The sequence below is a fragment of the Augochlora pura genome, chromosome 5 (genome assembly GCF_028453695.1).
Source record: "Augochlora pura isolate Apur16 chromosome 5, APUR_v2.2.1, whole genome shotgun sequence".
Classification (NCBI taxonomy): domain Eukaryota; kingdom Metazoa; phylum Arthropoda; class Insecta; order Hymenoptera; family Halictidae; genus Augochlora; species Augochlora pura.
Window position 1 is genome coordinate 18,901,269 of NC_135776.1, and position 72,089 is coordinate 18,973,357.

General features: G+C 42.4%; 1 long non-coding RNA gene across 3 annotated transcripts; it reads right to left on the reverse strand.

The window, feature by feature from the left end:
• Nucleotides 1-6,147: 6,147 nt before the first annotated feature.
• On the reverse strand, nucleotides 6,148-49,571 carry LOC144470011 (uncharacterized). 3 transcript variants are annotated; one of them, XR_013494068.1, is made up of 5 exons: nucleotides 48,730-49,571; nucleotides 48,586-48,650; nucleotides 48,288-48,481; nucleotides 47,953-48,181; nucleotides 6,148-7,004 (listed from the first exon to the last, which is right to left on the reverse strand). It is a non-coding gene; the product is annotated as an uncharacterized LOC144470011 (long non-coding RNA). The 3 variants fall into 3 exon arrangements; XR_013494069.1 differs by having other exon boundaries at nucleotides 47,953-48,124; nucleotides 48,586-49,571; XR_013494067.1 differs by having other exon boundaries at nucleotides 48,586-49,571.
• Nucleotides 49,572-72,089: the final 22,518 nt, after the last annotated feature.

Here is a 72,089-nt window from a genome sequence, read left to right on the forward strand (position 1 = left end):
TTCTCCAAATACGTGATCGATTATCTATTAATTAACGAAAAAGAAGAAACCATCGTTTAACAAAAAAATCATCGTTCCGAGGCATTGTTACAGCAACTAAGCTATATTACCAGCAAAGTTTCATCAGCTCGTTGCACAGTTGCCACTTCAAAGTTTCGTTTTATCGAAGCTTCGCGGTACAGTAGCAGCTGTAAATCATTTTATTGTGGAAGCGTTATGTAAAGTGTGCTTCGTTACATAAAGTCTGCTTCTCGGACGGACCGAAGAAAATGGAAAGATTCCGTGTGCAGGTAAAAAGGGAGGAGCGGTAGACATTCGCAGGGAGAAGGGGCGCGTAATACCGAGCCGGTGAAAGGTGTAACCGCGGCGAAAAGAAAGAAAGCGCGGCGGGATTTCGTCGCATTTCTAAATCGATTAGACGATTCTTCCTCGTCCCTCTAAATATTTCAAACTATCGGTCTCCATTTAGCTAGCACAAAAATAAAGCGCCGCGCGAGCGCTAGAGAATATCAATACTAGATCCCTCCGTAGTGTCCAACGAAGTGAAAACGAGAGAGACGGAGAGACCTTTTTTTACAACGTTTTAACTAATAAACCTGATAACCTAGACCGCGGATTTTATGCGGTTGCGTAAAAGTTATATGTATACGCGAAACATAAAATAGTAAATCCGTGAAAAGAGAACTAAAAATGTGGGCACGGTGTCGTTGAATGTTTCGAATTATTAACAGAAGAAATTGAATTTATTTTGTAAATTTCTTAAATATAGTTAAATATACTTCGTAGGATATTTTGACGATTTCATATAATATTATTTGGTAGTTGGTAAAGTTATAATAAAATAAAGTTGTAATGTGAGAAAGGGTGGGTTATACGGATGGTAAATAAAATATAAAATGTGCAATAATGAGTATAAAGGGTTCTGGTGTTATTATTGCTATTACTACTTAAATAATTTCTTCCTAATATTTCCGGACATCATCTTAGATAATTTATAAAGAAACTACGCTGTGTTTTATAAAAAATGTTCCCTCTGGTCAACGAAAATGAACGAAAATGCCCGAGAATCTTAGCCGACCGAAATGGCAGGGCCATAAAATGGACCCCCGAAGCTCGGCGCCCCGTAAACAGCGATTTTCCATAGGCGCGAGATCCGTGGAAAGAAAACGGAGAACTCGCGTCGCCGGCGCGAACATTCACGGTTCATTACGAGGTTCGCCCTCGCGTTCGGCTGGTCGCTTGTTTCGTTCCGCGGCTCGTCGACCGCAAGCGGAAACCGACTTCTCAAACACCCTGTGTAGCCCTTCCGCGCGAGGGGTGAAAAGGGAGACGAAACGATCGGGGGGAGGGGGGCACGGGTTTCGAGATTGCCCGCGAACTGGCTAGCGCGCGCAACGTTGCCAATAATTCGCCGCTGCTCTAGACACACCGTGTGCCGCCGCGCGTTTTTTATTGTCGGCGGTGACCGCGGCGCATCGTCCAATTGATTCGCGCGGAACCATCTTGCTCGCGGCGTGTACTAATGACCGCGACGATGATCTCGCGCCCCGGGGGTTACCGGCTAATTTGTCTCGCGCCCGACGTTCGCTGTACATGTTAATGGCGATCCTGCGTTCGTGCCCGTTCCGTTTCGTTCACCCCGGTTCACGTGTCGCAACCGATCATTTTCCATCGAGATCGCTCCAAGACGGACGCCATATTGGTTTCGACTTTTCAACCACTTAGCTGCGTCGATGTATTAGGGTGTCCCGTAAGATTCTTCCCTTTTCTTTTTAAGCGAAATAAATACACGATATTTGTTGTTTAAGGTGGATTTATTACGTTATATATGAAACTTCTTCCATCTCTCAGGAAGCCTCGTTGTGCCCTCTTTCCAAAATTGTTGTTATTTGCAAAATATTCGTCCAGGCGCGTTTATATTTCGCTTGCGGATTTGAAAGATTTACCACCGTATTTATCATCGTATTCGTTTCCTTGATTAAATTGACACCAAACACGATATAATTACGGTAATAATTATTTGCTTAACAGGCGATTAAAGTTTCGGGCTTCTACTGCTTACACAAGAAATTGTAATTGATAATTTTAATATTAATAATTTGTAATGGTTAAATTTAATTGTACGATAAGTTTGTTAATCAAATTGCTTCGATTTCTTGGGTCTTTTGATTTTTGACACTTGTTAAGTTAAAGGTAGAACTTCAAAAAAATGAACCTTAATGTTTGCTGAACGTTTCAAAGCTTGGTTTCTCTCTTTTTTATTAAATATTTCTCAACTTCGTTTCAAGTACCATAGAATATGTTTTACCTTTATTATAATTTTTGCTTGACAGATCCGAGATTGCGACGGTTACGGAGTTATTACACCGTAGTTGGTTCACGAATGAAGTCGCGACGAGCGATCGGGCCGAGTCAACGAGGAGGATCCGGCAACAATAAAAGGTAACAGAACCGGGAGCCTAACGGGTTAAGTCGTGGTTGAAATCGGCCCGGCGATACGTTCTCGCAATCGGCCGGCGTGCGGCGTCGAGGAACAATTCGCGATTCGGTCAGGCCTGCGCGATCGCAAGTGACCGTGAAGAGGCACGACACTGTAAAATAAGGACGCGCCGATCCACCTTTCTACTCGTGGTACCGCAAAGAAACGGTGACCCGCGTCGTCGTCCGCTGCGCGCATTCCCCCCCCCCCCCCCCCCCCGCCGGGCTTGTTAGTTTGGCTGCCGGTCCGTTCTCCGCTTTTCTTTAAAACCGATCCACTTCGGAGTGCTTGAAAATAATACCGTCTTCCATGAAGCGGCGGACCGGCGGCGCTGCAACCGGCGGGCTTCTCCTCTCGTGTGCGTCGAAACGTTCGCGGGGGCATTCTTCCGTGACCGTCCGATTAACGTACGCAGTCAATTATGCTAACTCGTACGGTCCCGCGCTGCGCGGTATGCGTTCGTCAGGTTCTGACGCGGTGTGCCGGTGCGCGCCGGCCAACACGCGAGCCATTCCCCGCTTTATAAATTGCTGGACGTCCGACCCGGCACTTCTTCAGCTTCTCGCTCGTGTGCCTTGTCGCGCGGTCCGCGCGCGCGCGCGCGCGCGACCATCACGCGCGCTCCTTACCCTTTCCCGGGGAATCCGTTTGATCCACGGTTTTTCTCCGACGCGCGGTGCACGCCGCGAACCATCGGTCACCGATTCGTTCACTTTTCGTTGCTGCGGCGACCTAACCTCTAATTTGTTCGCGTCGGATGTTTGTACTCGATGCTTAAACCTTTGCCGGTCTATTTTATTTTAGTTGCTTTTAGTTTGGGAGAGAGGGTTGAATATTTTGGTGACGGTAATATCAATAAAGCTGCCTAGGTTAATATATTCCTTCCTTTTGTTTTAGAGTTTGATTTCATAATATTTAACCTACTTTGTAACCCTGACGATTTCTATTACTTTTAATAGTTCTTTGCAATAACATTGGAACATTGCAAGTTTTACTACCCTCAACTATACAATAGTTAACTATATAACAGTTAAAATTTTATGCTTCACAACTTACTATTAATACTACATCCATATAGTTAATTTTATTTCTTCGAAGAAATATAGCAATCTTCGAAGAAGTATAGCAACCTTCAAAGAAATATAGCAACCTTCGCAGTACTATAGCAACCTTCGAAGAACTATAGCAACCTGGACTCGAAGGACGGGCAAGACTCTCTCGCTCCCTGCTATATACTTGTGATCTATATACTACTACTACTACTATAAACGTACGTTCTGGAAACGTCGTAACGATCGCACCGATCGATGATTCGAATAGATCAGCGTCGGAGTTGGTCCGCGCCGCGAGGAACCTATCGCCGCGTCCCAGACTCGTCGGTAGATTATTCTGGTCTTAAGACACACATAAGCGGAGTTCAGGGCGGCGTATAGAAATACTCATTCTAATCATAGGAAATTCCTTTAACAGAGTGACTGGGAGCCGGCGGTGGGGGGGCGGAAGAGGGCGCGAGAGAAGATCGAGGAGGGAGGGAGGGAGGGAGGGAGGGGGGGGGGATAGAGAGAGGGTGCACCCCTCCCTGAAATTTCACCAAGGAGTCAAGACTGTCGACGACGACGACGACAACGGCGACGACGCCGACGACGACGACGTCGACGGGGCTGGCTATAAATACCAACCCCTCCGGCCTCTCTCTGCAGCTTCCCTCGCTGTTTCTATCCCTCTCGCCCTCTCTAGAGAGTCGTCATCTCATCCTCTTCCGTCCTCTTCCTCTATCCGCGTCTCTCTCTCGCGCCCGGCCACTCGTCTCGCTCTCCTTCTTTCACCCTTTCCTCGTTTCCCTCATTCTCGATCCGTCTGGTATACTCCTCCGTTTCCTCGTTCCCTTCGCCGCCCTCTCTCTCTCTTTCTCTCTCTCTCTTTTCTTCTAGCTCGTTCTTGTTTGCTTTTGCTCTCGCCGTCTCGCGCTTCTGTTCTCTCTTCCTCGCCACGGAGCGCAGCGGCGACCGGCTCCGTCTATCTTCCGACGTCCTTACCTCCGTATGGTTCATGCTCGTACGCCTCTACTCGACAATATGTATTTAAAATAGCTGCATGCTGCAAAATAACTGAAATAGCCGTGAAGGGTCGATGATCCCCGTGGCTCCTACTTCCTGGAACAAGCCGCGTCTCCACGGATTTTCGACGACCGTTGCGCGCCGCGCCGCGCCGGTTCGGCCGTCTCTCTCGCCGGTGTCCGTCAGCCGCGAGATCATCGCGCTAGTAGCACGATCGATGATCCACCGGCGATCTATCACCTAACCCGTCGACACGGAGAACGTTCTGCAACCGTCCGCGGTTTTATTTGCTCGTTTCGCGCATACAGTCGCGTCAGAAAGTATGTTAATAATGATCGCGAATTTTGAAGGCGTATCGCACCGAGCTGCGAAGGTGGCAGTATGAGAAAATGTATAGTTTTCAGTGCTGAAAGTGTCCAATTTTATAACATAAAATAAATTATACAAAATTTGAAACATTTGTACAAGTTTCTGAATCCATTTCTATCCTTCAGGGCGAGTGGCTTCGACTAAAGGGAAACTTTGACAAAATTTTTAGTTATGTTCTCGTGACGATTTTTTAATGCCGTCTAGCTTAAATTAAAGCTAAAAGTGTCTACTTTTTAACCGTGTACAATAAATTAATAAAAAACCGCGGGGAACATTTTTTACGCGATTCTGAACCCAAAATGTATATTGTACATACACTTGCCTTTTCTTGAATTTATTATTGAATTTCCAAATAGAAATAATTAAAATAAGACAAAATACCTTCCTTGCATAAGGGAAAATTGACTATTTGCTACATTATATTAACTATGATATTTTTGTAAATATCCCATTGTTCGTAGTTACAGCTTGTACAAACACATTAACGGAATTAACATTAAATTAGTAATGCAATTCGCGTCGTACATGTAAATTCACTGTACAGTAACGTGTACACGCCACAGGTTTCACATTCGCAAATAATAATTAAACGAATGGATTCGATGAGAAGAAACAACGAGCCCGATATCGCGTAAATGCATACTTAAAAAACAAACAGAAAAGGGAAATGAAAGAGCAACATGCGAGCGGCGTAGATCCGAATCAAGATCCGAAAACCGTGAAAGTTTTATCAGCGGATGACAAACCAACAGATGATTCAATCGTGGTATATCGAAGATCATACTTCAGTATACAGGGTGTCCTAGAAATGTTTAACAAAACCGGAAATGGAAGATGCCTGAGGCCACTTCGAGCAACTTTTTCCTTTACAACAATTTTCTGCGAGGAATCGTTAACGAGTTATTAATAAAAAGACGTTGGCCAATGAGACGTGACTACTGCTGACGCAAGAGGAAGTTCGCTTCTCATTGGTCAACGTTTTTCGTTAATAACTCGTTAACGATGCCTCGAAGAAAATTGTTGCAAAGGAAAAAGTTGCTTGAAATGACAAGGACTACTGTCTCTCCACGACGACAATATTAACTAAAATTTGCAATCAGTAGAAAAAGTTTACGAAGCCGAATAACATCTTTCAAACGATTCGAATTTCGTTTATATTTTGTATTTTATAATTACAATTCCACTCGATGGTTTTCGGTTGAGCCGCCACAGAGAGACATATTGTTCGACTTATCAGTAGACTATGTGCCAATCGCTATCAGCTCTCGCCATCTCTTTTCAGAATTAACCTAGTTTCCAGCTACGAATGTCAATGCGGTTACTCAGATCAAGACGTTAATTACATTATTTGATACTCTATTTGATTTGGATAGATTTAACTTGATTGATAAATTATGCGTTAAAGGCTTCCCTGCCTCTATATACAATCGATACCCTTCCGTTTTAAATAAACATAACCTTATTAATATGTATTCACAAGTTTTTTAAGAAGTACAGGTTATACTCGTAGTTAAGATGTAATTATATTAATTTACTAATTTTAATCCCAGAACAATTTTCAGAAAAACTACACCGAGTACGACAAAACGATTAACAAAATTTGTCTTTAAAATATATCCACTCAGCTAAGCGGTTAATCTCGGAATCCAAATAACAAAACTATAATCGTCGACGAGCGAAGTTTACTGTTCCGGCCAATCGGTAACGTACTATACTGTTGACAGGAGCACGCTAAAGTATACGAATTTGTATAAACCGAAGTGAAGCTAATAATATCACAATATTTCCGGTGCACGTGTCGCGGAACGTGACGACGACCCGTCCTGTGTTGCTCGCCGCGTAGCTGTTTTCGACGGGATCGCGTCGGCGTTCCTGTAAATGCGAGAAATTCGCGTGATATTAAGGAGCCTTTTGTTCGACGACTTGTTGTCGTCAGTGTCGCCGGGACGAAGGAGAGTTCTCTCTACTCGCGGGCATGCGAGGAGATTTGTTGTAGCAAGTACAAACGCCGCGGCTGGCTACCGTTGTTGGCGCTGCCTTGACATTGGTCACGTTGCATTTCCATCGCAGAAGGTTACGGACACTCGTGCATGTAAGACCTGTTCGAGCGAATATTTATCATTAGACTGAGGACTTCGTGGCACTGGCGATTGTATGAAATATAGCGAATGTAGGGAATCTAGCGAATGCAGGAAATATAGCGAATGTATGATATACAGCGAGTGAACGATTTTGGTGTGTGTCGAAGAAGTTCTCGGTTTACTTCGAAAGGTACAGTTTATTCTTTCTAATTGTTCGTAGGCTAATGAACAAAAATGGACTTTTAAGTCAATGTGATCACTGAATCGCATCATAGATCATATCTATCAAAGTATAAACCTGAATAGGTTACATAACCTGACATAACCTGAATAGGAACAACTAACTTGATTATTTCTATTCATATTAATTTAATCGAATTACTGAAATATAACAATGCATTAAATTTCAATATATGAAATATTAACAGGACATACAAATTTCTTGCTCGATTTGTCATATAAAAATTGTACGATAAATCAAGCAGGAATTTTTTCACCTAACCTAATTCGTTGTTACAACGGTGGATTTTTCGACGTCCTCACCGGGCGGTATACGCGATGAATCTATGCGAATGGGTAAACCGCGGGATCTTGATAGGTGAGATGGGTGTAAAATTAGAGGAGTGCGTACTTTGAGCGTTAATAGCGCGGTAGTGAATGAACTGTGACGTAGATTCGTGGAACGAAACGAACCAGCCACCCACAAGCGGCAGAGATCGCAAAATTTGCTTCATCTCGGCGCCATTAACGTCAGCCACATAAAAGGGCACGGTATTTACCTGAATCGTGTTACCAGATAATTTCATTACACCATTTGTGAGTGCCGCGAACGGTTCTCATAAATTACGAATGACACGATGGTTGATAAATCCGGTGACACGTGGACCGATCTTTAAACGATAAAAATTGGGTTGTGAGGTTGATGAAAGAGTTCTTATTTTTGCATAGGTCTTCGCTAAGATTAAGAAAATAGTGGACTTTGTTTGTCAAAATTTTATTGTACAAGACTTGGCAAAATATATTGTACAAGGCTTGACTTGACAAAATATATTGTACAAGACTTGACTTTACAAAATATATTGCACAAGACTAAACTATATCGTACAAGAATAAATGAGCCAGTGGTCAAAATATCAACATATTAATTTTAAATAGCTAAAAATTCTTGCCTATTGTTACTTTGCACCACATCGCAGTCATACTCATAAAAACTAAAAGAAAAAGTAAAAACGCAACTATAGATTCAACTTTGTCCTATTAAAATCACCGGAAGCTGCCATTTCACTGAGACCTGTCTCAGACTTCATCAAACGATTCAAATTCCATCACCGACGACCCTACGCATCGATTAACATTTCCGATCCGCGCGACGCGTCGCTTCGACACCGTTACACCGCTTCGCGGCATCAAAGCAGAGAAGAAGAAGCTTCTTCGGGCGCCCGGTGATCTCGTATACCTTCTTTCAATCCCTGCGGAACGAGGCTTAAAGCCCGCGGGTTCCATCCTCCCTAACGATCATTCATCCTTTCTCGCCCTCGATCCTGGAATAAAAGAATACGGGGGACAAACGCGGGAAAGAGGACACACAGGACGACGACAAGACTCTGGGAAAGGTCCGCGGCAGGGTGGTTGCTGACGGAGAGAAGAGGACAGAGAGAAGAGGACGGAGAGGAGAGGGTGGAGAGGAGAGAGCGGAGGGAAAAAGATCGAGAAAAAAAGAAGAGAAAGGAAAACATAAAAAGCGAGGAAGGTTGCAGCAGAAGATGAAGACGAAGAAGTGTAGGAACTCTCGTAAAATCGATTCGAGACTTGAGCGAGTAAGAGATAGAGATAGAGAGAGAGAGAGAGAGACCACCAAAAAGACGGCGGAGACACCTCTCGGCCTCGGGTAGCGGGGGATTCGTGGACGCGCTCCTGGATCGACCGTGCACAAAGTCTCGCATTGTGCCCCGCGACCGGCCTGCTGGGAATGGTTAAGTGATAATAATAACAGTACGAATTTTTGGAATAGTTTATACTAGCCGAGCGACGTTGGGCTGCGGAGGGGCGGCGCGGAGATCGCGGAGGACGAAGAAATCGACGAACAGGAAGGAGAGGAGCAAGACCGAGGAGCTGTGGGTACTCTTACAAGACTAAACGAGAGAAAGAGAGAGAGAGACAGAAAGAGACGGAACAAGAAAAAGATGGAAAGAGAGAAAGACAGAGAACGAAAGAGAAAGAAAGAAAGAGAGGGAGAGAGAGCTGGTGGAAGAGGCGAGAGAGAGAGAGATAGCAATAGAAAAAGAGCGAGCAGGGAAAGAATAAAAGACGGTGGAAAGAAAGTGAAGAGGAGAAGAAGAAGAAGAAGAAGAAGAAAAGTAAGGGGGGGAGGGGACACGTCGACGGGAGACGATACCCGAGGAGAGCCACTCTCTGTGCTCTTATACACGGACGGTCGATGAGAATGTTCGGTGGGGGTGGTCGCGGAGGAGCCGAGGGGAATGGATGCGAGGGTGGGCGACGGTCGAGGAGGAGAAACGAGAATGAGGAGGTGGGTTATACCGACGCCGGAGAAGGAGAGACGCGTTAAGGATCGGGCGTGGATGAGAAGGAAGAGGAAGGAACACGGGATGGTTCTCGAACGGGCGAGCGAGGGGTAGGAAGGCCTCGGGAGGAACGCGGCGAGAGATTCAGCGGTGGGAGCGAGAGAAACGAAGGGAGGAGTGAGAGGGCTCGACGGGTTGGCGAGAGAGAAATGGAACGAAGGGGGGAGAGAGAGAGAAACGGAACGAAGGGGGAGAGAGCCAAGTGAAGCCAAGTGAAGTGAAGTGGGGCCGCGGGACGGACGCGGTGGCATTGACCCCGTATAGTAAGTAAGGTAATGTGAACAGCTAGCGCGGCTCCTTCGCTCTCCGTCCGTCTCGCTTCTTCCCGTTCCCTTCCTCTCCCTTCCGTTCGTCTCTTTTTCGCCGTCTCGGACTCCTCCTCCTCCTTCTTCTCCTCGTCCTCCTCTACCGCCTCGTCCTCCTCTACCGACTCCATCCTCCTCTGCCGCCTCGTCCTCCTCTGCCGCCTCGTCCCAAACAGCTTTTCTCTCTTCCACGGCGCGCGTTCTCCGTTTCTCCGCTTCTCGCTCGCGACCAAAGGGTTCCCATCGGATATTGTTCGGTCGGTACAGGAGGGTGACCTCAGGGTGGACAGCGACCTCGAAAGCACCTTCTATCGGCTCTCGCTTCTAGAGACATCATCGCCGCCACCGCCGACGCCGCCGCGTCGGAACGCTAATCGAGCTGCGAACTATCGGCCGCTAAACCGATTTTTTTTCGGGGCGTCCGCGGATCTCTGTTGTCTTTGCTTAGAGAATTGGGAGAGGAGGAGCTATTTTATTGTCGTTAATATCGCCGCGCGCGGTCATGTTTCATTCGACGTAAGCGCGTTTTGATCGGCTTTCGATATTCGCGTAGGGGGAAGGAAATGTTTCTTTTAGTGTGGGGAATTTAACAGTGAGTAATGATGGAGCTATTCGTCTTTTATATATGGAATAATAATGAGGGAGGCTCGTAAATGTTACTGATATTTATTTCTTTTAAATTGTAATAGAATTTGATTTTTCTATTTGAAAATTGAAGAATGAAAGTAAAGGAAAGAAAAGATGTCTTCTAAATAGTACTAGTCAGCGTATTTGTTCAATAAATCGTTGTTCGAAGGGTTAATATTTGCTATTAGGATTAGGGATAATGGTATATAATATTATAGTAACAATTTTTTAGCGAGCATTGAAATTTTAGCGAATATACAAATTAAGTGGCGGCGAAAGATTATTCGATGTTTAAAATTTCTACATTTATGTTCTTGTAAACTATTTTACCGTTTAACAATTACACCTATATATATATATCACTAAATTAAGTAAGAGCAATCTTAAATGTACAACTAAATTCCATTTTCTACGCATGCTCTCAAGACTTTCTAATTCAAGAAAATCAAATAAAGTAAATTGTCTTTTCATAATTATCTTCTAACATTTAAAAATTGATTTTTCTGAAGATCAAAACTATTGTACGTTACTAATGCAGATTCTTATTATTTTATAATATTATTATTTATGTTTTCAGGAAAATAATTTTTATATTGGCGATATTTTTTTCTACAACTATGATAATTGTACTTGAACTGTTTCAATTTGTTGAAACATCATGGTCTAAATATGATTTTTATCCTGAAATTCCATTCGCCTCGGTGCAGACAGTGTCGCTGAAGATCTACGCCGGTGATCTCGATCATGCTCGACGATAGTGTCTCCTTTTTGGTGGGCGTTTCATTTGCTTCCGGGAATAGGGCTCGGAGGTCAAACGAATGATCGCGTTAGTCTGTGGTTTTTACGCATTCGCTGTGCATGTGAATGTACTAAATAAACCCTTTGTAGATTGTGGAGTTAACGATAGCGTTATTTCCCGAATTGATTTTAGTTTTGACAATAATTCAGGATTGTATTAACCAGTTAACCCTTTGCACTCGTGTGACACCATAAAATTTGCAAAATAATTTCTATACTAACAAAGTTTGCATTTTGAATATTTTTAAGGTTATGCTACGTTGACGCGAATGACAAAAATCAATTACATATGGACAATTGTTGCATATTAGAATTGTTATATAAAAAGGAAATAATATAACCCATAGAAATTACTTTTCAGAGATTTTCAGTCGAAATGGCTTCGAGCGCAAAGGGTTAACTGTGGCGATCTCTTTGCAAAGCGCCCACCACTGTATGAATCCAACTCAAATTATTTATAATTTTCATTTGTTTGTTTCATTTCGTGTTAACCTCTAAACATTTTAAACGTATTAAAATTTACGATATTTTGGTTTTTGCTAGAATTACAATTTAAATAACAAATCGTATCAATAATTTTACGCACGACGGATATAATCGTCGTGATATGAAATTCTGTCACCGCCCCATGACAGATATAATCGTCAAACATACTTAACAGGTTTATAATTACTATCTGTAGTTCCTTTTTAGATCCAAACGAACTCTAGATCCCAGCTTGAATACTTAAAAAGATTATAAAAACCTTATTAACAACATGTTGCACGAGAAAATGCATTTAATAGTAAGTTTTAAGGTTTTTCTGGTGTATACGCTTTTTTCTCAATTTGTTACATATTTATGAACTTCCTCTTTAGGTATAATGCGAGATGAAAGCTGATAACTTAGATATATTAATCGAAGATACGATGAAAATTAAATTAATTGTTCTTCATCCATTCAGCCTTTTCTATTCATCCATTCAGACATTTCTACTGGAATTTGAAATAAATAAATAAGGTACGCTGGCATTGATATTTTCGAATTGGAAGACTTCGAGGAGATAATCGCGACAGATTACGCGTTCGCGCGTTTATCAGGAACACGCCGATAAGACAGCGAATTTCACGTGCCTATGGCAAAACCGAGCAGCTGAAAATATTATTACATCACAACTAGTAACGCATAGATTGCCACGTCGATCGTGTTAGATTAAGGCTATCCTCTAACCGCGTTCATCTCTTCTCCGACGATCTTTCCCCGATTTTATTGCGTTGAAAGCGACGCGTTAACAAAGGCAATTATTTGCCGAACCTCTCCCAACAGTCGCAATAAATAACGATAGCACAACGCGTAGTTAAACAGTCGCGCACCCGTCTACTTCTGTGCAGGAGTGTACGCCAAGGTATAAAAAGAGCCACGTGTGTTAATCAGCTCGCAACAGCAGCACGGCAAAATAGCGATATTTATGCACATGTATCAACAATCCGACGCAGTATCTCGCCCGGTGATTTGTCGTGCGCAAGGAAAAAGCAAGTGTCGCCCGCGTAGATGAACCCTGTGCCCGAACACATTGAGATCGTCGCGTCCGAAGATCGCGTGGATGTCATCGATAAAGACGGCACCGATAAACTTCGCGAAGTCGGCCTTCCAGCGCGGAGAGGCCTCCGTCTTCGTTAATCGATGGAACGTTCGTTTGCACGTTCCGAGCCTTCGAATGGTTTTCCATCGAAGGATTACGGTCGCCGCGGCGGCTCACCGCCCTCCCCTCCCCCTCTACCCCCGTCGCGCCGCCATCTTTCCCAGGAAGATTTCGAAGAGTTGCGCGACTGCGGGGAGAAAAAAAGCGTGTACGCGCGGCGTTTCTGTTGTGCGGTGCCGGCAGCGCGCCGCGGCAACACAACAGCTATCGCGCGCCCTCCTTCAATCAGGAAAAGGATTCCCACGGGATATTGTTCGCTCGGTGGATATAGGCGGTCGACCTTTAAGCTATTCAGTGACCTCGCCGGGCTCCTGACGTTCGATCCTGAACGACCTCCTCTCTTTCTCTTTCTCTCGCTCGCTCTCTCTCTTTCTCTCTCTCTCTTTCTCTCGCTCTCTGCCGTTTCCTGCTGCGGCGAGAATACGAGGAACGGGAACCTGAATTTCTCAATTATTCGCCGAACGTCTCGCGATTACTGATACCGGGTCGATTCCTATCTCTCTTCGTCGCTGCGCGGGTTTATTCGCGATTTTACTTGTCTGGTTAGACGAACCTTTCGCGATTGAAACACAAACACGCGATTTTTAACAATTTTTATTCGTCGGCGGATTTCTAATGGTTTTTTCAAAATTGGAAATGGAAGACTGAGAATTTCTTAAGGAATTGTACGAAAGTTACTGTAATGTATCTAACTATATAGATTAATATAATATACAATGTTAGGTTATGTCAGGTGATCGGCGGATTTCTGATGGTTCTCTCAAAAATTGGAAATAAAAGGCTGAGAATTTCTTAAGGAATTGTACGAAAGTTACTGTAATGTATCTAACTATTTAGATTAATATAGGTTATGTCAGATTATCGACGGATTTCTAATGCTTTTCTTAATATTGGAAATAAAAGGCTGAGAATTTCTTAAGGAATTGCTCGAAAGTTGCTGTTCTTTATCTAACTATTTAGGTTAATATAATATAAAATATTTTTTTTGTAATTATTATTTAAAAGAAAGCAGTTTAGTCGTTAAAAAGTGGTGAGCGAACTGTTAACCCTTTGCACTCGAAGCCATTTTAACTGTAAGTCTGAAATAATTTTTTTTGCTGCACAGTATTTCCATTTTAAATTTCATGTTTAACAATTTTTCTAAAATTAAACTTTGTTGCTATAAACATGATTTTAGGTGTCGGAATAATGTTAGTGGCGTCTCAGAGTGCAAAGGATTAATATTGCGTTGAATTATGAAAGATATCCCATAAAATCACTCAATTTTGATGTTTAAATATTTATTGCGTACATATTTTGTTACGTTTGCATAATTGAAAAATAAATGTCTCGTATTAATTGCGAAAATAACAAAATTACCGACTAGAATAATGTAACAAATGTCGCTAAAATCAAGCTGGTCGCCATATAAAGACAGACCATAACTCAACGTTTTTTTGTCTTCGAATATCGCCACCATATAATTTGCATGCAATTTTATTACAGCTGTTTTTATGCGTTTTCAACGTATTCCCGTTCACTTTTGCACAATGTAGCCTTTCGTAAATAACTTTAATAAATGACCCTTGCCAAATATGTCCAGTAACGTTCAAGTGCAATGAGATTCGAAGATCGCATCGGCTACTCGAAAATATATTGTACGATATCAATAAGATTCTTTTTAAGCGAACGCGACGTGAACGTCACGAAGGTCGGCTTTAGTTTTTCAACGGAATAATGTACTTTTTATTGTACCACTCGATTCAGCTTATCATTCTCTTCACGAAAGTGCCAAGTCATTTATTGCGAAAAATTATTGGTTTAGAAAAATATTTGCATTCTAGCAGTGCACAGTGTTAGCACTCGCTTATCTAAAGTTGGTGCTTAAAAATATGAACAAGACATAGGCATAAAAAATAGTGGAATCCAAAAAATACTGTAAAATTCAAACACTTTTTTAACCAGTGATCTCTGACAATAAATGCCTTGACAATAAATCGCTAGATTGCGATTTTTATGCATCTCCGACAAAAATAAATAAGTCAAGTAATAACTACATCAAAATTAGAAAAGTTCAATGATCTTATTACAATTGCAATATTATTATAATATATAAAATATTAAACGAGAGCTTACATGTTTCTTACAATTTAAGTAGATCATTTTTATATTTCGTATTCAAATCTTTCACTAAGTTCTTCTAATATCGATTAAGCAAATCAAGTTTTATTTGATTTATTATATATTCAAATAAGTAAATCAAGTAAAACCTGTATCAAGGTTAAAAATGTTCAATGATATTATTAAAATTATTAAACGAGAATATACATGTTTCGTGCAACTAAAGTGGATAATTTTTATTATTAAAACCTGTATCAAGATTAGGAAAGTTCAATGTATTTTAGGCATATCTTGTAACTCACGCAGCAACATTTATACTGTTAATAATTTTTGACGTCTAATATGATATAAAAATAAATCATATGATATAAAAATTATTTTGAAACGCGCTGTAACAATTTTAATGGGCGTCTATAAAAATTATTATGCCACGTTTTAAAATAATCTTCATCAAATTTACTAATACTTAAAAAATTGGTAAGACATAACCTGACATAACCTGATACATGAGTCATAAAATTCAATTTTGTAATGTGTAAAATGCTTCAGGTTATATGAAATGGAAATATACTGTAAGTCTGAAGAAATATTTTGGATTTCCAGTTAAAATGACTTCGACTGCAAAGGGTTAATAAACGAGTCGAACCGATTCGTTACGATTGTCTCCTACCCTGTGGGAATTTAGTGCGTCAACGAGTGAAAACAGAAAGGCGATTCTTTCGCCCGAACTTTCGTCGGACCTAATATTAACTCGACCCAGAACGCGAGTGCTTGATTCAAGGGACCGAGCGTTGGAACACCACTGTTGTACCTTATCTCTGTCGCTGCTCGTTATCAGGCCGGCGCGTCGCCGATAGCTTGGCCGTAGAGCTCTCTCGGTCCCCGGGAAAGAAACAAACGGGAGAGAAGAGGAAACGCGCGCCGCGCGTTCCGCGCAAGTGCGCGCCTGCATATACGTCCCGAGTTGCGCGTGCATACGCGTTCCGAAGTTGCGCGGCGCACACGGGCACGTTGTACGCGCTGCTCGGCGCAGATGTCTTTACGAGCGAATGATGCATGCGTTCACGTGAGGCACCGATGCGCATACCAGGAAGAATCTCGATGCGTAGTGCCGCGGAGAGCGCGCCCGGCTCTCGGGCTACTTAACCGCGCGCTACGCTGCGCGAAGGGAGCCCGGCCTGCGTGGGCGGATACGCTGTAAAGCATGTGCCAATGGAATGGAAAGATTTCTTTTTAGAGCGAAACGACGGATATCATTCACGGAAACGATTCTTGTTACCGATCATGGTTTTAACCCTTTCACGGTCGTTTGTCTACTCTCAGCCACCATTTATTTATCCCTTTTATTGGTTTAATTTTTACGTAAATTTAAACCATTTTACTGTTTCAATTTTTATACGAATTTAAGACGTTTTACTGCTTTAATTTTTAGATAAATTTAAAACATTTTGCTGTTTTAATTTTTAGATAAATTTTCACTGTTTTACTGATTTAAAAATTGTTAAAAGTGTAACTGTTATACGAGTCACAAGACACAATTTCAAATACATAAAATAAATATTGTTACATAAAATGAAGACACTAGAAGCCAGAAAAATGATTCTAGATTTGCAATTAAAATGTCTTCGAGGGCAAAGGGTTAAAAGTTTGAAGAACCGAATTTTTGGTCCGCGAACACTTATAATTACAGCGATGACACGAGCGCATCTTTTCGACGTGGTTCGGAAGAGCCGTCCGCGCAGGCTGGAGGCAATCAACGCTGACGAGAAAACGCGCGAAACAATCGAATATTAGGCGCGCCTTCGGCAGGAAACAAAGTGAAAGTCGCGGTGGTTCGGGGGGGGGGGGGGGCACGGTGACGCGTGAATAAGGTCCGCACGCATCGGCGACAGACCTGCGCGCGTACGCGCGAGCGGATCGGAGCGGAATATCGTCGAAGGTTTCGAGCGGAATCGCGACGATAGCCACGGCGACGCGACGCGACGCGACGGAGGAACGCGCATGAACGTCAGGGCCGTGCAAACACGCCTGTACCCCGTGAGAACCGATGTTTCTACGCGGAGCATTATTCATACACGGTCACACCGGCCGGAGCGGTTCTCTGCTAGGGATGGGATTCGAGTATGTGACGAGGAGCTGCGCGTCTATTGGCTTGAGGAATAAGTTCCGAGCGTTTTTATATTTTCTTTCATTTTCCAAAAATAATTATATAATAAAAATAATATAATATATATAATAAATGTAATAATAATAAAATTTGTTGCTGTTCGACAATAATATTAACACTTTACCGTCCGGTTATTCGGTCGTAAAAATTCAATTTAACGTTAATTTTTCGTTTCTATTTTTATTTTATTTATTTTATTAATTACGAAAGAGTTTTAATATTTAAGAAGTTATATAATAATATTGAAGCTTACGGTAGTATAATGTAATACATTTATCTCAATAATGAATAAAATGTTGAAATGCAAATTTTGGTAACTTGCAAATTGTTACCAGTCGTCAGGGATTTTTATTCTTTTTATTTTTAATAATCTCTTTTATCTAATAAAAATAATATAAATAATATTTTTCTCATATCTTCGAATTAAGAGAACGTTTTAATTTAAAGAATTGTTTAAAGAATTGTTTGGTAATGGCCAAGAATTTTTCGTGTGCTTTAAATTACAATTTGGTCAATTTTACTGATCAGCAATTCTTATTATTATATTCGATAAAATTAATTTTCTAATAAAATACTAGTCTTTTGATTTGCTCAAACTTTGCCGCGACATTATGACGCGTACAGCAATTCGTGCCTCTAATTCAATTACAATTCATTATATTATATAATGTACACGCAACCTCTGAAAACGCAAAATATAATTCCGACTACTTTAGTCGTGTCACGACGATTAGATGTCAAGACCGAGCCGGCGGCGCGCTGAACAGCTACTGCGCGGCGCGTGCAAGAAGGAAACACATCGATGATTCGTAAAAAACAGATTAATCGCAGTTAGAACAACTAAACAGAGTCTAACGTAACGCGTATTATGTAAAGGTTGTGTGTTGCGTAACGCGCGCGCGCTCGCGCGCGTATGCGTCCCGCGTGTTAAGATAATGATTTGGAGATTATTGGACGCGGGATGAACGCGTCTGTTTATTGTGCAGGTCGGTTTCGGTTTCTGCGACTTCGACAGAGTTTGTCGATTCAGTTGATAGGATTTCATGATGCGCGCGGGCATCGATCGCGATTGTAAACCGCTCTCAGCTCGATGAATTTTGTTTGGCGGCTCGAAATAGAATTTTAGAGGTTATCTTAGTTTGCGAATGTAATTGTAATTGTCACCAGAATTAAACAATTCTGCAAATTATTTTAGATCCATTTTTATTTCATAAACGTATATTATTCAATACTTCTAGATCTAAATAACAATCACGAAGAAAGAGAATATTTTAAATCAATTCTTAGGGAAGTATAAGTTTTCTGATTTAATTTAAAAAATTCATTACAGTTCACCCAAAAATTTCACTAACTGTGAAATCAAGTGTATTAAACATATTTGAAATAATATAAACATATTAGAGGTAATAATCTATAACTTTCTAAACCCATCCTAATACAGTCACATAACAATAGTTATTTAAGCCCATTAACAGCAATAACGTCGACATTTAACCATTATGCTGTGACGCATTGGTAAACAAACAATTTGCAAGGCTATGTCAAGGCTACGATAAAATTGACAAACAATTTACAAAGAAAATTGGCGAAAAATAAGATAATTTTATTAAACCGTAACACGATGACACACTAATGAAAATTACCTTGCAACAAACTACGACGTAATAAGTTAAATGAAATTTTTTTTTATTAACCGACCTAGATACTGCAAGATATGTTAACGAATTTCACTGCGCCGCGAGATAAAAATGGTTGAAAATCACTGACCTATAAAAACAGACACCAATACGCGAATCGCAACGAAAGTAAAACTCTTCGATAAGTTATATAAAGTGTACACAGTTATGTAAACATTCGTGTAATTTTTGCAACGTATAGCGTATTCTTTAGTGTCGTCCGGCGAACATTTTGTTTTTAACATCTGACCGTGTGCCAGGCAATATTCTCCGTCATCCATGGAAATGGTACGCGCGAGCGCGACTTTGATGTCGCTGGGTACCACCATTTTGGTTGTAATATTGATATTTTTTTTTTCTTTCCCAGCGCGCCAAGGATCGAGAAATTTTAAAAAAGACAAGGCCGCGCACCGTTCTCGAAAGCACCGGAGGAAAAACAAAGAGCCAGGCGATAAGCGCGCGCGCCGCGTAATCGAAGAGAAGGGACCCCAACACGGCCGATGCGCGGCCGAACGTACAGATTATTTCCAATAATCTCGAAACGCTTAAACCGGGCATAATGTACGACCGTTCTCAGCCAGTGTGACGCGAACAAAGGATGCTTTCTGTGTCGGGCCGTTTTAACAATGTTTTCTCGTAAACGGGGCTGCTCACCTGCCTTCTTCGCGGCAATCGAATCCGCGGTTACGTATCGATACTGTCACCTGTTGATCGTTAGGTTATATATTAGGTTGGGCAAGGTGAAGTTTTTTTTTGTAACGAAATGTACGTATAATGTTAATGCATCGATAATCTTCGACGGGAATATATTATGCAGGAAATGCATTAGTAGCTTTGAATATAGCAGATTTAACTTTCAACTTTTAGCAGCAGGAAACAACAATAATAAGCACATTTTCTACTGTAATCATTTCTTAGAAGGAAAAGGAAAATTTAATTAAATTTACTTAATTTTTACTTAAATGGTTAAATACCGACAAATCATTTTGTTATTTGCGACAATATAGAAATTAATAAAGAGCAAACAAAGAATTTAAAAATACACATTAATGACATTCTCGATTTTTTTATAGGTTGAACATTAAATCTACCAAGCACTGAAATTGAGCCGTTGTTTTATAATAATAAGACTGAATTTACATTGACATATCACCCTTTGTATTCTAATATAAGCTTGAATTAAGAAATCTCTCCAAAATATCTTTTATTTAGAAACAAATTTAATTCTAAAATAAAAGAAATGTGAAATAAAGTAGCGCGGTGGACGTCGCGTCAACTAAAACCAAGAACAGTGTTCAGCCTTTTGTAATTCGATACGAAGAGCTCTGATCTCGCATACGAATTCGTAATCCAATAGGTAATATCGAATTAATTTATGGGCCACGATTTAGGCGACCGGGCGGCGGCCACGCATTTGGCAACTTTCCCCCACCTGTCCGGGGGCAAAACAAAGTCCGGCAGCTGTGCGGATTAAAAGGGTACGCGCGCGCGGGGCCGGGCAAGAAAACGGTTCGACGGTTCGGAAACCGTACGAACAGAGAACACAGAACGAAAGGCGAACCGTTTCACGGCTCTCGCGTCCATCCGACGATTTTTTTTTTCTTCCAAGCCGAGTCCGCGCTCGCGCGCACGCTCGGCTGTCGTAATATGCCGCGATTGCCATTTCTGGCGCGTTGCGATACGGCGACGTATTAGTCATAGCTGCATACCGTACGGAAAATTGAGACATCCGGCAAGGACGGCCGGGGCTGCGGCTCTAACCGAGTTAGAAAATTTAAAGAACGGTTCGCGGCCGATGCGAACGCGTATATCGCGAAATGCCCACGGTATTCGTGTATACGCACTCGTGTTCGCGAGGCGCGGTTGTATTCGCACTCGCATCGCACTTGCATTCGCGCGCGTGCGGATATGCTAGCGGGTATTAGCACGGCGACGGCCGCTTCTGCAACCTTGACGATCAAGAATGTGTTTGACCTCCTCACGGCGGATAATCCTGCTCCTCGGCACCTCGTTAATGCTCAACCGTGTCCTTAAAACCCGGCGACTCTTTTTTATTTATCGCCCGCGAAGAAACTCGATCGACGTCCTACCGCCAGCGTCCAATGTAAACGCGAATTGTTCGCGGCGTTTCCCGTGTCGCGGCGTCCATACTGGATTCGGATCTATTAGGTTATGTCGGGTTAGGTTGGCATTAGGTTGGTGAGAAATCAACACTTAACGGACTGGTCGAATCTGCTCTGTCTTTCCTAGTTTCTGGGGAACTAAATTAACACGAATGTACGGATTTAAAGTGTTGGGACTACGATAAAACCTTATTAAATTAATTATATTTCTATATTTATGATTAAATGTTGAACAAACTTGAGTTTTGTTTCTGTTGAACTTATTTGACCGATATACGAAAATGATCTTTCATATTACCGCTTTGTATTCGGAAGAGAACGCCACCTTGTAACACTAGCCTGGATCTATACTTCACTCGTTTATATAGTATATGTATTGGGACAGATATGGCCTGTAGAAGCGTAACACGGTTCCGCTTTGACTCCTCGCTCTGGATCTTCCCAGTCGTACAGCACAGACGTGCCTTATTCGTTCTTTACCCCTTTGCGCTCGATACCGTTTTTACTGTAATTCTAAAATAACTTTTCTGACATACAGCATTTCCATTTTATATGACAAAATGTTTTTTTCATGCGTGTGGAATTGAATATCTTGTAACTCGTGCAACAACAGTTATATATTATATATTATTATTTTTGAAATTTAATTTTTCATGATATAAAAATTATTCTGGAATGCACCGTAACATTTCAGTGGTGCCTCAGTGTCACCATTCGAGTGCAAAGGGTTAAAATAGCTGTAATTACTGTAAGAAGTTGGAACCATTTACTGATTTGCTTCTTCTTTTAATTGAAATTCAAATTGTTGTACATTCATTACTAATTTACAAAATCATAAAAATCTAAACCGTCAAAAATATAACATAATTAGAAGCACGAACTCATTGAACCAGCTCGCTGACGTCGCTCCGGGGATTAAATAACAATTTATGAGCGATCGTTTGAACAAACATGCAGCTTAAATGTTCGTTCACCGGACAGGTCGCGTTACGCCGTGGATCACGTAACCCGACTGCGCAAACTAATCTCAGTTGTGGTTACAATTGCATCGAACAAGAAAGTAAAATGGCGTAGATCGTCGCGGAGGAGGACGAGGAACGGAACAAGGGGTCGGAACGTAAAAAATAATTTCTTTTTAATGGCGCGATGCCTGCGAGAGAACGTAGACGAGAGCATTATTCCTGATATTCCGAAGGAAAAATGACATCCACAACGTTTGCACCCCGGCGAACCCCATTGTCCCATCAGGATTCAATTTGCAAGCGTCCTTTCCGTTTTGTTTTCTTTTCTTTCTCCCCCCCCCCCCCCTACCTCCCTTTCTCTCTCTCTCTCTCTTTCTCTCGATTTCCTCCGGTGTTCCCGACCCGTTCGCATCGATCTCCGAATAATCGTCTAACGAGCGACAGGCCTCTGGGGTCGTGTCCTCGCGGGGCCGGGGCAGGTATACGCGCGCGCGCGCGTCTAAATTCATCCGTGATTCGTCGCCGAGAGCCTAAGCGAACAAATATCAGCCCGGTAGAGCAGCGGCGGTGGCTCTCCATGGAGTTACTTCCATGACAAAGGCCGGTCAAACCTGCCTGACAACCTGTAAAATTCCTATGAATGAGCGCAACCTTCTCTCCCGGAGAGTCCTCTCTTCTGGTCACCTCGCCGCCGCCGCCGCCGCCGCGTTGTGTCCGGGGCTCTCTTTTTCGAGTGCGCGACTCCGACCTCGTCCGTTATTAAATTCCTCGACCTCAAGAAGTCCGGGGGGACAAGCGCGCTCTCGCGCCGCAACGGAGATAAAGAGGGAAGAAGCCCGGGGGCCCGCGGGGGCCCACACCGGAGCTCGTGCCACGTGACACCACCGAGAGCGCCTTCGATTCCGGCTACACGGGTCGGAGAGAACACGGCCACCACCATCGCGCGCGGGGCCCCCCATTCCTCTCACTCTCTCTCTCTCTCTCTCTTTCTCCCTCTCTCTCTCTTTCGAAAACCATCCAACTCTGTGATCCAGTATCGGTCGAAATCTATTCGGACAAAACTGTTCTGCTCCCTTCGATCCCATACGTTACGCCCGCGATTCTGGTGCAATCAACAAACGCGGCGAGCACCTCTCCGTTATACGAACACCCGTTATGTGAACCTTCTATTATGTATTTGAATACCTTGCCGCTTAAACGGCCTCTAATACGATACGCGACAATGCTATGGAACGCTATATTATACGAAAAAATCTGGAATTATTGAATTTATTAATTTATTGGAATTATTGAAAAATTAATTCTTTCAATTATTGAACGAAGTATAAACTATGTATTTGTTTAGAAAAATGAATTTTATCGCCTGAGAAAATAGGTCTTCATAGGGGCTGTGTGTATATACGCCAAAGCTTCTCTTCGAAACATTTTTCGAACGCTGGAAAAAATATCTTTAACTGCTTCGGCGAATTCTCTTTTACGGCTTCGGTTCACTCAAAATGCCTTTCCGAAGTCGTAATTTTCAGTTCACCAAATAGGAACGAAGTCACTCCCATGTATAGCAAAATGTTCGATTGATAACGTTTGCTAAGTTTTCACTTGAAAATTCGACGTTTCTGATCATTCTTACACCCAGAAATTTAACCCTTTGCACTTGACTTTAAGGCACCATTAAAATTGTTCTACCGTGTCTGAAGATTATATTTATATTATCAAAGTTTAGATTTTAAAAGACTGTTAAATAGTGAAATTATTGGTATGAATCGCAAGAATTAATTTCTTCGGAAATTTTACTTTAGATTTATTGTTCAAATGGCTTCGAGAGCAAAGGGTTAACATATATCTATAAAACTATGAAACCGTTTAAAGTTCTTTATTAAAAATTAGTTCTTAATAAATTCTACTGGTAAACTAGAATTTTTCGCTGTTCTTAACCCATTGAGTTGTGAATTATAATTCGTAGAGTTAATAAAAAAATAGAGTTAAAACTTTGGAAGATTTCGTGCGTAAGGAATTCTAATTATTAATTTCTTTTCAATGGAAACGGAAATGATTTTTCGGAAACTAAAACTCGTAAATGATTTCGACAGTGTATAGTAATGAAAAAAATTAAAAATCTCTATAAAATGGTCCATTTTTATCATTTCGTTCGGCAATGTTCGTTGCCATAGTTTGTCCCTCTCTGATTCGTTCCGATCTTTTTCAGGTTCGCATTGGATATATAGTTTATTTTATTATACCCAGCCTCTTTGATCCACTGCTACATGAATCTTAATTGACTCCGTAGGGAATCGCTTTTATTGGTTCTCAGGTAGTAAACATAATAGCCGGTACAAATTAACGACGATCGTTAAAGTATTTGGAATAAAAGGCGCGGTGGACGTTCCGTTGTATAAGCGATGCTTTAGACATCATATGATGTGTCCAGGTCGGTAGATAATAATCGTAGATAATAATCGGTAAATGTTATTTATGTGTAAATGTTGTCGAGAAACTGTAGCAAATAGTGCAACTATTTGCTATAATTTTACTTACGTAAACGTTTAAATCTTGTTGTAATTATTGGGCAGTTACCTTAGAATTACCAATAATTATTTCTATATTTTGATTATATATATTTATTTTCAATAACCGAAAAGTTCCTTTTTTTCACTGGGAGCATTAAGAAATTATATTCCCTCGTGAAAGAAAGGAACAATTTTACGTACAACTCAGTATTAATATAATGTGATTACTATAGCAAATATGAATATTTTGTATCGTGTTAATGATTTCTAATAATTAACGAAATTGTTTTAAAGAATCCTGAAACTCTTACAAAACTGTTTCAGATTGCCTAACAGAGCCTTGAAAAGCAGCGAAATTCCGAAGGTCGCTTTTTCTTTTCCCCGACTATCACTTACAACTTTCATACCTTCGAGTTGATAGAAGCTATTACAGTCCGAGCACATGACTGGGCACGGTTCCATTTAGGGTCAACGTTCACGTGACAGTCTAAAGACTATAGTGTTTAAATTTTAGAAACACCGAATTTCGTTTTAGAATCATTTAAAACATTTCCACGTTTTACGAAGATAATAAAGAAAGCGTTATTAACTATGGCAAATTGATTCGTATATTAATTTAACAAAAGTAGACTTTTTATATTTTTAATAAATTCCATAAGAAGTATTATACTATACTATGGAAAACATGGGAAACGGAAGTTCGCCTCGGTTTACGAACGGTTCAAGCTCCGCTCGCAAGAAAGAAGCGCGGCTGTCTCTCGAGCCCAACCATAATTCCTAAGCGCGCAGTTCCTATTTCCCAGGCAAACGGTGACGCTCCTCGCCGGGTGCATTTTGAAAGTTGAAACACATTCACGACCGAATTCATCCTGATTGCTCGCCGCGCTAAATACCTGTTTAGTGATTTCGCTGTGTGCCACTTTCACGGCAAAAATCTGTCGAACATGTACGAGGCACGGCTTCGAAACGGGGCATGCCCGCGACAATGGAGCTTTTAGAGCACTGTTCTATGCCTGGTGAACCCATCGTCGATATTTGACGCGAGTCTTGCGATCTAATCGCTATAGAACGAGTTATTTGAGACAAGCACATATGCGCCAACACACTTGAAGCGTTCAAAGTTTAAATTTTATTTTATTTAACATCGCAATATTTATGAAAAGTAGCGATAGTAGTATAAATTCAGTAGCGAGCTTTGATTTTTGATATTTAAAAAGATGCCAGGAAAATGACGATCATTTTAAATGCAATAGAAATTGATGGAGCTTCGAGGAAATCATTTTTTTAAAATTGAATTTTCAATCACTTTGCAGTATTGATTCTGGCCGTCATTATAAGTCCTCATAATTTTTTCATTTGGAAAAACTAGCAATAACTATTAAAAATTTCATTTATTTACAAAACTAGCGCACTTCACAATCTTCACTATTATCAAGCTTACTAGCAGTACATTAAGATTAAATGAAAAGAATTATTTTATTTTTGAAGGAACGTATTGAAGGTCGATAGCTGAAAGTCTGCTATACATTTATATATATATATTTAATTAAACGCGACGCCTTGAAAGAATGACCTCGAAATCAATGTCGCGATACCAAGCATTATCTACGTGTAAAAACTTGACAATTTTGCCCACAGTGACACAGATAATAATTCTGCTGGCGTGCCGAATGCTTTACACCAGTGTATCACCGCCGGAGATTTCAACGCGTGCATAAGCGCGAACAATTACTTCGCGAAACTCCGATTGACTTTTCTATTGGCTGTCTATTGACTTTAATATGTCACAGGAAACGATTGACTGAACATTTCGAAATAAGTTGTTTAACATATAATATTTAATATAAGTTGTCAAACTTGTTATTGCAATTGGTAATGAACTAAATGCGTTAAAAATTTGTCGAAACATCGAATTTCGTTTGAAAATCTGAGCAAATCAATTATATCAGTAAAAATCTGCAAGCAATATTTTTGAAATCTCAGTAATCGCAAGATCAGTCATTCGACATTTTGACAGCTTTAACCCTTTGCACTCGAAGTCATTTCAACAGGAAATCTAAAATAATTCCTCTGGCTTTTAATATTTCCATTTTATACAACAAAATTCGATGCATATGATATTGAGCCTAACAGTTAAACTTTCAACAATTAAATCTAAGCTTCGGCAATATCTATGAAAATAATTTTGCAATCGCCACTCGCAAAGGGTTAATTGTCCCAAGATCAACGTATCAACTTAATCCTATTCCCCGACTACAATTAACTATTTCCACCTGAAACCATAAACGATGGAAATTCACAGAGCTCCGCCAACGGTACGCCATCCTTGCACGATCCAGCGCAAGGAACTTTCACCGATTGTTTTCCAAACGAAAACAGAAGAAAACTGGCGAACGAAAGGGGTTCGGTTACGAATCGAATTTTACGGCGGCACGTGAACACGGGTATCGTATTAGCGCCGTTTCCGCTGGCTGACAAAAAGGCGAAGAGACTCCTCCGTTCACTCGCTCCGTTGCGGCCGGCGGAGAGCCGTGGCAGGCACGTTTCAATCGTACCTGGGCTAAGTCGCGTGATCGGAGGACAAGGTGTGTATACCACCGCGAATTCGTAGATCACGCAGCAGCGGAGTCGGGACGAGCCGAGGGAAGTGATCTTGAAGATCGCTCGTTAGTCGGTCTCGAAATCGAAGCTGGGTGGTCGGACCCGAGCATAGCCGAGCCGCCTTCGTTCTTTCGTAGGTGACCACGTGGCGGCACGTATATAAGTATGCGCGGACTTATCTATGAATGTATTTAGGTATATTTAAGTATATGTATGCATGGATGCATGGATGTATAGATGTATGCATTGATGTAAGTATAGATGGGTGCATGTATAGATGTATGCATAGATGTATAGATGGGTGCAAGAGCATCATACGAATCCACGTATGCGAGTATACGTTCATGTGCACGCGTGTATGTATAGGGAGATGTGTAGAAAGACAGCGCGCGGCTAACAACACACAACACCGATACGGTGTGCACGGCTGCTCTCGCGGAGGACTCGTGAACCGCCTCTTTTATCCGGGGCGCAATTGAGTCAACGGCCTTTCGAAAGAAGTAACGGTATACGATTATTACTCCTACCGAGTCTATACTCACGAAACTGAAACATTTGCACGCCGCGCGCCGCTCGTGGCGCAGGCCGCTGGCGAGCGGATCCGAGCGGGAGCGAGAGCGTTTCGCGCAGGTCGGTTTATGGCTATGGACTCTCTCAAGCCCGATCGTTTTACACGCTGCGGTGACAGATCGCCACCTTTAAACGATTCGCGAGGTGAAACGGCCCCGCGGAGCGGTTCCTCTCGCGCGCGCGCGCGCACGCGCGATGCGTTTAACGAACCTTTTCAGACGTCAATGATAAGGACTTTGTTGGGGGGCCTTTGATCGACCGTTGATAATCGTATTAACCCTTTGCGGTCGGAGCCATTTTGGATATCGAAAATATCTCTTCGGATTTACAGTGTTTCCATTTTATATTAGGGTGTCCCATAAGTTTTTTTATGCGAAATGAATACACGATATTTGTTGTTTAAGGTGGATTTATTATGTTATATATGAACCTTCTTCCGTCTCTCAGGAAGTCTCATGCCCTCTTTCCAAAATTGTTGTTATTTGTAAAATATTCATCTAGGTGCGTTTTTATTTCAACCAATTTATTGCAACCAATATAATACCAATTATTAGGTTGGAAACTACGAAACGGGCGTTTTTGCATAGTCTTTGTATAGCTGCGACGCCCATTTCATAGTTTCCAAATATTATATACCAAATATCAGGGTGGAAACTATGAAATGGGCGTCGCAGCTATACAAAGACTAGGCAAAAACGCCCGTTTCATAGTTTCCAGATATTATATACCAAATATCAGGGTGGAAACTATGAAACGGGCGTTTTTGCATAGTCTTTGTATAGCTGCGACGCCCGTTTCATAGATTCCAGATATTATATACCAAATATCAGGGTGGAAACTATGAAACGGGCGTTTTTGTCTAGTCTATGTTCAGCTGCGACGCCCGTTTCATAGTTTCCAATCTAAAGGACTTTGTTTCTGAGCGATTAGGCTAGATTTTACGGAAATATGAATAGGGATGGATATTTCTGCGAGGCGACTTCCCAAGCAGCCGAGTGCGAAATCCCAGGAAAGATGCCCGTTTTGAGTAGAGGGTATGAGTGATCGATGGCATGTGAACCGTTCTCTTATATAACCTTCTTCCGTCTCTCAGGAAGCCTCATGCCCTCTTTCCAAAATTGTTGTTATATTTGCAAAATATTCATCTAGGTGCGTTTTTATTTCGCTTATGGATTTGAAAGATTTACCACGGAGAGAATTTTTTAAGGAACAAGTGATGATCGGATGGAGCAAGGTCTGGGGAGCTAGGAGGATGAGGTAGAACGTCCCAATCAAACTGTAATAATTTTTGCCTTGCGGCCAACGCAACGTCTTGCGTGGAAGAAACTTTCGGGACAACCTAATATAATCCGGAGCATTTTATACATTATAAAATTGGATCTATCAACAATATCCGCGATCATTTAATCGCCAATCCAATAGTTTAGATTCGGGCTCTCGAAATCACGAATTATGGTTGCACGGGTCCGTCCGCGCAACGCGGAAACTGGTATTCACTTATTCAGTCCTTATACGCGGCCTCGACGCTCTTAACCGATTCCGCCGAGTGAAACGCGACGGGCTCGCCGCCGCTAATATTCCATCTTGACGAGGAGTAAATGACTCGGCCGCGGAATGCTCGCTATGTAGGACGGTAACACTGCGCCGATATTTTGCCGGTTAAACGAATATTGTAAGAGAACCTTTCGGAATTTCGTTATCTTTCGCCGATGTCGCGTCGACGTATGAACCGTGTCCCGGTGCGTTCTACGTCGACGACAAACTCGATTAACGAATCCGCCCATACCGCGCAGGTGAAACGCGTTCAGGGACCCGCGTCTACGCCGGAAGAAAAGTCCTGCTTCCGGTTTCCACTTTCAACGAAAGTAAAACTGCCCCGGTCTCGACGATCTTTGCACTACTTGCTCTGCGGTTGCTCGTGGAAACTAGCATGCGAGTGTTCTATGAATGTTTGCAAAAGATATAGAAGAGAATTGGCATGATTTCAAATTTTTCTCTTTTTTATTATTGATGTTTTCGAAATTGTTCAATTGCGCGAACATCGATTTTTGAAGCGATATAATATCGTCTAGTTTTTCTGGATAATTTGGAGTAATATTTTTTTATTTGTCAAATTCACAATGATTAAAAATCAACAATTAATCCACAGCTAAAGATTTATCATATCGTCAAAAACAATAGCAATTTCGAATATCAATCAACAAATCACATTGTTAATGTAACACGATCGTTTAGAATATATATATAATACAAATATTAATATAATAATATCATATAAACAGCTTTTCGTAATTTAGATTTATATCCGTTAAAAAACTAAATTCAAAGTATTCCAGAAAATAATAGAAATCGACGAACAGAAACAAATAAATACAGTAGGAAATTCACGATTACATTCCTCGTTTTTGCAAACATATCGTAGAACGTAGTACAGTAAGTGCTCCATAAATGATTGCGTTGCTCGCGTTGTCGATGATATTACTTGAACTTGATGAAGTGATCAATTCGATGAACGATGATAGGATATTAACGAGATTCGTGGGAGTGGTTTCGAATTCGCGTCACGTCCGTCTCGCGGAGTTTCTTTTCTGAATTCTTTGACCGCGAAAGCCCCCACCCCGCCTATGCCCTCTCCCACCATTAAACTCGTTTCTCTTGTCTCGCACGGCGCGGACGCGTGCTCTCTAATATTACCATTATCAAGGGCGGCGCGTCGATGATGGCGTCGAAAGGGTTGGAACATTCGAAACGTCGCGAAGGGCACTCTTTTAACCCTTTACACTCGAAGCTGTTTCATTTGCATCGCGTACGATTTATGTCACTTGAATTTGAAATTATTGATTAAATTTTTATTTTATTAGGTTATGTTCATTTAATTGTATTATACTCAAAGGATCGGCACTTTATTAAATATTTAACGTTTAAATATTAAATATTGGTAGAAATTCTTTTGAATTCGGATGATGCATAGCCAATTTTGAAAGGTAATTTTGTAATAATGTGACGTTGTTTTTAATCAAGTTTGAGCTCCGAGCGAGAATTTTCAAAATTGTTATTCGCCGTCATTTTCATATTATCCACATTTTCGCATAAATTTGAATTAGTATAATACATGTACAAATACTATATCATTTCCTCACTGGTTCCTGAAACATAAAAAATATTGGCCACTGCAAATGGCGTCGAAAGACTAAAGAAATTACCGATGATAATATTGATTTCGCAATTTCATAATTAATCGCCGAGTACATTGAATTTTCCCCGTAACCTCGCGCTCGAAGAAAATATTTCGAACAGGAAACGACCGAGCGCAATGAAACATTGATACGAACGACTGTTTTGTTGCGCGATGTCTAAACAACTCATAGGTACACAATGCTCAGCTAATTCTTATTGTCGTGTCATAAATCGATTCGGTACAAGAAGCCGAGAATCGTTGAAGCGTGACGATCAAATGATTCTTACCGTTCGGCGGGCAAGTGGCCCGTGGTGGCGGCGGTGAGAATTATAACAGCATTGTCCCAATGTATTTATTACTCGTTAACGAGGCCTTTATGAGCGCGTATTTTGCATTTTCTGGCCGGCGCGATGCTTGAAAGGATACTAAGCAAAAATATTAAATGGAGGGCGTCGCAATTAAAACAGTATAGAGCGTGCTAAATGTTATATAGAGGAAAATTAGATATCTATTTATAATTAAATATTTAATATTTGTCTATACAAAACTGCACTTTCTAAATAATAAATAATGCAGTTAAGGTAGTTGATAAAATGCTTAATAACTGGTTTTTTTAACTTTGTCCAGGAATGGAAGAAATAGAGGTTAGGGATTTTAATTTCATGATTTTGTATTTTACAGAGTTCTATATTAATAAATTGTATTCATTGTATTTCATATTGTTTTAAATATTTTATACAGGGTGGAGTATTTAAAATAGATCGCTTGAATAGCTCGTTTGTGCATAACAATCGAAAACAGGATAAAAATTGCTTTGTGTTAAGGTATTAAAATTACAATATTTGATAATTTTGTGACGCGAAGATTTAACCTAATATTTTGATATAGATGCTGATTTATATCCTTTTTATTATAGAATCATAACCTCTAAAAAATAATAAGTAATTTTAGACAAAAAGATTTCTTAGTTCGAACTTTTTACTTCAAAATATCGAAGAATGCAAATATAAATTTATATTAACAAATAGATATAATTAACTTACATTAACATTTGACATTAAAAAAATTAAATTTATTGCTGGCTCACCAGAGATTGTTATGCAACATTCGGCAATAATTCACCCCTTATCCAATAATCAGCTGTTACCAGACTGTCCATAAGAAAATCGTTCGATTGTTGCTCGTCGCTCTAAGAGAATAGGAAAGGGACTAGAAAGGGGCGCCGAGTGTTTTAGCTACGACACCGCCCGGTATTGTTATCCTCGTCGAGCGTTCGCAGGCATCGCGGAGCCGCGATACTCGATGACCGCGGACAAGCGCAGAGCGAAAGGGGAAATGCTCTCTAACTGTGCGGAAAAAAAAAGAGAAATCGACGCCCAGATGGGGGAGATCGATGTCCTATAAAGAGAAATATCTGCTGCTCGATGAGTCCCGCGGACTGACACTTTCCATCGTCAGTCAAACGCGATTCGCGATTCATTTTTTTCGCGATCATGCGAAGAAAACCGACCGCCGTCGTCCTGCAACACCTTGTTTCCCACACAGCCGCGCGAATCGATCCAGCAGGCTACGGTTTCTTTAACTCCGCGTGTGATCAATTTATACGCGAGCTTATAATTTGTAATTCAGCCGGATCATTACTGCGAATGCTTGTGCGCTTGTAGGTCACGTGGAATCCTCCGCGGTGCGATAAAGCATGGAACTTGAATAGAATTTAATACGGGCTCCTTTTATTTCGAATCGGCCAGTTAACGGGGGAATATAATGTTTATTCGCTTTCTTCGATTTCTAGGAAGAAATGCGAGCAAACGCTGCCGATATCATATAATAAATGTAAGAGGCATTAAAAGAATAATTTTAATAATTAACCCTTCGCGCTCGAAGCCATTTTAACTAGAAATCTAAAATAATTTTTCTGGCTTATAGTATTTCTATTTTATGTGACAGAGTGTACTTTATATATATTTTAAATTGATTCTTGTGACTCGTGGCAACAGTTTTATTGCTAACAATATTTAAAATCTAAATTTTGTTAGCATAAAAATTATTTTATACACCACTACAATTTTTCTACCACGTTTCAAAACAAAATTTAAAATCTAAATTTTGTTAGCATAAAAATTATTTTGAAGCGTGCTAGAAAAATTGTAGTGGTGTCCCAGAGCCACCACTCGAGTGCAAAGGGTTAAAAAGTGGTCAAGTAGTAAAACTGTATGTAAAAATTTTGTACGCATAAAAATTTCTTTTGATAAATGGAAATACCACGAACCGGACAAATTATTTCAAAGTTAAAACGGCTCCGAGTGCAAAGGGTTAAGACAGCGTTTCGGCCGATCGCAATCCTTCACCAATGAACGATATTTTCGTGGCCGAACCTCGGAAGCGCGTCGCCGATTCGAATAATCGTGGACGAATAAACGCGAACGAACCGCGCGTGATCTTATGAAAACCACCGAGAGAGAGTCCCTTCGGCCTAGGCCGCTGTGCATCGACACGCTCGCTTCGATGAGACGAGAAACGCATTCCACGAGGTCGTCCGCCGACGATCTGCATTCGCAGAAAAGGACGAAGAAGCCGAGGAAGCGAGCAAAACGAATTAGCATCCCGATCGTCCGGGGGAGCTTCTCTTCTCCTCTTGGGCGAGTGTGTACTCCTCGGGTCCCCCGGCTCCTTCTTCCTCGTCTTCCCGACCGTCCCCGGCCGCGTACAAGCGTACACAGGCGGGCGCGAGAGACGAGCGAGGCCGTGGCACACGAGGCGTAGTCCGCGCGAGACGGCCAACCACATAAATCACCGACCTTTTGATGGCTCGCCCAGCGTTCCTATAGATGGTAATAATACGTTGGACCCCGATCCGTCCGTGCGGATTTAAATGGCGCGCGCGCGCGCGCTCGCTCGCATCGGCGTCCACCACCGTCCCCACCTTGGTCCACGGATGGTCCACCGGTGTTCCTGGTCACCGGTCCCGGCCAGGGTTCACCGTCCTTCGTCAAAATCGAACGCCGTCTTAGCCACACGATTCACAAGATTAACCGTTTCGATGATTACCAAGGGGACCGCGCGAAAGTGTACCTTGCTTTTGGAACGATGAATTATGGGAATCGTAATGCACGGTAAGGTACGATTCGGCCGAAAGGATAAAATGGATGAACTGTGCTCGCGCGCGAGCTTGGTGAATGAACTTGGATAAGTCAAAGACAGGATTTCGGTATCTTTCGGCTAATTCTTTTATAGCAGTCATACTTAACAGAATATTAACTCTTTCCGGTCGAAAAGGCACCACTAAAAATTATTCTACCATGACTCATAATAATTTGTAGATTATCATAGTTATTAGTGTTTAAAGAACTATTAAAACTGCAACGACAGTGGGAGTCAAATTACCCGATTTCATAAGGATAAAATGCGACAAGTCATATAAACTAGAAATACTGTAGAACAGAGGTATTATGTTGGAATTCGGGGTAAAATGGCTTCGAGCGCAAAGGGTTCACCCTTGGCGGTCGAGTGGCGACTCTAAGGCGCCGCTGAAAATTAACACGTTTCAAAATAATTTTAACCAAGATCATCCACATTCAAAAAATTGTTAAGAGCCTATTCACTGTTGCACGAGTCGCAAAATTCAGTTTCATAATGTAGAGACTGTACTAGGTTATGTAAAATGGGAACGCTATTTTGGGAAAATATTTTGGATTCAAAATGGCTCCGACCGCGAAGGGTTGATACAAATCTCTGTCGCGAGTCTGGCTCGTTAACCCCTTGTATAATAACGAGTCAGACTCGTGACTAACATTTCGTACATAATTTAATAAATACAACTGCCAGTCGTTTCTATTAAATTAAAATGAAATTTGGATCCTCTGTCGTCATAATTTGGGAATGGAAGTAAATGAAGGCAACTGGAAAACAAAATCTTCTCGTTCCGTCTAGGAAATTATTAAGGACGAAGAAATACTGAGCGATGCAGATCTGGAAAAGATGACAGTGCAAGGGGTTAAAATACGGCAAGGGGTTAAGAACATCCTTCAATTCTTCAATTTCTTGGCTTGCAACGAATGAACGACTGCGCCATCCGCGCGCGCATAACGCGACAACGAAGAATATAATAAATGATAAAAGATTAAATTGAATTGTTACAATAGTTACAATTGTTACACAAAATCCAATCATCCGTACAAAAAGTTACTCCTCCATCTTCGAGCGGAATATAAAATCGCGAGCGTTCCTGTCCGCACGCGCCGCTAGTATCGCGAAAAAGGGGGAAGCCATCGCACGATATATTAGAATAAACAGGTACCTATGAATCTGCCTACGGCAATTTTCCCATACAATACACTTGGCGGTTCACCGTACACACAGTTGTGCGCACGGAGGTACATGCCCCGGCTAGAAGCCGCGAGCGTAAAACACACCGATCCTCGCAATAATACTCGCGCGCGCGCGCGCGCGCTCACTCGTACACGCACGCATTATAATGCGTAGTAGACGAATGCCTTCGCGAGACAAGTCGCATACATATAAATGTCAAGATTCACCTATGCCTCTTCCCCCCCCCCCCCTCTCTCCTCATCCCTCTCGAACCCACTCACCCTTCTCTCCTACATCCACTCACACATTCAATTTACGCGCAAAAGGATAGCCGTCGTCGTCTCCCCGTGTAAAGAACATATACCCGCGGATAGCGTAGCTTTTACACTATATCGCGTCCTTCCCGAGCGTATTCCGGCTCTTCGTGTTTACGCGGCTGTCCCTCTTTCTCGCGCATGTATTCTCTCTCTCTCGCTCGCGCGCGCGCGCGCGCTCTCTGTCTGTCTCTTTCTCGTGCGCGCACCCACACGCTGACCCACCACGGCTCGGGGAAACTTCCCTCGCTTTACACTACCGTTAATGCCCCTACCCTGTCCTTCCATTGCCACGTTCACTGTGTTTTCACCGAGGGGGGTGTGTGTGGGTGTGCTGAATTCCACACGAACGGAATAGAAACGCGGAGCGGGGCGACGGCAAAAGGACGAGAGGGGCACCTCTCTCTCTCTCTCTCTCTCTCTCTCTCGCCTGGACGATATCGATGTATATTTCGATGTCTACTCGAGACTTGGGACATTGGTTTTGTGTACGGGGTGCTTCGGCGCCCTTGTTACCGGAAAATAGGATTCGCGTTGGTAAGAATCGGGATTGATGGATGATAGACGAAAGAACAGGCTGGTTAGTTGCGAAAGGGTATCGAAACTGCGCTGTCAAGATCAGTATTTTAAACAGCTTTTTTTAATATTATTTGAACGTAAGGTTTCGGGGTATAATTCAGAATCGTAAGGGTCCTAATAAAGTAGGATTTTTAGGAATCCTGCAACCTTTTAGAAATGTTATTAGATTATTAAGTAAGGAGTTTTTTTTTTCTTGAAAAGGTTGATAAAGGTTATTATAATTATTTGTTATAATTATACCTATTATATGGTATATGGTATATGCTATAATTATATTGGTTTTGTCTATGAGTTTTTCATTTGTTTATCCGCTTTATGTTATTAATAATTTTTCTGTAAATTTTGGTATTTTATTTTTATAGAGATCATTTGGCTCGAATGTTTATCCTGTTGTATTAATAGGATCGAAGATTTAACATTGAGCTAAATGGTCGGTAAACCGTTAATACGAAACCTCAGTGATAAAACAATGTTTAAACTATAATATCTCGAAAGTGAAAGCATTTAACACGTGCCGTCCTTCTTTGTTATTAAAGAAACATTGATAAGAAGGGAACAGAATTTAATTCCGACTTGAAAAGCAGAAAGCTTCTTGGAATCCGTCGTCGCCGAGTGCTGGTTCGAAAAATTGCATTCCCGTGCAACGAACGAATCGAAATCGTCAGAGATCGGTATCGCCAGAAATCTAGAAAATTTTCGAGTGCTGATACGTTCCTGTATAAGTGCAAAGTAAGGAGGGGGAGGGCTGGTTCTCTGCGCACTCGAATCGTTTAAGTTCGCTGTATATGCGCGCTCGCGGTGCATTCGCCCGGGTTGGTAGTGGTGCGTCGACAAGAACGGACTTCTCGGTCCGTTAGGTAGTGGTTTCCCTGCGGTTCCTCCGCGGTCCGCGCGTGTGCACGTGCATGTACAAGCCCGGCTCCCCGGGTGTGCGAGGGCTGTGTGTAGGTGGCACTCGTCGAAGGAGGGCGAAGAGGAAGAGCGCGCGGGGTCGCTGACGTTCCAGCCTGATGCCGCACCGACGCGCGCGCGGCCGGGACGACCTGTGCGACCAAACTCGCAGCCAGCCGAAGGGTGAGTATGGAGCATCTTGGCGTCGGCCGCGCACGCATGCGTCATCGTTGCATTAACACTTCGGCCGACGATGGAAATCTTTTTTCGAAAAATCTCATCGGGCCTCTTTGCCGGTGGATGGAACGCGAGCCTGATCAGGGGAATGTGACAAAGGTCGGTCAGGACGGTGTCCTTACGCTGCGTCGCTCGGCCGGCTGGGAATCCTTTCAACGCGGCCGAAATTCAACGCTTAACCCTTTGCACTCGAATGCCGACTCCGAAGCACCACTAAAATTGTTACAGCACGTTTCAAAATCATTTTTATATTATGCAAAATTAAATATCAGAAATTATGAAAAGTACAACTGTTGTTGCATGAGTTAGAAGAGTTAATGTCATATGCATGAGATATATTTTGTTATAAAAAATGGAAATGGAAAGATACTTTAGAATTATAAAATGGCATCGAGTGGAAAGGGTTAAAGTTCTACATTTAATGCTGGTATATATTAGTCGATAATCGATATTAATTATTTCAGATAATTTTGTGTATGGAGACGCTGCTTTAAGAACAAAAATTAAAAACGCGATGTGAAATCGATTTATCCTGAGAACTTGGCATAGAGCATGAATTAATAGGTTTGAATCAATGTTTTGTACATTAATAGGCGCATTTCCATGATTTGATTACTTTCCAAGAATTATTTGTTTCAGAATCGTTTATAATAACCTAAACTTCGAGAAGCGCTTAAAATAAATTATTCTAAATTATATACGTCACAGCGACACGCAGATTTCAAGTGCAACCACCTACGACCATACAAATTATGCGAATTTAAAAAAACTGACAACTTTTCTTATTTATTACTGAGATAAATCTGTTAGATTCTACTACTGCAAGCTCTAATATTATTATATAAATTTCTAAATATTAAATACCTTGCTAATAAACTAAACGATTACTAAAATAAATGAAATGAAAATAAATAAAATAGGTAAAATAAATATCGTTTACCCTGTAATAACAGAAATGTTTAAATTTGATAAAGCGTTAATAAAAATGCCATTAGCCGAACACCAACATTCTGCAGAATTTTATGGTTTCGGGTACGTGTCCGGCCAAGTGTTTCTAATCGACGGATCCTTCGGTTGTAGTGGACGGGAACAGCGATTATTAAAACACTCGAGGAGCATTCCGCGTGAACCGTGTGCACAGAGGACAGAAGAATTCCAGGCGCAACGGACGTCGCGTCGTGTGGTCTTCCCGGCCGAGGAGAGGCTCGCGCTCACCTGGCGCAGGCGGTAACCATCGACGCGTTTAATTCCCGATAGGTAAAAAACGATCCGAGGACGACGTACTATTTGCGGAATCGTAAAAGCAGGACGTTTCGTCGACGTCGTTGGACGTCGCGCGGTGCCCCATTCGTTGTCCAACGGGTGATACGATCCTACGTTAACGCGATGCTCGGGACGCTCCGTCATGTATAGCCTTTTTCCCGTTCGTCCTTCTTCCGCGCGCTTCGAATATTATATTGTAATATTTATCGCCGTGGAAACGCCGAACGCCGGCATATATTACGGCCGACGACGAGCGCAACGGCGCTGCGCCGAGCTGACGCTGACAGAGCGACGACGACCGTCGGGGTTCTTTGCATTCCATCGACACGTAGATGTTTTGCGGCTCCGTTGATTATTAACCCACGAACCGACGCGACGCACGCTGGTCTGGAAAGCCTATGATCCGTGGCCGAAATCAAATTTCCCGGCGTTGAAATGCGTCTCGAAATTAAGGAGTTACGCCGCCCTTTTAGCGAGTTTTGTTAATTTCGTACATTTTTTATTTGCTTTAATCGTTTGTTTGTCAGCCAAAATTAAACCTCTTAGGATTGCAAGATGTCTTGGAATAAAGGGAAGATTTTTAATGAAATATATTAAAGATTAGCATTTATACAAAATTTCTACGCTTTGTCTTGCACTTTGAAAGCATTTTATTATAGATGGAGTATAATAAATCTAAATGTTTTTATTTAGCCACTGGATTTTCTTTTTAGACCAATAAAGTACTATGTTTATAAAAATATACGCAGGCTACCGTAAAACGTAAATTTTACTTTAATGTAAAAATAGCGGAATGTAAAAGTAAAAAATGTAAAAATCGCGAAATTGTTGTGTCTTAGAATTTTATAAATATTTCCCGAAATAGTTTGATTGTTCAGCAGAAAATAAAAGCGAGGCGTTAACGGCATTTACGAAGGTTTCTACAGCCGCGAACGAAGCTAATTTATTTTTAGTTGAAAAACACGTCCGCGACATCGAGATTCCCATACATATATATCTATAGCCGGTGTCGAACGTGCATGCGGCTCATCCGACAGCGGATTTATCTCTTACGTTCCACCCCCGCATCTACGTCACACGGTAATGCAATAATTGACCTTTTCGCCGGGTCGATGGAGACGAACGCAAAAAAGGGTCGACGTAGGAGTAAAAACAAAGTAGCATTATACGAAGTGGTGCTATAAGAAAGCTTGTCCCAACCTAATAGGTAGGATATCATTAAGACAATCTTTGATCACCTTTTAAATTGGACGGAATTATATATAAATTCTTTAGAAAGTGCAGTTGAAATGCTATGACTTACAAACTGACGTAATCTCGTTGTTAATGTCGAAATTCGTTGTTAATGTAAAAACACGTTGTTAACACTAGATTCACGGAATCCGTCAAAATGGCGGGTCACTGATTTGTTAAGGTTATGTCGAGATACTTAAGATTACGTTAATGTACTATTATTCAAATTTTAAAGATACAATTATTATTAATAAAAAAACGCTCGTTCGAAATCAGAATAAATCGCTACTAAACAAATATAAAGCAGCTGCTTTTAATACTTCGTAAATCTAGCGTTAATGTCGAAATTCGTTGTTAACGTAGACACACGTTAACCCTTTACCGTACTTTGACGAGTCCGACTCGCGATTATGATTTCTAACAATAACCTGTTAACTATGAATATTATTTCGTCTTTTCAAATCGAAATAGAATTCTGTCTTTTTGCCACTAATATTTAAGCACTGAAATAATTAAGTAAGCATACTATAAATATTAATTTTATTTCCCCTCGAAGAAATGATTCCAATCGAGGAATTATTTAATCATTGTAACTGCGAAGACAAAGGTAGTGTCAAGGGGTTAACGTGGAAACGCGTTGTTACCGTAGAAACTCGTTGTTCAGATAATTAAATTTCGTGCTGTTGAAAAAACCGTTTATAGACAGCCGCCGAGGTATCGAAGTAATGTCCACCTTTCTAATTTTATCAGTTTCATCGACGTCTCGCTTCCTCGCTGAAGTTTTATTAATTTCACGGAAGATGAACTTTATGCATGGTCGGATCTGCCAGCTATCCGTATATACATATTTTCGTCCAGACCTCGAACAGTTTACCGGACTTTCTCCAGACAAATGTTACCATTAATCTCGGGCGTAAGGACAAAACGTGTATACTATACACCTTATCGTGAAAAGCTAACACAAGGTCGAAGAAACGTCTAAATTGATCGACTATAGAGCAATTTCAGGCGAACGGTTTGCCAGTGATTCAGGCTGCAAGCATTGGTAATATACCGCTTTTATGCTAAAAGAATGCATTTGTTACTTAGATTGATTAAAACTGAGGTATTGGCGCTAGATTACAGAGGTTCGTGCAAAGTGAAAATTGTTTATCTTGGTTAGAATAAACAAAAGTTTTCAATTTTTAGGAATCTCCAGGACTTTTGATAAATGTGATTTCATGTATTTTTAATATTTGCAACTTTATTATTTTTACTAATTGAAAGGAATCGTTTTGCGCTGGAATATTTTAGCATACCTATATTTTAATAAAATGCAAAAAGAGTCAAATTTGTTAAGGTGGAACAATTTCCAATGGTCCAATTTCTTGGACCTTTTTCAGTGAACAATTTGTACACTGAATTGAAAAATTAAAAAAGAAATGTCACCGACGTAATTGTCTTCTATATTATGAATTCAAAGACACTAAGAAAATGCGTAGGTACTTCTGAGATTCGAAAACAGTTAACTATATTGGCGGTCTAAGCTGCGAAGTTCATAAACGACGAGTTCGCGTCCGCGAATCACATCTGTCGCCGATTATATCTAATCTGTGAGCGTCTTCGATCGGGCAGCAATAAATCTACATCCACTTGACCGACGCGCGCCGCGCCATTATTTCATACCTAGTTCAGCCTTCTTTTAGGGTGTTCAAGGCCTGGATGCATTCCGTGAAGGTGAATCACTGTCGCGGCTCTAACGTAATTGAGAGTAGACCGCGAGGCGGCCGAAGTTTTTTTCAGGACGACTATAATTCGACGCGCCTACGTCCGATGCGTTTGAATCCGCATCGACCCAAGTTTGGCAACAGGTAATTAGGGAACGGTGGAGAGTGTTTCATCGTCGGGCGTCACTCCTCGCGGCTAACCTATTTTTAGATTCCGCCTTTTTTTATCGCTATCATGACTTTCGCTTCCCTTTCGACTTTGTGTCCCTTTGAAGGGGTAATTTCTATTTTCAATGGAGAAAAAAGTCAAGGTTCGTCTATGGCACGACTCTTTGGAAACGTCTTTGCAAAATCGGAAGTCGGTAGTTCGCAGCGCTTTCGAAGTTGTTGAGTGGATGGTATCTCGAGTTGTTGATACTTGGAAGGCGTTGTTCTCGGAAGAATATTTTTTCGTTTTCAAGTTTTAATAAAATCATCTTTTACTGAATCGTACACCGATCATACATAACCTACATATGCTATAGTACATGTAATATTATTACCATGTCAAAAGTGCGGAAAATCGTTCAAGTAAAATTGAATATTCGTCGTCTTATATTTACCATTTCTTGCACGATAATTTCTTTCCGCAGATTATATAACAGACGATTACACGACAATATGAATATGTAAAAAGTGTCATTGGAGTTTTCAACTTTGCGTAAACAGGAAGGCATTCTACATCTTGTCGTACATAAAAATTGTATCGTACGAACGTAATCGAAGGGAACCAACTAAATAACAAAACTTGTTCAATTTGTTTAGTTGCACGTTTACATTAAAAACAGATGCAAGCGGTATTTTTTAACAGAATATGTTCGGTGCTCTTTGTTATTAAATTACGTATTTTTGTGGACGTGTCACCGTCTACCCTGTAAAACTTATAATACTTTATAAGAGACTTGTAACTTCTCTTCGTGTGACGTTAATCTAATCGCGATAACTCGCTTCCAGCTTATTTGTAAAGATATTGCTTATATTCAGTGCTTTATCTATAGTCTACGATCTTGTGAATTCGTATCGAAGATCTATTGCGAGGAATGAAAATATTTAAACAGCGCAAAACTCTGACGAAATAAAATCCTTGTTTCAATAACCAATGTTTTCAAACGATTATATTAAATAACATTGTAGTGGTTATATTTTACAATTGAAAGGCGTATATCTGTAAGCAAAATCGATAAAGTAAAAATATAATAAAATAAAGGGAAAATGTTTTAGGAAATTATATGATATAATTACATATTTCGTTGAAACGTTCTTTTCAAATAACAATTACATTTTATAGCTTCACTTAACATCCTGCGTGCTAAGCACGAATTGAGCAATAGAAAAATATTATTTATCTACAGATACATAATAAGTAAATGTATGCAAACTTGGAAACACATCAAACACGCATCTTCTGAATAGATAACAGCTAATATATTAAGTTTTCGCGGCTAAACCAGACCCGTTGACCATAATTGGCTCTATGAAATCCTTAACTACGAAAATTAACATTTATTTCATTTCTTTACTTTTGATTAATACGGCTCTTAAAAATAAATATTTATATTATTCCTGAAAACTTTGAACTGCTGTGAAACAATTAACAAACTATAGCTTCCTTTCGTTTTGATTTTAACAGTTGCGATCTCAGCGAATATTTCCAACATGGCGGATCAGTAGATTACCCCATCAGTGATCAGACCGAGGTAGACGTTCGAAAATTCGGCCAAAATAACGCTAATTCCTCGCGTAATCGATGTCAATTTATTCGTATGCTACCGAGCGACAAATTTTCGAAAATATAACACGCGGTATATTAGCCAACAAGTAGTAAGACCAAACCCACTCCTTGCCCACATTATCGACGCAGCTTCAATTTACTGGCAACGCAAGCGAAACTCCCCGTCCTTACCAAACGGCCGTTGTGACAACTATTCGTGGAAGACGGAGCTATCGTAGATTAATAAGTATCGAATTCAAGCGTGGGCGGTCGACCCACGAAATAATACACTTGTAACGACAGTTCTAGCGCGAAAAATGCCGACTCGAGTTAAAAGATATTCCAAGGCTGTTGCAATTATATTACCGATTATTACCGCGAACGTGTGTTGCTTCATAAAAGTCGTGCAACGTTAAAATCATTTAGAGCTTGTGCAATTTTTATCGTGACACGTGCTGGAATAAAAGAATTATTTAAACCGTACAATAACCATTGTAACTTCAACAATTATTGTTCTTTTATGAAACATAGATCATGTCGTGTGAAAAATCATAGAAATAATTGAATAACGTGACAGAGCACCAGAGTACTTAAAACATATACAATAATCCTTTTTATATTAATATTATTAATAGAAGATGCACGTGATGACATTATCGTTAACAAAACGATTTTCTATCAGGGATATTTCAACTTGGTTTCTATTAATACCATGTAGAAGCACAATTATATACAAAGTGACACGTTCGTAACTTTCTACAAGAACGCCGAAAGTGTGCTCCAGGGATTTGTTACACGAGTTTATGTAACAACTGTGGCTGCAAGCAGGAATGTCGCATGTTTTCGCGTACAGGACACTGTCTCCCAATGATCGCTAATTCCTCGTATTAGTATCGTCTCAAATTTCACAGCGTTCGATCTTTTCCCGTGACCACTTACGCGAGTACAACATTCTGCAGCGGTCATGGCGCATAAATTTATAATTTTTCGAAATTACGTCACGCGACCAGTTCTCTTACAGCCGCGGATACAGTAATCGAATCGATTTTCTGATTTCTCGCGGAAACAGATACACAATTACGGAAGCAACGAACAGGACGTTTTGGGATCATTTTCGGCCCTCTGGTAAATAGATCTATTATTACAACCAATACCCGGCGGCGCTTCATCAAAAGTAAAGTAGCCGTCGGTGCATACAGGTGCATCTGGTACGCGACGACGACGTGTTAATAAAGGCGACGGTAACACTAGCACGAGCCCCGAGCATAATTAATTCTTCCTCTTTCCTGCGCGCGCTGGCCCTGGCCACGTCGCGATCGAGAAATGATCCAACGGCAAGCTAAACGTACGGAAAATCGATGAAATATGAAAACCGGTCCGCCTGTAGCGGGGTATTGATCGGCATCGACGCAGCTCGACGGGCAAACAAACGGCGACACCCGGAAGCCAATCATAAATATCTTATTCGTACAATCGTGCCTAGTTTTCTCCGACGATTGACGCATTTCCTTGACTACGGTCGCGGAGCTCTTCGGTCTCCGGCGTTCGTGATCATGGTCGCGAGAGGAGATACCGGTGAGGACAGCGGGGCAGCACGGAAAAGGACGAAGAAAGGAGAGCCAGGTGAAAAGAGAGAAACGGATCGCCCGCGCGGCGTGCGCGCCACCGAGCTCTGTGGGAAGAACAGAGCGAAGTCGAACGGTGACCAAGGAAGAGGAGTTCGCCTCCCGTACGTCCCGGGGAATGGAAAGAAGAGAAGAAAGAATGCATTTGGATTGCTCGATAGAGTAGGTGGGTACACATAAGAAGGCTAGGCCGGCCTGGTGGGAGTCCTGGCCATGGACTGGCCCGGACAAGCCCGGCGCAGGACTCGGGACGAACGGCAACTCTGCCTATATTATAGAACACACCATCAGGAACTTGTAAGCCACAGCGCCGCGCCACGGTGGGAATTCGCTTCTCTCCTTCGCGAGTACGCACACGCCTCGCGACTGTGTGCTAACGCTCCGCGCTATTTAGACGTGTGCTCGTGCGGACGCGCACTGTCGCGTCCTCCTCGTGTCCCTGCGACGAGACGCGATCTGACGCGACGCGACGCTGACTCGCTCGCTCGCTCGCTCGTTGGCGCGGGATCCTCGCGCATTTTCAGACACGGCCATGGGAAAAGGGACTCGAGCCGGGTTCCGTGGGGTTGCGACCGATCGAGGGTCCCGTGACGATGGCTACGGTTTTTAGGACGCGTACGTTGCCATAACGCACGTCGGCTGAGATTCAAGGAAGCATTGCTTCACAAATTGTGTATTCTAAATACTCGCTGGACTAAATATTAATAATTAACATAATTTGATTTTCATTAAAGACTGATTCTAATTCGGGTACAGCATTAGCTTTCATGTTCAAAATCTTGCATTGTACTTTGAGATTAGAGACAATGATGCCCGATAAATTGACGGATTAGAAATTTTTATTGTACAATTATTGGATATATTTATTGTATTTATTCACGAGGACGTATATTAAGATAAAACCCATAAAATGTCTGAATAAATACGATCTCGTTATTTAAAAGTATTTAAAGTATAATGCAAAATTAGTTACTTTTACTGCTTGCAAGAGAAAATATTAACAAATTCGCTACCGTTTATAGTATTGACAAATTCGATGCCTAAATCATCAAATGACTTTTGAAAGTATAATTCTAAGTATATCTTCTATTGTTGTAAATAAGTATTAATAAATTTTCAGTATCTTAAATACCTTTTAAGGCAGATAATTCTTTTACCGTTTAACCAAATGCTTCAATCTTTTTTAACATGTTAGAGAACGTATCATGGAGCCACAAATTTGAATATCGAAGCCTACGAAACCCATTGTTCAAATTTTCATTCCAAGCTCAAAGAAAAATCTTAAAACTCGTAATTGTGTTATTTCTATTTTGTTACTGTTAATTTTTAGCCATTATTTACAAAACTAATTTCTCAAACTTTGGTCGAATTATAAAAAAGTTATTCGAAATTAAACAGTGTTCGAAAACTTTTATAAATCACTGTACATGAAAATACGAAACGTAACGTTAATATATATTATTATTAACCATCGTCGAATATTCTCGGTGCTTGAACGGGGGTAACTTGGTGAAACAGGCACGGAGATATAAGGTGTAAGATATCCGGTTGACCGGAACAAGCGTGCGCGAACACAAAAGATCGCTGTTACACATTAGAGCGATTCTTCAAGGGGTGGTGGGTGGGGGGTGGATAGAGCAGAGGAGATCCCGCGAAATCATCCGCGACCGGTGCACGCCTCTAATGAAGATACGGTAGGTGTATGAATAAGCGGATACTGCCTACATGTAACGTTTGCCTACTGTAGCCTCTGAAAATCGCGTGCAATGTCGGAGGACGGCAGGTGGACGGTGAAGGGAAAATAATGTTCCGCCGGGTGATATCGCGGCTGCGAAATTCCTTTTGCTTTCTCTCCCGGCGCACGGAGAACTTTTAACTTCGCGGTGGGTGTAGTCGGCTCGTTTGTATAGTCGCGCATTATTCCGCGACGTGACGGTTTAATAGCGGAACCCTGATGTCTTACACTCGTGTGCGCGCGCGGGCGAGCGCGCGATCGCTCGCAGAGACAGAAGCTGCGATTGCGAGATCGCGGTGCACCGCGTGGATTGCGAGAGTACGTACACCGTTTCACCGTGTCAGTGTTCATTTTTTGTCTCGATCGAAATTCTTACATACTCCAAATATTAATCAATACTTTAAGAAGCAACAGATAATAATTTTAATAAGCAACAAATGCCAGATAACATATTGACACAACGAATCAGGACATTCCTGTATTTCTGTCCCAAGCAGAAAGTTCAATTAAAATCTATTGATTCTATTGATTTTTCCGTTTTGTTCGAGTGTCCGGGGACTACACATGCCTTTCCCCAACCGATGATACTTTAAATCGCATGCTTTCCTACGGTACGAGCACTCGAGAGGTGGTCATAAAAGGAGAAGCTCGAATTTCTCCTTTCAAAGTCTTACTTAGCGGACCACCGTTGCCCCGGAGATTTTGTGCAACGATAAGGCGCGCGGGATTAAAATAATCCTCGAAAGGAAGGGACTTTTTATAATTTCGCGTGGATCTGGATCGCGCTCGCGCGCCCGGTCCGTGGTAACACGAATATAACGCGGGGTTTCGCTCGAGATCACACAATCTGGCTCTGTCTTTGCTCGGTGCTGGGGAATGCGGGGAGAGGGTTACGCTGGGTGGCGTAAGGTTCTCAGGTAGGTACATTTAGGCGGACGTGCACACGTCGAGATTCGTGGCCGTTCGCCGATCGTTGACACGGGACTGGAGTGCTCGACTGCATTATCGTTGGCGTGCGAACAAGTAACCTTGCGATCTCTTGCCTTGCCTGTATGCACGCGGCTATTTCGGTATGCTGGACTCGTCCACGCGCTGCGCAAACAAATACCCCGCGGAACGATGCTGACCGCGAACCTCGAATACGCGGGCATCTAGTTTGGTAAGAATTTTGATCGAGCAGAGCAAATCAATTGCAACTATTTCATTTATATTTCACGCTCTGTGACATAACCTACTACGAATCGGTTAAGTCGAGAAACCACGTGACATACTTAAAAAATATTGACCATCTTTGTCTTAACCAATCAAGTTTTAGGTAAAAATTCAATTCTATGGAACAAATAGTTTTTAAGATACCTACTAAGAAAAGTATAAATATAGTAAAGTATAAATAATGTTACATTAATAAATAATGTTACATTAATAAATATTATACGAAATAAACTCACCGTTGTTGTTAGGAGACGAAAAAGCTGACTTAATTAGATACGGCAGCATTGGAATATCGCTGTGGTTTCCCAGCACACATTCGCGTCGTACTTGATCAATGTTTTAATGATCTATCCGGTCATTTTTAGCCTGGAAGTCAAGTCGATATCACGTACTATTTCCCTTATTGATCTGCGGATATAAATTGCCATAATTATCTTATATCTTGGAAGATTAGTGGCAGTATATCTGCAACGTAGGAAAATATCTGAATTTGAATAACCTCGCGACAATCTTATAAGTTTTCGTTTTCAATTTCTATTATAAAAGTGAGACATATAATTCTTGTACGTACTTTGGAACTTCTGTGTTACAAAGGGATCATTTCCCGAGAGTAAAACCAACGCTAGGCACGCAAGGACCTCGTCGAGTTTTATCAACACCCGTGTCATCAAAATGTCCATTTCCAATATTACCACAACAAATATATCATTTTCATTTATAATTCCGTCGATCTATTGACCGAGCCAAAAGCTCCTCTTCCAAAATCTGTAATCGTCGTCCTAAGTAAATACTTTCAGCCAGCATTGACTATGTGACGTTCATTTGCAACAAAAATGACGCAACACAACACCGTTTTATGCACTACTTACATAACATCAACAGAAACCGCCATTTTCGTTTCATAGAGCTGACTCCTTCGGTTGACAGCTCGCATCTTTTAAACAAAGCGTGTATGTAACGAAAAATGTGTAGAAAAGGTTTCGTTTCCTTTATTGCTACAAACCATTTCATACCGAACTTTCAAACTCGTTCCCCCAAGATCGCGATCTTCTCATTTACACCGCTTACTGTAGCAAGCAGCAGACGATAACGCATAGATGGCGTACAATTATTCAAAAACAAGGTGTTGGCAGTCGCGCAACGAGGAAGAGAGTCAAGGTAACGGAGGGGCAGGGCTCATCGCGCGGCGGAGTTTCTCCCCGTTTAGTTTTCCTGGATATCCTTTCACGTAGTCCGCGTACAGGCCGATCGTCCTTCCACGACCTAGGTCTCGAGTGCGTTCGAAGCTGTCGAGGCTGTCTGTCGGAGGGAAGCCGGTGCGGTGAGAGGCGGCCAACGGAGGCCTCGTGTGGCACGGGCCACGACAAGGGGCGTCGAAACCGGAAATGGTCCATCGAGGACGGGAGTTGCCGTGGCAACCGCGATCTGCTTTAACCCCCGGTCGATCATCGGTCTTCCGCGTCATTCGAAAGCGGTCTATTATTCGGGGTCGCTGCATCCTCTCTTGCAGTTCTCCTCGAGAGAGAGCCGCTCCGCCTGAACCTGTGTATTGTGTGTTTGTGCTACCGGTGAGCAGCCAACGAGAGAACGATACGCAACTGCACGTAGCCCGAGAGCCCCGAGCCTGGGGCCCGAGGCTCGCCGAGCCGCGCCGACGCGGGCCGACAGCCGCCGGTGACGGACGATCGGCTCCGAAATCTTGCGACGCGTTGCATCGTGTTACGTCGCGTTACGCTTGCAGCAGGGACCGACTTGAACGCGCTGCCAACTCGATCTTATCAGGGGCGATTGTTTGAATTTGTCTGTGAATTACGACACCGATTGGCGAACTTTTGCGCAAGACCTCTCCCGTGTGTTCGATCCGACTCGATTCCATTCTTTTCGATGTAAATTATTTAGACGAATCGTATACCTTACCGTCAGGTGAACGTAGCTCCCTCTTCGTAATATGTAAACATCGGTACGAACGTCTCAACGATCTTTGTATTCGCTAGGTAACGAAATGTGTATACCATATTTGCACTTAACACGAGGAAACGTGTTATTTTAGAATAAGTTTTCGCTTTTATAGATTTTACGGACGGTCTATACGATTAAGAAGCTTAATTCGTTTGATTGTAACACAGTAGATATAACTATGTATCGAGAAATAAATATCGTACACGATCGTTTCTATAACGATCGATTTAAAAATGTTTCGTACACAGGTACAGACGCCTAGCCCACGGTCGCGCATGCGTCAGGAGCGGATCAATCACGCAACATACCCGCCAACGGCGATGCCTCGGAAGGTAATTTCTAATGATCGCAATTCTCCGTACTTTCTTGCGCGTGAAATGGTCTGTGCTGGATCCTCTGTACTTTCACCTGGATTTTGAACCGGAACTCGGACTGGACAATCGATGTCGCGCATCCTCGAAAGTTTTGTTGAACGGGATTACTCGGTGCGCCGTGTTAGACGCGCCGGCTGGATTCCATCGTATCAATTGATACTCGACGATATTGAACGGTCGATAAACTAGTTGCGAACGAGGCGCGGGGCGTAGCAGAAATCGGTTAATAAAATTCGATACAGTCGGATGACTCATTTGTAGCGATCGCGGGTGGCCGCCAAGGGCGATGGAGATTCTCGATCCAACACTGTCTGTACAGCGATGAACTCGAGACGGTACGAATGCAAAATTTTAGAATCTTTTATATATATGTGTCCCAAATAAATGCATAGAGTCTCGAGAATTTGTTAAAACTCCTGCCTAGCAGCGATTGCAACATTCGAGGCAATGTAATCTGTGTACACAGATATGTACATACGTTTCAACACGTTGTCGGTGATTTCCTTCAGTTTCTATTCTCCTGAAAAAATCCACTGTTCCAAGGCCTCCGAGACCTTTCGCGAAACCAGTTTCTCATTAATTCTGCCAAAATTGTTGAACGTTTCCCAATTCCACGCCTATATTCTACAGTGGAACAAGATGTCGAAAATAGCATACTGTATACCAGAACCGAAACGGCTTTAGACCTACGGATCTCAAGAGTGGCCGTCGTAAACAAAGTGCCCATAATATCGGACGTCATCGTCTAGGACTAATACGTATAAATGCCCGACACAAAAGACATTCTTTATCCGCATCGTCCGCCACGGCAGACGTCTAAATCGTTTGTATAACATTATACACTTCCTCTACAGAGGTGATTCAATGAATCATTGCAGCAGGAATAACAATCGCGTGAAAACTCTAACGCCAATTAATCGACGCTAAATTATTTCGTTCCGGTTGATCGTTTTAAAGGCAATGTAATTATTATTTAAACTGATAATTACAACTTCGATTATTATCAGTTAGTGCAGTAAAATTTTGTTTGCACATTACCTGTTTTTGCATAACTTTATATGAATTTGTGTCTTTCGCAACTGCATTTAAAAAAATTTAATTATCTAAGTTTGTATACTTGACATTGGAACGGAGCAAGGGCACGAGCAGATACTATGTGATTTTTACATTAACCCTAAATACTTCTACGCTTTGTCCTAATTTGAAAAAGTAATAGTAAGTTTGCGGCACTTCTTCAAGATCACCGCCCTCGAACATTACAAACGGCGACGATTCTAATCTGTATAAATCGCTCGAAAATTTGCGAAGAACAGAGGGAATTGAATGGCCATCAGTAGTTGGCGTGTATTGTACGCGATGTGTGGGTTCGCGGGACCGCGTTGTGTTGTTGTAGGAATGCTGTCGGCAGCCGGCAGCAGGGTCGCCCACTGTTACTCGTCGGGACTCGCTTTTGCTGCCTCTCTGCCCTTCCTGCGCTCGCCGCCTCGCTCGCTCGCTCGCTCGATTCCGTTTTAAAACTATATTGCTGTGGCCCCTTTGTACTTGCGGCCACTCGGCTGCCCAGCTTGTGTCTGTGTGCGCGCGCGCGCGCTCGCTCGTGTACACACGTACACATATCGTATTACATATTTGTCCAGAGGAAGAACGGAGGTCTCGTCGTTCATCGTGTCGTCGCGGTCGTGCCTTCCGTCGCGCTTCTCACCACGTGATACACACACCGACTTTCTCGCGTGATTTCGAACGGCCGAGCGTGTGCCGTACGGTTTTTCTAGCGGGGGCGCTGACTACTCGATCGGGAACACCTCGGAACCGTTCGACGCGCTTCGTTCCGTTCCCCACGCTGAAATCGGGCTCGACCAATGGAAATACAAAATGCATATATTAAACGAGCGTTGTCCGACTAGAAAGAAGCCGTTCCTTTCTTTCGTTGCCGAAGGATTCGCTTGATACGTTTGGATGTTTTCGCGGGACTCCGGGAGACCGTGAAACTTTAATTCTGCGGCGACAGAGGTGGCGCTAGTGGTAACCGCGTTCGGAGCTGGCACGTAGCGAGTTCTTTGCGTACATGTAACATTTATCTAAACGATGCTCCGAAGACCTGTAAATAGGTTCAGGAGTATATTCCGGAGTGAATTTACTGTTTTATTCAGAAGAAATCCAGAAGGCTGAAGAAGCATATTGATAAGAGTGTATCGAAGGTATTAACGTTGCTGCCCGCAAACGAGTTCTAAGCGCGTCCCTCGTCCGATGCACGAAACGAACAGTCTTTGTTCCGTCCATTGCTTCTGCGGCGATAGCTCGTGCCATTATCTCAAACGACGTTGACGATAAGGCCGAGGCGTGTACAAGAACGTGTGTACGCGTGCAAGCCGGTATTAAACGTTAGGCCAGGGAGCGGAAGAGCTCGAGAGGTTTCTCGTGGCAATACTTTCTTGGCGAGATTTTTTTCGCAACTGTTTAACGATAATACCGCTCATGTCAACGTACCTTCCCGCGTACAGTCATTGCTTTCCAAGTCTCTTTCTCTCTCTCTCCCGCTCTCTCTCTCTCCCTCTCTTCCCCTCTCCCCACCGCGGTTGCGTCCCTAATTAACCACCATTTGCCGAGAGCGTGTATTCTTCGTGGCGTCAGTTCGATTACAAAACGTTTAGAGCAAGAAGAACGCTTCGGCGTTCGCCTAACTCGAACGGAACCACGGTATTAAGCAGACCGACCGCCTCGTCGATTCAAAAACGAAAGAGAGCCGACGCGACTGTCGAATTCTCGGGGATTCCCGAGAAATGCCTGAGAAGGCTGTAGGTCCAAAAGCAGGCAAAGAGAGATTCCTCCACGGTAAGGTCTTCGGCTTGGGATTAAGCTTGCCCTTCTCCCTTGTACTCTCTCTCGCTCTCTCTCTCTCTCTCTCTCTCTCCCGCTCTCTCCCTTTCTCTCTTATTCTCTCTTACTCCTCGGTTGTCGGCTCTTTCCACGAAACTCATCACCGTTCAACGGGCTTTATCCTGGCTTGTTTGCCTTTTCTTTCAACCGGCCGGTTTCTTTTCTTTTTCTCTCTCCACGCCTCTGTTCCTTGTCCTCCGCGCGCGTTCCTCCCTCCCTTTCTCGATACCCTCCTGCCTCTCCTTCTCTCTCTCCCTCTCTTTCTCTCTCTTTTCAGCGGTGATTCTCTTTCCGTCTGACACGGGGTTTCACTCGCACGCGCAACCTTTTGCCGAATGGCGTGTCTTACGGCGCGGCCCACGAGCAGCTCTCGTCCGCCAGAGAACACCGCTCCGTTTTGGTCTTGCTCGTTTTCAGTGGCGTGGCCGGCCGCGTTCTCGATAATCGGCCGAGTCCTACACCGCCAAGTTTCTGATCCTGTCGAGGCGAGCGAGCGTACCACCTGCCGTAATACACTCGGCCGAAAACCTATGCCCGGCGACCATTCACAATTCGAGCCTCGATTTCACCGTTTCGCGGCGGCCGCCGATCGTGTTCGCGTGCATCGGTCACGAGATGCTCCCTACCGTGATTTGCGAAAGATTTCGCCGCGTCGCTTCGCGTTCCGAGCCGAAGCGAGCAGAGCCAAGCCGTCTCGCAAGCGTAACAAGCAACGTGGCCCGCGGATTCCCAAAGGGACGCGTTCTCGTCTTCGTTTTGCGTCAGACGATGCGAATTAAATTGGAAACATGGATGACGCTCAGTAGGCGTACCATTTGCCGACGTTGTAGCAGGTGGCTGCTATGGTTTCGAGAATGATGTATTCTGTTGGGACGATTTTCGGTGTTGCCGAGTTCTCGAACAGAATCAAGTTTTTCGCTTAATAAAATAAGGGATCGAATAAGTGACGGCTCGTTGGCAGCTTTATCGGACTATTAGCAGCTAAACCTTTGCAACGCTTTAAAAATCCGATGTTATTTTCTATAATTACAGAACATTCTTGAGAATAGTTTTAGAAAGATAGAATTATCTTATCGTCTGTTCAAAGCTGTCCGTGATATTTTCATACCAAGCCTAAGGCATTGAAAATTAGAGTTTCTCTTTGATTTCATGGATAGGCTTGAGAAACAGGGTCTGATTAAATTATACGAAATTCCGATGTTCGATTTTGTCTTTTGCAATTACAGCCCGAATATGCTTCCCCGGTTAAATCGTAACTATCGAGCGGCGACGTAGCTTATACGTATAGGCGTCACAGATCCTGAGGCCCTCGGTCGCCAAGGCTCATACATTTTAAATCGTCCTTTCTCGCGACACAATTTGTGCGCGACAAATTATGAACACTGGCGGAGACAAGGCTCTGCTGCTTGATTGTACTAATATCTGCGCGTCGTAGCAAGTTGTTGCACTAATAGCATTGTCGTAACTTCAAGTGTACTATTTTTTACTGCACCAACTGAGATAATGACTTTTAACTGAATATTTTTACAAACAAGACTGGATTACAATAATTATCAGAGAATTATTACTAAACCTTAGACTGCAATATTGTACGTAAATGCGTTGTTTAAGAGAACAATTCTTGATTAAAAGAATATAGTTCGTAACAAATTATTTAGTTTAGTTAGTAATAGTGAACATGGTAAATTAATTAAAATCGCGGCATTATAAATTTATAAACGTGGTAAAAAGGATTTTTGAATAGATATTTTCGAATACTTTTTTTTGCTTTTGGATTATTGATCTGGCAAGTTGGTTCCAATGAATTTTTTGTGTACGATTGGAAAATATGTCTGACAATATATACTGTATACGTCACAATACATGATTCCAGGTTTGTAGTGGGGCACACGCGAACGCGTGTCCGCAGCAAAGTTTGATTTTGCGCAAGCGTTTAGCATGCACGACAAATATTTTTATCCCGTGAGGGATGGTCACGGATCTCGTATCCAATAACAAAACTTTTTCAAAATTCTGTACACCTGGAACGCGATCGTAGGATATCCTTGAAAATAGCAAAGTTTAGAAATTTGAAAAATTAAATTTAGCCTTTTCACGAATTTATATCCTGTCGATCGAAAGGAATTATTTAATGTGTAACAAACTATTCAGTGGATCTCGAGTTGTTTCTTTCGAAAAATGGACCCCAATTACGATCGTATATTTTTCTTTGTACTGCGATCTATCGATGTAAAACACTTATATTTGGAAGGTCCATAGGTTCTTTTAAAACAGCAAACATGCAGACGAATTAGAACGAAATGGACTGATCAATGTTATTGAGTGGCTCTCCCCACTATAGCGTTTGGCCCACTATCTACGCCTGATGTGATTCATATAGGGGCGAAAGACCTTGAGTGATTAATTTATCTACTCTTGACAATAGGGACACCCTGAATTTCCCGAAAGACGTGAACTTTTAAAATTCTTGAATATATAACTCGAAAAAGATATTTCTCTTCCGTTAAACAGCAGACAGAGTCGTTTTTCTTCGAAAACAAATCTTTTTCCCTTTATTTAACAATTATTATATCACTGTTTTAAATGTACTTTTATTTCAGAATTTCCTCATTCGAATTTCTATGCAGCCGTGTTCTCTCATATGTAAACGGTGAAAACATAAGTTGAATTTTAAAATACTGCCATCTTTTTAAATCATGAACAATTTATCTGATGCTGGCAGTAACTACACCTTTAAAAAGAGGTATGTTGTAAAAACAATCAAAGAACTCTATTATCCTAGTTTATGGTAAAATTGTTCACGGGTATGTCCTTAAATTCGTTATTAGAAATAAAATTTCTTGAATCTGCTCCTACAGGATTGAGCAGGGCGCCACGAGCGGCGTGGACGTCCCTGCGCCCGAGCGTGGCGTTTGGTGCGCGCAGGGTTCCATTTCGAATGCCCGGAAAGAATGCCACGGCTGCCGTCGAAGCCAATGAAACAGGCTGGCCAGTAATTCAAGCTTGCAACGGGCTGGCGTAGGTGCAGCGCGCGGTCCGGTGGCACGGTTCGGTCAACTATATAGTCTGTTCGAACCGTGGCCGAAGCGAGAAACGCTCGAGAAACATCGTCCGCGGGCCGTGCGCGGCGTTTCGGCCGCATAGGTGGAGAGCAAAGCGGCCGAGTAAAAAGCGACGACGCGACGGTTTTTCGAGGGTTCGCGTTGCCTCCGCGGCCGGTAAGACGCTACGCGAGAGCCGTTTCGCTCGCTCAGTCGTAGGCTCGGTTTCAACGAAGACGGAGGGATAACTGCAAAGAGGGAGCGACGAAGAGAGAACGGATCAATACCATGCGATACACGCCGAAATAATTTCATTGTCCACTGTTAGCGGTGGCTCACGTGTCGCGTGGCGCGGTATGGCGTGGCGTGGCATGGCATGGCATGGCATGGCGTGGTGTAGCGTGGCGTGCGCTACTCTCTCTTTCTCTTCCTCTTCCCCCTTTCACGGCAGCCGTCTGTGCGTTTCGCTCTTTTCTTCCGTGCTATCTACCCCTGTCTCTTTCTTCCTTCCCCCCTATCTGCGTCGGTTCTTTGTCTCTGTCGTTCTCGCTCGTGCCTCTCTGTCCTCGTCCTTTCGGTTCTACGGGGGTGACGCAAAGGGGAGAAACAGTCGGGAGGGAAGAGGGGGGGGGGGGGGGGGGGGGGGGGGAGAGGCTAGAACCCTTATGGCACGAGTGATAGCCGCACGCCGCTACTGGGTGTATTGATCACCCTTCGCAATCAATGTTAACAACGCTGCTTACAGATGGTGAGATCAATTATCTAGATAACACCGAGACAATCGGGCCAGAGGAGTCTCGATGTCAGACGGATCGGGGAAGCGACGATCGAAGAAGGCGAGCTTAGATCCGCGCGATGCCGGAGCAAGCGAGATTGTCTCGTGAAAGTTTTTAGAGAATGCGTGCACGCGCCGTTTTACTTCTGGGGGCCACACGGCACGTAGGGTAATTGAAAACTGGCGGAACTGTATTGGCCGTAGATCGGCGAGATTATAGACCGTGCGCGGTTTAGGTATCCGCGCGGTCGAGTCTAAGTAAGACGCGCGCCGAGAGTGCTGAACGGTTTAATTGAAACGGGGCCAATAAACGACGGAAGAAAAAAAAAAGAACAGTGGACCGTAAACCGCGCGCGCTCTGCTCCGGCTTCTATACACTTTGTTACGAACGTTTGCATCGCGAGAGCCCGGGGAGAGCCTCTCCGGCGAACGGAGCGGCGCGCGCGACTCTCACGGCCGATCTTTCACTCTCGGACATTTAGAGCGTTGACTTTCTCTCCTATCGCGACTGTCGTTCGTGCGAACCGTCCACGATACTAACAACGATCGTGACGACCAATCATGACCTTGTCGAGATGGATTGATCGTAACCCGGAACGAGGCGCACCGTGTCTCCCGTTGTATTTAGGTGAACTTTGCTCGGTGCTGCTGAAAAGTTTCGTATGGCTGCCGCGACTCTGCTGTCTCGCTCGATGTTTACAGTCGGTCCGACTGAAGCGCACCCTCGCTTTAAATATAATTATTATTCGACGGCTTACTTCGCGACTGGGTCACCAACGTGTTTGAACAGAACTACTGAAATTGACCACCAGCGCTGTTAATATGTTGTTAGACTGTAATTAGGACTCGGTTACAGTTCAATAATTTTACACGCTATTTTAGAAAGTTTCGTCGAGAGATGACACCAGATCCATTCTAATTATGATTCAAAAGGAAAGCCTTAAAGCCATCAACAGTCAAAATAACTGTCGTCTAGCTTCGGGTGTTGAAATTTCAACTATTATTACGACTATTATGACACACGTGTGCATTATTCTTAAAATGTTGGGTTACACAAGTTAATTTAATTCGGGTTATAGAGGAGTAAATTTTGAAGCATGTTTTAATCGTTCAACGATCCCCTTCGAAAATCAGTTTTGCAGATAACCGTCCGCGTGAGCGACCGGCCGGTCGGTGTCATTGGCCAAAGGATTACCTTGTCTCGTCTAGAAAATTACGCGGCAATTACACAACCGCGCAACATTATTTCCACGGTAGCTGTATACCTGCGAACTCTTCTTCGGGCGGCTCGTTAGGCTATCGTGATCCTAACCTATCCTTGCATCAGTTAGTCTGCAGTTCCTACATGGAAGCATGCATTTTCTACCGCACACAGAGGTCCGGGACCGGTGCACGGATATGCATACATCTGCGCGGATGAAAACGTTCACCATGGCGCAGTCCTCGCTTGTCAGAACAAAGTCTTTCGCGGCGCAGCGTCGCTAGCCTCTGGCCAACAAACTGCTGGTAGTAACAGGCCAGCAACGGTCATTTATGTTAGAAGAGAAGCGGTGCGCATGCATGCATGCTTGCTTGCTTGCTCGCACGCTCGCTCGGTCGGTCGGTCGCTCGCTCGCGCGCGCACACGCATAGGGACGCGTGCGCGTTCGCAAATCGTGTATTCCGCATGCACGCTCCAACAGTGATTTCTAAGTTGAACGAGGAGCTGCGAGGAGGGTGTGATGGCAGGTCGGGAGAGAGGGAGGGAGGGGGCGGGGAGGCGTACGGAATCACGGAGAAAGAATCCCTTCGTTGGGTATCGTTGGGCTGACTCACGACTGACGCTGATGAGCTAATGACGAACATATGCAACGAGGTCTCGAAGCGCGCAAATAAAGTCATCAATGCGCGCGTTTCGACGATCGGAACGATTCGTCCCGAGAGCTGAAACCGGAATCTGTTATTAAATATAATAACCCCTTCCTCGATCGTCCGATATGCGGGATTTTTCAAATAAACACCCTTTCCGAAATTGAGACATTATTTTAACGACTCGCATTAAATCATCGGACGAGAATTCCGCAAAATAATTCTCGAGAAATTACATCGTGCCGCGGTGCTGTGAATCGGGCTCCTTTAATGCAATTTGCCCGATAACAGGACTTTCGGTGTCTTATTGTTGTTTCGTAAAGCGCGCGCGCGATCGCCGTCTTTCCTGCTTGTTTCTGCTCATTTCATCTCACACTTTCCCCCGTAGCGGCGTGACCCGCGCGAGGAAGGGCAATGGAATTCGAGTCTGTGGATCTCTCGGAGACGCATCCTCTCACCCTGCCCCTAACCACCTTCCTCGCCGGCGTTCGTCCCACGCTTCGCTTCTTCGCGCCTCCCTATCTCTCTCTCTCTCTCTCTCTCTCTCTCTCTCTCTCTTTCTCCCTTTCTCCGGGCTCGGCGCTGGCGCAAGTACACATAGTCGACCAGATAGAAATAATACATTATTTAAATAGTGTGGCGACTACGGTGCGTGACCTTCTCGTCGACGTCGCGCCTGATTCCCCTCTTTAACCTCTTCTCCTCTCTCTCTCTCTCTCTGGTTCTGTGCGCGCGAGCCGCGTCACCCACCACTTCTTACCTCCCGCCGCTCCCTTCCATCGGCGGCCTGCCTCTCTCACCCTTATACCCGACTCCGCGTCCCCACCACGACGGCCCGATGAGCGCGCGAACGCATCCCCTCCGTCGCCGACTCTGGCTCCTCTCTTCTGTTTCTCGTTCTTTCTCGTTTCTTGCCTGTCTTTCCCACTCCCGGCGTCTACTTTTCGCCCTCTTGTCCCACTGTCCTTGTTCATTGTTCGCTCGATTTCTTCGCCGACTCTTTTCCAACATAGAGACGCTCTCTTTTTCGTGTCGTCCGCTTCGCTCGTGAACGTCATCTGTCCTTCTCTCTGTCCCGCGGTCCCCACTATTTCAACTCCCGAGCGACAGTTCTTGGCGGCTCTCCTCTCTCGACTCTCGGCTCCGCTCGGCCTACGAAGTTGCGGGCTCGCTTGTGTGCAATACAGGGTTGGCTTGCAAGGACAAGGAATTAAACAAACTCCTTAAGGCGGTTACCTGCCGCTACCGCCGTTGCTCTCGTGCATACGCAAAGGATACGTGTGTGTACACAGGGTCCTGTAGCGGAGATCATAGGTTGTACAGCTAGACCGGGAACGTTCCCGAGTATACACGACGTCGAGAGTAAGCTAAGTCGAGAAGGGCGGGGGATTTTAGGGTGATCCTTTGTCCGAGAAACCGTTTTTTTCGTCATCAAAACAATGATCCTTAATACGATCCCGGTGGGTGCTCCGATTTCTTTTGCTATTATTTCTTTGCGATCGCTTGAAAATAGACACGGTTAGGTGAAGCGATTACGGCTGCGTGACTTATTGTTATTCAATTAGATGAACGCATTATGTCTGTGCACTATTTCGAACGCGATACTACTCGGATGTAGATACACGGTACTCTCTCTCCGACTCGAGGTGTAGACTCGCTGTAGCGGTTAATTGCAGGGAAATTATTTGTTCGAGGCCGGGAGAACGCACTTTAACGACTGCTCTTTGCGATAAGTTGCCGTAAAGATTATGGCAGGGTTGAACGCGCGCGTCCTTCCGGCCTTTCGAAACGCGTTCTCTCGCGCCAGACATTGTACGCAGCCCGAAACTTCGGTTATCCGCCGTTAGGTCGCAGCACGTTATGCCTCATTCTTTGAACCCGGAGAAGTCTGCATACTGCATTCTTCATCGTTATGCTGCGATCGAACACCGGATAACAGCGGTTACTGAAATATTCAAGGTAACAACTCAAAACACATTAACATTGAATAAACTAAACCGTCGAAGTTCGTGTCAGCTAAATGAAATCTTGATCACCGCAGAGTTATCAGGAATGGATGCTGGCTAACCCCGTATCTACAGATAAATCAATAAACGCTACATTCCCAGTATAGGAACAGTATACTATGCTGTAACTGGTCAACGTACTAGGTATGTTTCTTGGTTCTAACTTTTCTGTATGCCGAGGGCTTCCCTAAAAGTTTTCAAATCATTGCCCTTATATCTTTTAAAATGCCAGCCGATGCCATGGTGGCGCTTCCGGCGTTCTTTCCCCCTCCCCAGTCTTTCAGGTAGCTGAAAACTGACTCAGACTCCATATGTCGCCGCGTCCGTCCTACGAACGAAAAAAGAAAACCGCGAAAGCGGCGCGGCACAGCACTCGGGGAAAAAAATCGGGAAACGAAAACGAAAAAGCATCATCGATTTCTCTTGTCTCTCGCGAGATTCTGGAGACCCGTCCGCCAGCGCTAACGCCCGCCAGCAAGAGCAAGTATGTACAAGCCGAGGCGCACGTAGTACTCTCTCTCTCGGCACTTGTGTGTTGGCCCCTTCGTTTATCCGCTTCCAGTTCTTGCACCCCTCCAGGTCGTGGGCACCCTCGCTCTTCTCCCAGCAATCCTTTACCCTCTCTGTCTTAAACCACTCCTCATCTGGCGTGCTCGGAGAGCGTAGCGGCGCTGTCGACACAGCTTCCTTCCCCTTCGCGCGGTGCGCCACTGTGAACGAGGCTTGAACTGGCTCCGGCTCTGGCTCCGTCTATTGGCGGCGTTGCCAAGTGTCCTCGACCATCTGTAACCGCTCCTCCTCTCCTGTTTATTGGTTTAATATTCAATACGGCTCGTGAGTCCGATGTGTAACAGGCCGATGTAGGTGCCCGTTTGAGCGCGTGCGTGCACATGTATCGGAAACTATGTAACTGTGCAGTGTGCTCCCCTCCCCTCCCCTCCTACTCCTCTCCTCCTTCTCGCCGCTGCTCGGCTACCCCTCTCTCCGACGCCTCCTTCCCGCAGAACTCCACCCTTCCAACCGGCGGAGCTCTCTGCTCTCTTTATCACCTCCACACTCTGTATCCGTTTCCGTCTTCTTTTCGTCCTTTCTTCATCATACCGTGCTCTCGGTGTTCATTCGGTTCGCGTCGCTCGCTCGCCCCTCACCCCTCCAGCTTTCTTCTTTCTCCTCCTCGTTCCTCCTGCTACAACATCCACTCCTACCTCTTCGCTGTTCGTTTCGGGGCTCTCTTCTCTTCTTCGTCCTTCCTCTTCGCACACACTCGATCGTGCGCCACACGCCAAAATCTTCTGTATGCGTGTACGCGCGTCGGGACGCGCATAGTCGGAGGGGGGGGGGGGGGGGGTTAACTATGTATAGTCGGATAATAGAGTTTGCCGAGTCGACATGCGCCCTTCTTGGACCAAGGTGCCGGCCTTGCCCCATATTTCTTCGAAATGGTCGGGGAGCCGAGTGACGTTCGATATCTTGAACCGTAGACGCCGACAGAGAGGAGCGTCGGGCTACGTCGGCGACGTCGACGCCGTCCTCGGTACACAGAGACACCTTCGGCGACGCCGGGTTCCCTGTAACCTCCCACCCCTCCCCTTCCCCACCTCTATATATCCTCGTCGAGCAGTCGTCCTACCCTTCACCCTTGTGTTCTATTGACGCCACACACGCGAGAATGCTGTTCGATTCGACTTTTTGTCCTGTTCCTCCGATTAGAAACGCTCTCGGATATCAGTGAATCTGACACGAGTCTCAATGTTGTGAAATGTAAACCGGTCATAGCGCGATTAATTGCCCCGTTCCTCCTCTTTCGGACACGTTCTTTCAGATGTAATTAGAAATTTTGCTTCTCTATTTAGCCGGAATTAATACCTGGATATTTATTTTCTTGAAACTCGGCTTTTGTGTCTCGAAGCACGTAATATTGACTCTTGTGTACCGTTTGAGTACTTTTAACCTTGAGGTCAAGATCGCCATTTAATTATTCGATTGGGAAACTTTACTTTTGAATTTCTTTAGATATATACGCTAAGAAAATTTTTCTATACGCATTAGCCTTTTTATTGATCCTAATAAATTGCTTTCAATTCAATTGCAAGAAACAAGATTTGTTTCGACTCTTCCTAATTATAATAAATCTTTAGTAATATTATTTTCATTAAATGCATAAAATTTGCAGTGTACATATTTATCGCTGCAGCAAATTGGCAAGAATTGCTAGAAAATTTACTAAAATGTTGCATCAACAGATAAAGGGTTTCATATCGATCGTTTTGCTGTATGGTGGTTGCATTTTCTATACGTTCGTGTCATTATCGATTCTATCGATCGTATTGCGAGAAATAATGCGCGTTTCACGGAACACATACCTAACATTGATTTGTGTATTACGTCAGCCCGATGATACTCGGTGCGTGAAGTGCTATTGATTCGCTCCGCAGTCAGGATAGACAACCATGTTCCATTTTCGACTGGTGCATCGTGGTATGATTAAGTAACTAAACTCGGCGATCAGATACTCAAATATTGTTCTTCGGCCTCCGTTATAAGTTCATTTTAACTTAACCAAGGATCGATACGCGGCGCGTAACATCCGTGTTTGTTTATTTCCTCCATTACCCGGTCGATTGTCAGTCGCAATTCATCATTCGATTGTGACAGCACGCTGATGGAAATTTTCCGAGATTAATGCCCTAAACTATGGGGATTTGATAGTAACCGATCCGATTAATTGAATATTCGACGCGCGGCAACTTTTCTGCTTGGCGTAGGTCAAACGGAAGTTCGCGTCATCGAATTGTTATTTAAAGATTGCGAATTTTATGCGCTTATACGAGGAGTATAAATGTTTGGATTGGAATTAAACGAACGGTGCAATGAAGTTACGTAAACGTTTACAACTTTACCAAGGTCCCAAAAACATTTGGAATTATGACGATGTATTTGAAATTTCTTATTTTTGGGGTTATGTTAAGGTTATGTCATGGTGCTAAAATTCTGAAAAATTAGCAAGTATATTAGTTTCATTACTTCTGAACTGCGACACAACGAAATTTTGATTTATTATTATCAGAAGATTATGCTACAGGTAAACCGTTCAATTGACATTGTTAAAACCAGTTTCCCCGAAAACAGTGAATTCCGAGGTTATGTCAGTGTTCCGGCAAACGAGCGATATACAGTTACGATCGTAGATTCCAATATAGGAGGAAGAATCGGTTTCGGAGAGGTCGGACACGAGACACTCGACCCCATCGCTAGGCCGCTGTATTGGCTGGTTAGCAGTAGCGAGTAGCGACTGCGGTAGACTACGAATAGCTGAGGCGGGAGCGATGACCAGATGTGCGGATCGTACGCCGAACGGGGCACGGATGAACGGATGAAGCGGTGGAAGCGGATAGTATTTGGCTTTAAAATTTCGGCCTCGGTGGCGAGGCTGTATTCGTGGCGAGACCCAGCTGTCGGCGTTGTCGGGTCCCCGGCGACGTACGGCTATCCAATGGTGCCGCGTACCGGGGAAAAGAGTCACCCTACGGTGCCGAACAAGTCGTTGAGGGTCGGCTTTATCTCGGGGCCAGCCTTCGGACACCCTATAGCGACTATACGGTCCGCCACCGATGTCTCTCTCTCGTAAAACAGTAGAAGGATTCCTGGGTCGGCGAAGACACGAGTTTTAGATTAACTGGACAGTAGCCACTTACCGCACCTGCGGGGATCATTCCGGTGGTACACGTGTAGTCGATATAAACGGAAGTCCAGGAATCTTCGTGCCTTTGAATCGCTGATATTTCGTTGTCACCGATATTGACGTCGGTACGGATAACCGGCCGAAATGTATTTCAGAATTCGTAATCTGTTGGTAGTTGACTGATCTTGTATGAATAAGTTATATTTATTAGACATTATTTGTTAATGTTCTATCTAACGTAATATCTAAATTAGAGAAGCATCGCCTTTGGAATGCCACTTTAGAGTCGTTTACTATCAAATATGCCGCGAGAAGGAACTTTGGAGAAATGCTTGTACAGATTGTGGCCAGAACTTTTGAGATGGATTTGTCTCTATCCTCTTGACAGAGTTTCATCGCACGAATCCGTATGAGGCGTTGATGGAAATTCGTTCGTCACATTATATATGGTTCTGTTGCAATAGTATTTAGATTGCCGGATTTATACGTCGAAATTGTTCTAGGCGGTACAGGCTGAATTGCGACGACCGCAACTACCGATGTTACAATTATCTCTGACGATAAGCTCGAACTTCAATTACAAATTTCGGCTGTCGACACCTTTAACTAGAATAATTTCGAAACGTTCGATTTATTTTTTAATTATAACGTAAACTATCCCGCTGAAGTCAATATTTATCCTCCCATTGAAATTCATACAAACAGCTGAGGATTCAAGGGAGTTGCTAAAAAATTAGAGCTTAGGTTATGTTAGGTTATGAATAAATACGTTAAGTAAACTAATATAAATAAAAAGTGAATCAGCTGTATATGAGTGTAAAAAAGTAGAGTGTATTTTTCAATATTAGTAATCTTTAATAATAGTAGAGTGTAATATTAGATAAACATTAAATAAACTTCTTGAAAAGAACATAATAGTAGTTCAGAAGTATGAAAGACTTTTAATTAGAGAATTTGATGGTACTTAGTGAATAGATTTGTAATTGACGAATTATATTCACGATGCTGAACTATATTATTATTTTGGGAACGTTTAAATGCTGTAGGTGTGAACAATGCAATCGGAATGAAATTAACTGTGGCTACTAAATGCCAGTGACGCGCTATTCCCACCATACTGCCCTACCATTCGTATTCTATGTGTTCCTCGAGAATTTACGGAGGTCTGTAAGCGAATGCCCTCTACCTATCCAATGAAGTACTAATTCATTTTATTCTATGCTCCGTTACAGTTATATTTTGATAATAACTTCGATGAAGATACTTGGTGTGTGAACTGATAAATAACCTGTTTCATGAATTTCACATATTTTCAATTAATCACGTAGGTAACTACAGTGACATAGAAATAAATGACAAAACGTTGAAACAATTAATGATATATTAATTTTATTTTGAAAATCCCATTTTTATCACGTGAAATACAAAGCGGAATAACTGTTAGTACATTTCATTGTAAAACGTAGTTACTTTGATACAAGTGTAGTCAATATACCGTTCAAGGACAACACAAATGAAATTTCTTAATTAACCAAAACTACTCGCTCGCCGCGCTATATATTCTTTTTTTTTCCATTACTTGCTTTCACAATCCACTTTCTGTAATAGAACTTTAATTCTTAATTAGCTTGAGCGACACTGTTAATCTTCAACGGAGGAAATCGTAATTTTCATACTATCCTACTTCGCACTTTCTTGTTTAATCTTTCATAGGTCAGGATCGACCTGTCATAAAGATTTACGTATTTAAATATTTTATCTATATATGTATGGGGTATTTCATCTATTTATCTATAGTTCTTACATTAAAGAAAGAGAAAATGGTAACAACCCAAATTTTAGGTATAGTATAACTGTAGTAATTAATATTATAAGAACTTAAAAAATAGTCTTAATTTTACAATCGTCCATTACCCGAATTTTATGTATTGCTATAAATAAATGTATGTACCTGGAAACTAAGAAATATCAACTCCTGGGCATAAATTAATACCAAATTTATAATTATAAGAAATTTAAATTTGCTCTGACGTATAAATTGAGAATTGGAATTTTTTTAATAACAATGAGGAAACGACAGGATATGATTTCACATTTACGCTGAATTATAGAGAAATAATTAAAATTTAAGATTTTGAAATAAATACATCGTAGGCTTTCGCTTTGGCTGCCGTTCGGTTCCGTGGAAATAAGGAGCCCGGTAGCTTAGCGAAAGGTCGCAGGTGGTCCGCAGGTTTACGGATTTGTCGCCGACAATAGCGGCTGACCTGCGAGTGGACATCCTCGATACCGTTACCTGTCCATTATTTGTCAATATTGCTACACGTCCCAACGCGAACGGAAAATCGAAGGAAACCAGAAGAAACGCCTCCCCTCCGCCCGGTCCTTTCGTTACACAGTGAGGGTCCGCTAATTTAGGAATCCCAAGCGTTAAAACCGGATAATTTAGGGTACCATACAAACGGTAGATAGAACTTTCCTCCAAAAATATCCTTGCGACGCGCACCGAAAAATTTTCTTATTTAAGGAACAAGGAATTCTTTCCAGCTGGCGCGCAACAGTTTTTCCACAATTATTTTTAAATCGATGGGAAGCTGCCATAATTGACACGGACACGTCGAATCGATGATTCACTTTGCCCATATTTCGTTCAGCCCTTTGCACTCGAGGCTATTTTAGCTCGGCGAGCGAGCATTTCTTTTCGCCCGGAATATCTTCGTTTCGGATGATTTTTATGCTTCGCTCATGTTATACCTAAAAATTTATAGAACACAAATAATGCGGAATTTTCGTTGAATTATAATATTACAATTTATAGCGGAGCAATTTGATCGCGCGCGAACGGTTCGTTATTTAGAATTAAATTGTCCTTATTATGGATATTAAAGTATGACGATCTATTGCATCCTTTGATATATGGTTGTCCGTTATTGAATTAAGAGTACTGCTGATAGCCACCGCTCTAGTTGCTCGAGACCCGAACGAGAGCAACAAAACCGTCAAAGAAATTTAATCCGATCTGTATCTATTTACCGGGTTACACAATTTGCTAATGGGATTCGATTCGTTTGTCCAAATAAGACAAAAATACACGGAGGCAGGCAATGAGGCTAATCACCGGCGCGGAAATGAACAAATGGATAATGAACAATCATAAAACTGGTTTTACACGGTCGTTTCATCTACGAAAGTATATTTGATTTATTATACAATAATACTAGCGCTTTTAATCTTCGAACACATTTTTGCGATGCTTGTAGATGGCGCCATATGTTGCAAGAAAAATTAGTTTGCCCCGAATTTTTTATTTACACAGTGTACATAAGTATAACAAAAAGTCTGTGGAAAATCTCGTAAAAATAAGTGCAATGCAGATGGAAAAAGCTGGCGCAATAAGTTATAAAAATAGATGAAAGAGACCATATTTTGTACCTATGGGATGAGTATTTATTTACATGGTGTTTCAAAAGTAATTCGCAATCGAGAAGTGAGGGGTGCTTGAGGTTATTTAAAGAAATTTTTTCCTTAATAAAAATGCAATCCGTGGTTTTGTTCACGAGTTATTAAGGAAAAACACTGACCAATGAAAGGCAGAGCTATTCTGTTGCAAGGCCAAGAAGCGGACGAAGCCCGGTTCTGTTCATTGGCTCGGCCGCCTCGCGCCAGTTAGTTCTTGTCTCTCATTGGTCAGCGTTTTTCGTCGATAACTCGTGAACGAAGCAGCGGATTGAATTTTCGCTAAGGAACAGGTTACTTCAAATGACCTGAGGTACGCCATTTCCACATTGTTGGACTTTTTAGGACACCCTGTATAATTACATTGTACATGGCTCATCTTATACTTATATACTATACTGTACGCTATCATCTTATCGAAATTATTTGAAGGTTATGTGTTTCAAATATATGTTCGAATAAAATATATAAGTACATAATATCTCAGATACTCAAGAACCTCTTATATATTTATTTTCTATACAAGTTTTCCTTTAATTACAATAATATTTGTATAAATTAGATTTTCGAAATACATACGTAGAAATATATATTTTTATTTCTTCAAGTGCCACAGAGTTTAGCAAATTCGCAAATATAAAGGAATAGCATTTCAATTACTAATTTATAATAATTTAGTTCCAACGTTGACGAGTTTCACAAGAACAATAATATTTTACGCGATAACAGTGAGAAACGTCTTTCCGGGCCCGGGCGACGACGATTCGAAAGGAGGCGAACGTTAAAGACCATAACCTTCCCGATAACCGCAGAACGGGCCGTTCTTCTTTCCGCTCTCGCCCCCGAAGTGCGCTCAAAATAATCTGGACAATAAAAGGCATCACGACACGCGGGAAGAATGTTTAAAAAACCCCGGGAGCGCGGCGTGTACTGTTCATACAACGCGCGGCTCAGAATAGCAGGGGCTCCGAGGTAAACACTGTAAAACGCGCGAACCCGATCGCCCGTTTTCGAAAGGAGATCGCGGTTCTATTGGGGGGGAGCCTCCGCGAGGCGGGGCGGAACGCAGGAAGAGGAGGAGGAAAAAGTGATGCCGAAGAGGAAGACGTTGCAGCGCCACCGTGCGCCGACGATCATCGGAACACGCTTGTCCGGGGCGTTAATAAACGTCGAGAGGATTCGAGCGCGAACTTGTCAATGAGAGCCACGGAATGCGTCAAAATGACGGATATCAATATTTTATAATTATTAAAACTGTGGAGGTGTTTTCGCGAATAATTACTGGACATATAGTTACTCAGTTTTAAAATGGAACAATTTTCTCAAATCAGGACCAAACGAATTTTGTCGAGGTGTTAGATTGCTAGAAAATATCTCAACATTTTGCAAACATTGCAACTACTTAAAATAACAAGGAAATAAAAAATTCGCGTTATTTAACCTTCTTTATTTGAAATCATAACGAAAGGAGAGATGCATTTCAGTATCAGTTTTATTCGAGAAAATTGTTACAATGTTATAATTAATATAAGAATCCATTGGTATCCAATTATAATTTAATAACCATTGGTACCAAATGGTAAAATGGTAATTTTAATCATTGCTACCAAAATATATAAAACCTAAGAATTTAATTAATCGTTCACATCGCGTTGGATAATGTACTGCGAGTTTGTCAATTTTGAGGTTACAGGCACGAAATTTGCAGGGCACGCACGAAAAAGATACACGTAGAACTTAATTGAACGTTTTATTCGAAAGGGGCATGCTTCGTATAATTTTGTCCGAAGGTGCAGCATGCGTGAGCTCGGTTTTTGGCGGAAGAGTAGTCGATACACGGGGCACCGGTTAATTGAATAAGGCTCAGGTGCCGAAGCGGTAATCTTCATCGGTGCGCGCGCGCGCGCGCGGTTCAACGTCGTCCTGTGCCGGCCTGCAAAGAGGCACACGGCTCGCACACCGGCCTGTGCAGACCAGCGCGCAGTCAATGCCACAACAAGTAGAAAATATACTTTCCAGCCTAACGGGATAATGTCGCCATAGTGACCTGCTCGGCCTATTATTTTTCCTTTGCAAACCATAATACGCTGCTAGAGACACCGCTCGATTAGCATTGGCCGAGGCGGAATGGTCAAGGAGGACGCATTAAACTCGCGAGTCCGCCGCGAGATTTTTACAATGATTCCGATTAATTAGGATACGATTAATGGCGTTCCAGTCACCGTTAGCTGGTGATACGACTTACGGACTTTTATTGCGTCCTAGTGGAATTATTAGCATCCGAGGATTTACCGTGAGAACGCTACGATTCTCGGTCACGTTAATGGGACAGAAAATTTGATGGACTTGGGTCTCGACTTAACTTACGATATTAATATCGTCGCCTCTTGGCAACTTGCTCTATAGTCTGTGACTAGAGTGTGCGAAACTTTGTAAAATTACTTAATATTTGATAATTAAATATTTTATATGTTTCAGAATACTTTCAAATTATCTCATGAATTTGTTTTTCATTTTGATTTGATCTTAGAATATATTCTTCTATATCTTAGAATTATTATGAAATTAAATTAAAATTAGTATAATATAGGTTTTCTTTAACTGAGAATAGCTACAATAATTTCGAGTACTTAATGACAATTCCTTTATATATTTAGAAATTGTTGGAAGTCAAAATTTAAAGGTAAAAGCACGCTTGTTGCATTTGACTGTCCTTCATGTAATTATACGTATCTTCGCCCATAATAACAAATGATTTACAGTCAAAGTGGTAGCAATAAACGTCGACTGGAAGAAATATAGTCGACTGTGTCATTCACTAGATAGGTTCGCGTTGCCTACACAAGAGTGAGATTTCATTCAATTGCAAAAATTGGCAACAGTTCTTTAAAATAGACGCGCACATACAACTATGTGTTTCTAACAGCAGCAACAACAGAAATGTTGCACTCTAAGCTGCTAGAGAAGTTAAATAAATTATCCGATCGTCCGACTTTTTAATTCTTTATCGTTTGTTTTTTTAATTCTGTATCGTATAATATTAATAATACACTATTTATTTATTACAATAAATTTTAACTCAGCGTTTTAGTATTAAGCTACTATTTTATTATTATTACTATCATTACTATCGATTATTAACATCATTAGCTAATACTGTAGTATTTACTCTTTCTTTGTTTTAATATACCATCTTAATTATTCCATTTCATACTTTATTAACATCAGCGAGCGCACATGGCGATATTGTTGCAACTACCCCCGGGAAAACTTATAATCCCGGTGCAACATGTGTTGCAAAATAAACGAATTCTATATTAATATAAGCGAGATACTTTAAATTTAAATCGAACCAATTTCACCATAATTCACAAGACCCAAGGAAGGCTTATTTTTTAAATACTTCTCTATCAGTTATACTTTCGTGACTGACTGTAAATATCGATTATGTGTCGGAGAAGATGTCACGCAACGTATCGCGCGTTGCCACGAACTTCTCGACGACTCTAAAACGCGGCGCCGTTTGGAAAGTATGTAAAAATGGTTCGATCAGCATGGGTAATCGTCTCGAGAAAGAGAGAGAGAGAGAGAGAGGAAGGGAAAAAAAAGAATTCTCGCTGCACCCGGATTCTTTATCCATGTCAGTGAAGACGAAACGTCGTGCCGCGACTCTCTCCTCTTGTGAAAATCTATGGCAGCTTTCATGCCGATTACAATGGCTTCCGTTCAGCGCGTCTGTATATCGATCGTGAAATCCAGCCGTTCATAATGAGCAAAGCATGTTTACAATTATATTGCTCCCACTCCGCCCACCGTGTTATCTTTTACAATACTTTTACCAATCTGTTCGATATAAACAAGCTTATTTGTGTGAGAATTGTTAATATTTACTGGACTCGGATAAAGATTTCTCAAGGATGAATAATTTTCAAACATTTTTCTGTATAAAGCGAGGATTATGGAGAGAGACGAGAGAGAGAGAGAGAGAGAGAGGGAGAGTTTTGTTTAACTCTTTGAGGCACAGGATTTCAGGAAATAACTCATGTGGCACAGAAATTTCGTCGCGCTTTTAATTATAGAAAATTGTAATCTTTTTATCGAAAGCATATAAAAATATAAATAAATAATAATTCAGCTGAATTTGTAGAATAAGGCTGAATTTATACAATGATACTTAAATGGTCCCATCATGCATTGTTAAAAAGGTGGGACATTTTTAATCCTATAGCGTCCCAAAGATGACATACTTAAAATGAAACAAATAAGGATAACATTAATTATTTGAGATTGCTATTATCTCAAATGAATCGATATTATTCTAATTTTAAAATAACAGCATAGCAGATATTTCCATT